Source organism: Cibotium barometz, chromosome 56, assembly GCF_041138505.1.
Source record: "Cibotium barometz isolate CiBa-2024 chromosome 56, ASM4113850v1, whole genome shotgun sequence".
Lineage (NCBI taxonomy): Eukaryota > Viridiplantae > Streptophyta > Polypodiopsida > Cyatheales > Cibotiaceae > Cibotium > Cibotium barometz.
In genome coordinates, this window is record NC_141101.1 from 15,887,612 (window position 1) to 15,959,700 (window position 72,089).

The following is a 72,089-nucleotide window of genomic DNA, read 5'->3' on the forward strand; positions in this document are numbered from 1 at the left end:
TTCTATCCTCAAGTTACTTAAAAAATATCCCAAATGGTTTAAAGCATTCTAAACTAATCAAATTCCACTTTTAAAGCATTCTAAACTAATCAAATTCCACTTTTAAAGCATTCTAAACTAATCAAATTCCACTTTTAAAAGAGAAACAATATGAAAAGTTTAATTCTAATAATTTGATTACTTATCTAGGATAAAGAAAGGCTGAATTTAAGAATGAAGAGAGGGGGAAAGCCTTTCCAACAAGGCATAACATCAGTTTTTTATTTTAAAGAAAATAAAAATTAGAAAATCATTAAAAGGAATAAAGAAAAAGTAGGATTTCTAGCTTACTTGAATTTCTGTCAGCTTTCCTTTGGCTTGATGGTTTGAGGAATCTGCTCTTGTTTGCAACAAGAGTGGCCACCAATTCTTTTGAAGAGGGAAAGGTCAAAAACTAATGATCAATAAATTCACTATTTTTTGCTGTGGGGTGGAGTAGAGTAATAGTGCATAAAACACCATTAAAGCTTCTACTAAGGGGGAGGCTTCTATTTATAGGAAAAAGTGAGCTTCTAACCAAGCAAACTAATTCTAGAATTTTCCAAATCAGTTTGGTCAATTTTTGACCATTTTTGGGGATCAATGGGTTGCATTCAATAGACTTCTAAAGCCTCACCAAGGAGTTGCAAAGGAAAGTGAACAACATGCACAATGGATGTAAGTAATTATCAACCTTTAAATAATTGGTATTTTCAAAAAATACCTCAATATATTCTTGATTGTCATTGATAAAGTAATTTTAAAAAGCCTAATGTTGAGAATGTTATGTAGCAATTTATCAAGCTACGAGTTACATTAGGTGACCAAGGATGCACACATGGTAATATGTCCAGAAGATGTTGATGAGGATTATAGCTACATACAAAGATGGATCACTACCTCATCATGTAGAGAGCATAGTAATGATGTAAATAAGGATGGGAGATAACCTACTACTGGCATGTTTAGGTGTTATAACAGGGTTTAGATTAGGAGAATACTAAGATTGTTCAGGATTAAATATTGGATATTAAGATGTTCAGGTGTTTATAAGGTTTAGATTAGGAGAACATTAAGATCATTCAGGATTAAATATTGGATTCCAAGATTGTTATAGTTAGGGGAAAGCATGATATGGACAAGATGGATATGGCAGGAAGAGTACATCAAATGAAGGAGGATAAGGTGTTGCAGAAAGAGCTTATGAAGGAGTTCAAGGAAAAGTCAAGCAACAAGGTTGACAGGTCATGGGAGCAGTGTGTGACTTACTACAACATCCAACTCGAATACTATGAAAAGATAGTTGGATCAAGTCAAATATTGCTGAAAAAGAAGCTTGCTCATATGGATTATAAAGATTGCCTCCATCAGCACGAGCTTGCGCAAGAGGCACGCAAGGCTGTGGGATGTAATGTTGAGTTTATGGAAGTAAATATATTTATGAACTTTGATTTTAGAGTAGGACATGTTATCCTTGTAAAGGGTTTGTCAACTTTCAATTAATCAAAAGTCATTTTCTATATTTTTTGATATATGGTTGAGGCAACATGATGAGTGTGATTATAAAATTCGTAATAATACAATGTGAATTTGAATAAATCTTTCCCATAATATTTTCCTTAAATATAGTATACTTTGAGTATTGTAAGCCTCAATATCACAAATATGTAGTTTGGAGAAAAGAAGTTAATACATTTTATTGACCTATTATTGGCTAATTTGTTTTAAACATATTAAAATAGAAATTGGGATTTTTCTAAATTCCCTAATATGGACCTTAGGTTTCCCTCTTCTATTGGCTTCTTTCTTAGCCACCTTTTGTGAGAGAGGACCCCCCATGTGAGGGCCTTAAAGAACTTCAAAAACTATGTCAAACTAGCTCTTAAGTTGAGAGACATGAACTATGGTCTGGAGGTATGAGTTAATTAACGTGAGTTTAGAGGTAGGTATATACCTAATATTGTACCAACCAAATGTGAGTCTAGAGGTAGGTATATATTGCAATTAAGAGACCTAGGGGATTGCACTCATTAGCATGGAGTACACACATGTCCCACTCATCCTAAGGAGTAGCACCTAAACATGGAAAGACTGCCATGAAAGCTTGGGCATTTAAGCAAGGTCACTTATATAGTGCATGGACATTTTACATTGGCTAACAATATGCCCATGCCTCAAACCTATGCTCAAGGGACCCAAGGTCCATGTGCCTAAGCCCAAACCCATACATGTGCATATGCATATATAATTGCTCCATTACAAACCAACTCCTCCTACAATGATTTCATCCTCGAAATCAAAGGGTGGTTGTGCACAAAAGACATGTACAAAGGCTATACACAAAAGCCAAAACATCACACCTAAAACTGAATGCCAATGTTGTAGAAGACCAATACATGAGTCGTATGACCCCAAGGTCAAATGGAAAGGATAAGGGACTCCCATTGACGACGATGAAGCTAATGATGCAATTACCTGGATCAAATGGAAGTCCAAGCCATGTGAAATCCAAGACAGTGGCTCTCCAATCGCCTGGGTCAAATGGAAAGTGGAGAGAACCAATGTCAATGATGAAGCTAGCTATGCCACCACTTGGATCGAAGCATATAAACTCCAAGACAATGGCTCCATGATGATCTCGATCAAATAGAAAAGACAAGGAACCACCATCGAGACGAGCAACGAGGCTACTCGTGTATCCTCTAGGATCACATGGATGTGTGGTACACATCTCAGGCCTCCGCGAAGCTGATGTAGAAGTAGCTCCTGGGCAGAATAAAAGCTCAAACACAAGAGAAATCTATCAAGACCATCCTCACAACAATCGGGGTGTGAATCCAGCACTAAAATGATCCAACAAAGGAGCTTAAAACTCCTAGTCGGAATGTCACATGGTCCTAACGCAAAAGAATCATCATGTAGACCAAGACTATGATATGTCATAGGTGCATTTGAATGTCAAACCATATAATCATCCACCATACATATCAAGTGGCATGGAATGCACCCAAAGAGAAATGTCCTAGCTCCAAAGAACATATGATCATGTCGACACATATGGAGGCCGAATGAACACAACTCAAGGTCGGCATCATGCAAGATCAAATGTGAACCAATGCCCTCATCCCATGTATGCCATATGCCATTGAACAGTCAATGGCATGATCCATTGTATCTATGTGAATAAACATGATCTAAACTATGCAACTTACCCTCTACTAGGTCAATCTCTCTAATAACTAGATCTAGCAAAAAACATAAGTAAAATAAGTAACTCTCTAGATCCGTATGCATCAAAACCTGCCTCTCCTATGAGGCCTCACCTCAATAAAGTCTACACTACTCTCATACACAATACCTGACTACTCTAATATATGTACTACATCCACACGAATGCTACCAGGTAGGCTATAAGAACTAGAATTAGTGGTAGTGGTCAAATCCTGAATGTCCCCACGTGTGAAAGTCCAAGAAGAATAGCCTATCTATCTAGCATAAGGAACTCATGCCTATGCCCATAAGTATCCTGAGAGCCCACGTGTGAAGTTTCACTAAACTCATGTGCTATAATGGATGTATCACTAATCTAATTCACACTATCCTCAAATGCTCCCACAATCAACTAATGTATCCACATGATCCATAGGAAGGAAGATAGGCATAAAAGTATTATCAATGCTCGGTGTGCTCGGTGCCATTGGTGCCATCTCTACCCTCGAGATCATGCCCACATGATCCAACTCACACAAATCACTATCACATGCATCATCATGTACATGTGGTAATAGCATCATGTGCATGTGTATCACTATGATCATGTGTGTGTGTATCATCATGTGCAGATGTATCAATATCATCATACATGTGTATCACTATGATCATGTGTGTGTGTATCATCATGTGCAGATGTATCACTATGATCATGTGTGTGTGTATCATCATGTGCAGATGTATCAATATCATCATACATGTGTGTGCATGGTACATCATCATCTGTATATATGAGATACATTATCATAGGTATGCAGGTGTGATATATCATCATCATATGAATCTATGTCGATGTTGTTTATGTCCTCAGAGACATAATCATAACAACTCAGAGACATAATCATAACAACTCAGAGACATAATCATAATAACTCAAGAGTGTAGGACACTTCTGTAAGATGCCCAAGAAAGAATCACCCCATGCAAAGAATGCCAAACATTTGTGTGGAGGTAATCAAGCAATGAAACAATGAAATCCCCGTTTGCGGACCATTTGGACCATCTGGCACATACATCCACCTCGTTAGAAAAATGCCTCAAGAGACTAGGCCTCAATCCCTTGAGCTCAAAAAACGACACATTAATAGGCTGCCTCATCATAGCATGATGTGGATGAGACTGAGGGTCTAAAGGGCTATACCTCGAAGTGCCAAAACTATGTGTGAATGCAGCAAAAGAAATATAATCCATGACACGAACTGGTATCTCCTCACAATAACAAGCATAGAGCCATGAAGATAATGCATGAGCAACCCTCAAAAAATTAGGATCTAAGATGGCAACATAGTGATATCAATGACAATGATGGAGTGTAGATTGTCTATCAAATGAGGGATAAAAATAGTCTTAAAAACCTATAACTATGCGTGAACACTCTCCACAAAGGTACCCCTAAATGTGTGAACACTCCACAAAGCACAAAAATTTGTGAAAACACTCTCACAAAGCACTAAGCACGTGAATAATCCCAAATAAAGCGCCAATGCTGCACGTGAACAATGCCAACCAAAACTCAACACAAAGCCCCCACAATCACACAAAATGTAATCACGCATGAACGGACTTATAATCACACTCAATCATGTAAACATCCCCAAGATGTATGTAGGAATGTGAAACATGACGTGTGAACAAGCCCAACAATCACTCGCATCCTCTCTAAGTGTACTACATGAAAACAACATTTTTACAATGCTAGTGTAGGGGAGGTGGGGAGATGTGAATGTAAGAAAATGGGATGGGTTAATAGTGAAAAGTGTGGGCAAGGAGATAATGGGTTGGGAAGATGGTGTGAAAAAGGGGAAGAGTGTAAAAGGATAAACCATGTGAATGGGCAAAGACAAACCCTAAGGTTTAATGAAGTAGGCCTTTTTTAGCTCAACAATAAATTTTAACTTCTTATCCTTCTTCATGCTGGTGGTGCAGGGTGAGGGCTAAGTTTTTTTTCTCTTCTTCTCTTCTCATTGGGCATTGGCGGCCTACCGGCCTACTGAGAGCTCCATGATGCTTCTCCCCCTTCATGCTAGTGGCAGCCAGGGCTACTTGCCTAAGTTTTTTAAGTTTGTGGCAAGGGCTCTCTCTCTCTACACTACTGATCGTGCTATTTGAATTGGTAACTATTGTAGATAAGTGCAAGCCCTTCTTGTTGATGATCTGGGAGCTTGTAAAGCTCAGTGATGGCTCCAACAAGGCGATGATGATGTTAAGCAACACTAATGTTAATAATGCTTGTGGCCCCTTGCTTAACCTGCTTTGTGCTGAGCTAAGCTTCTTTAAAAGCTCACTGTGAAGCACCTGACACAACTATCTTCCTTTCCTTCACCAAAGAAGCACCAAATGCCAAACCTTGTGTTTTATAGAATGTAAAAATCATTCCACCTCCAAGTAGAAGAATGTCACATTTCTCTGATAGTGATTCAATGACACCAATCTTAGAAGGCACTTTAGATCCTCCAAAAATGGCCGCAAAAGGATGAGTGGGGTTGGAGACGACACCAACCAAATAGTCAAGCTCCTTCTACAAAAGGAAGCCTACCCACCCACAAATGGCCTTAAATACTTGGTCATGCCTTCTCTTAAGGCATGTGCTCTATGAGCAGTGCCAAAAGCATCATTCACATAAAGGTCAATAATGAAAATCGACTTGATCCCTCTATGCTCAAGTGGAAACGGGTCTTTGATTGTTATCTAAAGAGCAGGAGGAGGCTGGGAGGTATCAAAGACAATGCCCAAGTGTGCCAAGGGTCTACTTGGGCTCCTCAATCTCCATCTTGAGGGACATGTAGTGCTCCTACAGAGCAGCTGATCGAAGCAGTGCTTGTGGTTAAGCATGGACGTATTGATTTTCTATCTTCATGGATATATAGTGCTCCTGCATAGCTGTTCAAAGTGGTGCTTGTGGTTGAGCATGGACGTACTGAGAAAGAGGCAAGGGGTCACCAACACCATCACAACTAGCGCAATCCTCTCTCAAGCTATGCATTTTCTTCTCTCGCGTGGTAGCCAACTACTACTAATGAGCTAAGAGCTATTTGCTTAATGATGCTCTGCCTTCATAGGAGATGAGTGTCCCTCCTTTTACATTTAACTAAAGTCTTGGGAGTGGCCTCCATGCAATACTTGCTTTTGTTTTACAGAAGGTGTTTTAGAATTTTTAAGTCTACTATCGCTCCTAGATTGTCCAAGTAGGCTATAAAGACATATTCTTTGCCCTCTGCTAATAATTCATCTAGTTTCCCACTGTTATGTAAGGAAGCAAAAACAACTATGTGTTTTCATCCTAATGTGGATTAGTTTGGAAATATTAGCCTTGCAGGATAAGTGGTCTTTGCCTATGATGTTAGAACTGTTCTTTTTTCATCAATCTAAAGGCTTTTGGGAGAGCCCAACAATGACAACCCTTTGAAGAGCTATGCTGCTAGAATGTTTGTTTGCTAAACTTGCTTACACAATGTCTTTTAGTTGTTTACTACTGAAGTAGTGATGTCCTCAGTTGTTTACCGAAGCTTTACACCTGTTGCTGTGCCAATATTGAATTCTACACACTTGTCTTGTGTGCTTTGCTAAGAGCTTTTGCAAAGCTTAGTGATGCTTTAGAAGGACAAATCAAATTTGCAAGAGACCTTCCCACTCATGAAGCCTTGTAGGAGACCCTATGGTGTATGGAGCACACTAACATACACTAGGGGACATAGGGTCTCCTCACTTACATTAGTGGATTAGTGGACTAGGTTCGATTCCTAGCAGGGATGTACACTAAAATGCTTGCTAAAAGCTTTGTAAGATTTATCCTTAATCACTTTCTTGATCAATAAACTATCCAAACTACTTTTAATTTGTCAAATTTCATCAAGATTACTTACTAATCATAAGATTAATACTAATCTTTACTGTTAGTCATGTTCTGGATCAAGAGATTATCTTAATGACATTTAATCAATAAATTATTGGCATAAACTTACATTGTCGTCATTAAGATTCAGTAATCTTGCTTCCTTGCATAAACTTTCAGCAATATCCATAGTTTTGTTGAACTTTTTAATAATTTCTCTTAAAGAAACTAAAATCTTATAAGAAATAGCCAATATTAATGAAAGGTTGATCAAGAATCACTCACTGTCACCAAGATTTGATTTTGCATAATAATCTTTGTAAATTTTAAAAATTCTACATCAAGATTCTTGAAATTTGGTTTTGCATAGTAAGATTTGTATAAAACTATAAACTGCATAGTAAACTACTCAAATCTATAATAGAACTATAATCTACACTGAAATCTACATAGAATCTTCAATTTGCATAAATTCTTGATAAGCCAATATCTACATAGCAACCTTTAATATCCTCCAAACTGCCAAGATTCCCAAAACTAGGCAAATATAGAAGGAAACAAAGTTTTATGAATAGATTTGATGAAAGGAAACACTAATTAAAAGGATTTAGCAAAAAAGTTTCAAGGAAATCACTCTAAAAATGGCTAGAAACCTTAATTTAGAAATTAAGAAATCAAGATTCTCTCAAACAGGTGTAAGAATTAGGGTTTCTGAAATCTCTATCAACATATACCCAAAAATTATTACCATTAATTCCATTGTTAATCCACTCAAAAGAAAATCTAAAAAATGTGTAAAAGCACTAATTTAAAAATAGATTAAATACTAATCACTCCCTAATTAAAACATTAATATATAATCTAAGAGCTATGATACCAATGCAATCAAGGGACCTAGGGGATTACACTCATTAGCGTGGAGTACACACATGTCCCACTCATCCTAGGGAGTAGCACTTATACATAAAAAGATTGCCATGAATCAACCATGAAAGCTTGGGCACAAGCTCCAAGAAGACAAGATGTCTATCATATCCAATCATCAAGAAGATATAAAAAAGTTGGTACAGTAGTCTAGACCAAGGTCACTTATATAGTGTCTGTCCATTTCACACTAGTTGACAATATGCCCATGCCCCAAACCTATGCTCAAGGGAACCAAGGTCCATGTACCTAAGCCCAAACCCATACATGTGCATGTGTATATATAATTGCTTCATTACAAATACCTAATATTATACCAACCACACGTGAGTCTAGAGGTAAGTACCTAGTACATATTATACCAACCAATAATAGCTACCCTCCTTAAAACTTGTAAGGACATACCTACTCGTGTCCTTTAAGGATTTTTTATATGATACAATATGTATGCCAACTATAATTTCTAAGTAACATTCATAAAAGTATGTGCCTAGGTAGGCTTATTTCATCAAAATAAAATATGCGAGCCTAATTCATTAAAAAAAAAAAAGAGACTAAGCCTACAAACGTGAGTCAATATCTATGATCCTAGTAGAGAGAGGTAAGCCTAAGAGCATGAATATAGAGATGTGAGGAGCCCACCAAGCATGACATGAGTCTAGCTCACCAAACTTGCATTAGTCTATTTCATGCAAAAAAGGTGTGAGTCTACAGACTAGGTATCAAGACACGAGTCTAGAGGTATGAGCCTAGATATGTGAGTCTACATTGGTGAGCCTAGAGACGTGAGAGCCACATGCATGATGAACCCAGAGATGTGAGCCTAGAGACACAAGTCACATGCATGATGAACCTAGAGATGTGAGCCTAGCAAAAAACAAAAAAAACTTATTTTGGTAGCTTGAGCAAAAGAGGCATGTCCGAAATCAATTTTCTGGCTTACTTCAAAAAGCACTAGAGAATGTTTTAGTAGAGTGAAATCTTAGATGTGAACCCAATCTAGATTAATTATTGGAAATAACAATACAATCGATTGTAGTAAATCAAACCACACTTCCTCAAACCCACCAACCTTTGATCCTCAACTAGCTCTCAACAAGTGCTTCCATGTTAAGAAGGTAAAACTCCTTTAGATCTATTCAAGTGAGGGGGAGAGAAAAAGAGAGAGGGGGGGAGGGCTACAACGCACAGAGAGAGAGAGAGAGAGAGAGAGAGAGAGAGAGAGAGAGAGAGAGAGAGAGAGAGAGAGAGGATTGCATGCCAAAATGCCCTCTTTGTATAATTCTCTTTTGAATGGTGTACCGTGTGCCCATCTCCTTCCCATCGAAGACGAGCTATTACACTAGTGAAAATATAAAAGAGAAAGACTTACACTAAGGTACATTATATGTTTATTTGCTTTTTTCCTTGCAATTAATATATGCCCTATGCACAAACCCTAGAAAAAACAAAAAGTTAACTTGAGTGTTCTCGATTAAATCATGGGAAGTTTGACAAAAAATGAGGGAGTTAATTTGAATACTTAATAAATGATAAATTTTGATTATCATGGCAAGAAGAATTGAGCTAGAGATGCAGCACCATGCAACACATGACCTTCTTAAAAATAAAAAAAAGGCTTGTAATTATATATATGTGGGTAAACACAAGTGATAGGGTGGGGGCCTAGGGTAAACACAAGTGATAGGGTGGGGGCTTAGGGTAGGGGTTGGTGGGGTAAGGCACATGCATTGTAGGGGGGGTGAGTATTAAAACTTGGTAGGACATTACTTTAGATAGTTGGGTATTGCACTTTGTGTAGTTAAGGTTTTACAACAACATAAGAAAGATGGTGCAGAGGACAGAGATATAACCTTTGTTCTCATAGAGGGGGGGGCTTGGTAAAAAATCAATTAGTGTTGAATTAAGCTTGATGCATTAGACATGGAGATGTTGCTTCAATGAATCTTGACTATGTGTAGAGGCACAATATTGAAGGTAGCAATTGTCCAAAGTCTATTGGCAATTCCTAAGACATGCTAAGGTGACAACATGGACTTTCTTGATTTTTCTTCGCTAATAGACATGAGACTCATGGTGGACTATAGTGTTTGGGACCTTTGGAATCTAGAATTAATATAAACATGTATAGAAGAACCAAGTTCACGGATATGGAAGGATGTTCACTTGAACAAGGCCTTGACAGAGACATAACCATGGGAAATTGATAGGAAGGATTAGTATAATAGACAATATCTAAATATTTATTGAAAAATGTGGGGTTCCACAATGAGAAATTTAATCATAATATCCACACATACAAAAAAGGGCTAAAAGAATTCAATATTTCTTTTACTAAATTATGGGTCAAATTGGGGTGTCACTCTCTTTACCATATTCTAACCGTGAGTTTCAATGTAACTCTAGAAGGGTATAATACAAATGTGTAGGAAATTGATTGGCTTGATCTTTATATGTATAACCATTGTTTCACAAGATCCAACATTTTAAACAATGCCTCATAGCTAGATTTTGACACACCGTGAATTTGTTCGTTCGTGAAGCGAGAAACAAAGAGAAAAGAGCTTAGAAATTTAGAATCTCATTTACAGTGATAAGATCTTTTGCATTTATAAAAATGCATCAAAACCATGTAATGGGCGACTACTCTGCACGGTTCGGAGAGCTTAAGCTTGTATATCAACGTTTCACATGCTTAATTAATCAACATATCAAAATGTTGGCAATAAATAGAAACCCGTCTATAGTTATATTCATCCAATATCCTTAAAGGCTCCTTAAGTAGATACAAAATGGGCTCAAACTTGAACTTGCCATCTTATGGTAGAGAAAGCAAAATCATTGATTTTTTTGTTATTAATGTTGGTACCACTTTCATAGAGTACTCCACCTTCTATTCGGATCATCATGGGTACTTGATGCCCTTAAATATAAATTGTTACTTTAAACTTATGTGTTTCTCTTTTATGGTTTTATCCCCTCCATTTGTGTGTGTGTGTGTGTGTGTGTGTGTGTGAGAGAGAGAGAGAGAGAGAGAGAGAGAGTGAGAGAGAGAGAGAGAGAGAGCACGTGACAAGATGTTTCACTACACAACTACTTAAAGATCTCAACTATAAGAGTCCATGTGGGCAATTAGGTCTTTACATCACACAACTTACTTGAAAAGTCCAAGATGTGAAGGAGGGTTTGAAACCCGTTTTGTACTGTATTTTACTATTTTGAAATGTAAAAGGGGACAAAAATTAGTCTATTTTTAGTGCTAATTCTTAGTAGCTAAAACTTTTTATTATTATTGGGAACATTGATGTGAAGCACATTGTCTGATTGTGCTGTGTGCATGTGCACGTGTTTTTAACTATGCTCTCTAAAATATGTATGTTTGTGCATGAGCGCACGTGGCCACACACTTGGAGACATGTGTGTGTGTTTGTAAATTGCGCTATACATGATTCACCTTGGCACGTGCCTTTGATACTTAAAAAGATGTATTTCGAAATGATTTAGGCAAGCACAACTATGGGGTTGTTTCTTTCATGTTTCATAGGTTTTCTTTGTGATGTAAATATCACTCAATTTTGCTATTAATAAATATCATTTTCCTCCCATTTTAAAAAAAATTACGGGGTTGTTTTTTCCCTCTATATACACTTTATTATTATTAAGGCATAAAATAAATAATGAAAAAATCTTTGTCTTCTTTCTTGTTGGGTATAAAAAGGGGGTTTGGGTGGGGCGAGAATATATATATAAATGCCACATAGTTATGATTGGGCGGGGAGATGTCAAAAAGATAGGTTAAGGAATTTATTTTTCAACGATTTATTCAATCTTTTGCTTAGATGGAGTTTAGAACAATTGTCTTTGATGACTTCAAATTCTATTATAATTTCCTTGATAAACACTAATAAACATAAATAATATATCAGGCTAATAAAGTGGAGTCAACCTTTACCTTTTATTTCCATTTCCAATATACTTGACATGTAAATGGGGAACACCTTTCCTTTTAAATTTGATTATTTCAAATTCAATATATACAAGGGGGAAAACCTTTTTCCTTATTCAATTATCCTTTGGCATGATATTTCAAAATAATTGAAATTTGGTTTATGTTTCTGAAATGTAAAGTGATGTAATTTCCATTCAATAATTGTAATTTGGATGAATTTTCTAAAATGTAAAGTGATACAATATACCATTTATTGCATATTTTTCTCGATAATGTGAAGTAGAAAAAAATGTTTAGATAAAAAAAAAAGATTTATAAAGATCTTGGTTTGAAAGTAGAAAGTACACATGTTATCACCCACAGACACAAGTGCCATCGCTCTCAAAGGGGAGATTCAAACCGACAACGTGTGCGACTTTAGTGAGACTTTTTTTGTTTTTTTTGGTCGATTAGGGAGGAATTTGATGTCTATGTAGTTTTAGTGATTGCCATTTTTTTTAATGAGAGTGTAATTTAGATTTAATAACACCACTTAAAGAGCGTTTATTGTTTTAATCTAATTAAAAAAAATCATTTTAGCACCCTTTTTCTTTTTCCACCATTGCTCCCACCCTAGTCTGCAAAAGAAACCAAACCTCCTGCCCTCATTTCTGCTGCAAAGTGAGGACGCCATAGCTGAGCATCTCCGATACATTGCAAAGTAGCAGCTGTGGTCTTACAAACTGTAGCACGGAGGGAAGGAAGGGGTTTTCCTTCTCTCCGAGGTCTATGCTGTGCAGATTAGGGTTTCTCTCTGTGGACTAGGCTATCTGCCTGCACAGATTAGGCTTTTTCCTGCAGGTTTGGCATTTGTAGCAACAGCAGCAGCAGTAGGAGCAACAGAGCTTCTCCATCAAGTCGGCATTTCCTTATCTCCATCATCATCGAGGAAGAGGGCGATAACCACAGGTATGGTTTTGTTCCTCGCCCTCTATCTCATCTTCGTGTCTCCGTTCGTCTGCTGTGTTTCACTTCTCCCCTCATTTCTGTCTTCGTACAAACCGACCAGATTTGGCGATCCCACGCGTTGCCTTCTTCATTTGCACAGAGATCTGTTCTGATATTCCATAGCCTCGTTCTGCAGAAACTCATTTGTGTATACTTCACAGTAATGTTCACATCTGGTTATCTGTAATGGCACAATGCGTGTCCTGCTCGTTCGTCTACAAATTAAGCTTTCCAGGATAAGGCTTTTATGTGCGTTGTTTTTGGGGTCTGCCGGGTTTTTCTCAGATCTTGCTCTCAGGAGTGTATCTGAAAGCTTGCACAGGAAAAACCTTGGTGGAGGCTTCTCCACTTTAAGGTTTCCATGGATTTAAAGAAAGTTCTGGACCAGACAGTCAGGGAATTGTAAGTTTTCTTTTTCTCATAATGCATTTTTAGCCTTTCCTCACCATTGTCTTGACCTTACATTTCTCGTGTTTTCCTTTTCTCAGAAAAAGAGAGGTCAATAAGAAGGTTCTGAAGGTCCCTGAGATTGAGCAAAAGGTAAGCTCAATGTATCCAGAATTCTGTGTATTATACATGAAATCAACAATTCGAGTACATTAACCTGGCAATCAATTTGTTGTTAGATTTCTATGCAGAGTTGAGAATTTAGTGTTTGGCAAGGGTTGGTATGGTGGATCTATGCAACTAAAGTTTAGAGTGTGGCTAATGCTGGCTACACGATAGTTGCCACTTGTCAGCATGGGATCGTCCACAGGGATGGATATGCAATTTCCTATCTAATTCCCTGTTCATCCCATGAGCGGGCAATATTGTGTAACCACCCTAAGTCCCTTCTCTTCATCAACAGCTCTAGTACTTTCAGATGTTTCCATAGCTAGGGTCGCCCATTTGTAAAATGCAGTGTCAAGTTAGATATTATTACTCAGTACCCCAAGCATGCTCATGCAGGTTTTGGATGCTACCAGCAATGAGCCATGGGGACCTCATGGAACGGTTATGGCTGACATTGCACAGGCGACTCGGAATTAGTGAGTTTTTCTTAGTTTTAAGGATATGCTTATCTATCTTCACATTTTCTAACTTCTTCAATGCCAGTTTTAACTTATCCATGAGAAACTGTAGAAACTCAGAGGAGGCTGCACTGATAGGTCATGAGCCCCCCTTGAAATCAAGAGCTTTATTTTTACAGCTATGAATATCAAATGATTATGGCAATCATATGGAAACGTATAAATGACACAGGCCGGAATTGGCGTCATGTATATAAGGTAGGCTTTTGACACGACAAGCATGCCTTTACTGTTGTAAATTCTGAATAATCTCATTATTAGCATTGTTTTGATCTTGCTCTTATTTCTTCTTTCAGGCATTGACTGTGCTTGAGTACCTTGTGGCTCATGGATCAGAAAGAGTGATAGATGAAATAAAAGAGCATGCCTATCAAATCTCAGTATGATTCTACTTGTTTGAAATTTTTTGATTTCAAAACATTTTCTTCACAAGCTATAATGCTGTGTCTAATTTGTAAAGCCTGATTGTTAAATGGAATGGAGACTTAGCTCGACCTTCGACTTAGAGCTGCTCCTCTGAGAGAGAGAGAGAGAGAGAGAGAGAGAGAGAGAGAGAGAGGTATCCATGTATGTATTTTCTGAAGCATGTATGCATGCATGTGTGTAGTATGTAATGAGAGCATAGAAGTTTATCTGGTATATGCATGTGGCAAATATTTAGTTACTTAATTGTGTGTTAATGTACCGCCTACTGTTTTATTTTGTAGATCCTTGCTGACTTCCAATACTTGGAGTCCAATGGTAAAGACCAGGGTATCAACGTGAGAAAGAAATCACAGACTCTCGTGGCACTTGTAAATGACAAAGAGAAAATAAGGGAAGCGAGGCAGAAGGCTGTAGATAACAGGGATAAGTAAGTAAATGCTCATTTATTACTGCACCATAAATCTTGGCCAAAGCATTGGCTGATCATGATAGTCCGGTTATTATTGGGATGCTTAGGTAATAGAGGGTCTGTGTTTGAAGAGAGCTGTCGGTGCATTATGAGATGGCTGAGTCATAAAATAGGTCATATAAACAAGGTGATTTGTCCAGGTACCGAGGTGTCTCATCCACTGGAGGAATCTATAAGCCTAGTTCATATCACAGTACGGGAGGTAGCTATGGTGGTGATCGTTATGAAGAGGACAGCTATGGAAGTACCTCTCGATATGGAAGTCGGGATGATGATAGATATGGCAGAGATAGGGATGGTGATCGATTTAGAGATGAGGATCGCTATGGCAGGGATTGGGATCAAAGCGGCAGAGACAGTGACCGATCTGGTAGGGAGGGTGATCGTTACAGAGATGATTACAACAGGGACTATGATCACGAAGAGGAGCGATACAGCTCCAGAAGGGGAGATGATCGGCAAAGTGAGAAGTACAAGAGTTTTGAGAAAGATCGTGATCGAGCATATGATGATGATGACCGTCATTCTTCAAGGTGTTCCCTCTTGGGGGTTATTATTAACTTGGGTTAGCATGTCTTGGTTTCTCAATCTATATTGACTGGTTAGCATCCAAATAGTTCTGATCTTAAGTGTTTGTTGTGAGGAACAGGAGTGGTGGAGGTAGAGATGATGATTATGGGCAAGACAACAAGTAAGAACCTAATTTTGGGCATTCACAAGGGAGCAACCATTCTTTTCTACAGGTTTTATAGATGGGTTTTGGTTGATTGTACTTGTGGCTGTCTCAATAGGAGGGCTGAGCGCAAGCCATCCAATGCAAGAATGCCTGTCCCTCCAAGTTATGAAGAAGCACTAAGAAGCCCTGACTATCGAGCCACAGAGGATGAAAGGTGAGCTTGCAGCTCCATTGTTCAGTGATATGCTTGTCCAGGATCTAATGTATGGCCCTTGTGTATGCTGTTCTCTCTAAATGATTTTTCCGCATAGCAGAGATGGAGGGGGCTTGGCTGCTGCGGTTGCCAGGGCCTCCAAGTCCAATACAAACCAATTTGAAAATGTGAGCTCCATGAATAAAGCACCTCCAACAAACAATGATGTGGACGATTTTGATGAATTTAACCCCCGTGCTTCTTCAGGTATTTTCTATGGTAGTGTTTCACTCTTCTTGATTGCTTGTGGCTTGGTTCATTTGCTACATTTCAAGAGACATGTATGAAAGGAAGGGAGGAAGAGGAGACTCATTTACATGGAGTCTAGAGACATGTATACATCGTCTACATGGAATCTTAAAACATAGGAGAAGGTCTCCATGAAAGCTTGCTAAGCACGACATGATTAGTATTGATCAAAAGTGATTATGAGTTAGTTTCAATTAGGGCTTATAATTGTCTTATATACCTTCACACTCACTTGGCCTCCACGTTGGACCATGTCCATGGTCCCTTTATTGGCCCATTGCCCTTTACAAATCCTTTGTCCATGATCCCATTTGGCCAATTAATGATTTAGCCTCGGCACTTTCTTACAAACAATCCCCACCCATAGGTTTCGTCCTTGAAACCTTGTAATATTTAGACCTTCCATATGGGTTGGATTTCCACATATAAGTACTCGGGCACCATACCCGCAAAGCATACGAGTGAGTGACATGTTAAGTCAACATGTGAGAGCATCCTCATGTGATTCATGGCTGTAAACTGCCTCCAATGGCTGAAAATTGCATCTTAGTCGTAGACCATAGAAGGTATCCAATGATTCATGATGCCATATAATAAACCAAGTCATTGTCATGATCAAATGGGAAACCACGAGAGTTGATGCACAAATAACACCAACATCATAAGGACCTTATAACCTCTTGGATCAATGGAAATTTGCATGGACCAACTCTGAAACATCAAAACATGATGTCTCTTGGGTCAAAAAGATGGTGTAGCCATGCATCCTCGATCATCACACAATCTCCTGGTCAAATGGAAGTCCCAAGAACCAATGATCCATATACACACGCGCATAACCACATGTATTGAAGGAAGCTTTATGCAAAGATTCACTAAGATGATGGTAAAATGACCGCTTGGATCAGGGGAACTCCATGAAGGTCACCATCCAATGTCTGTCTCATAGTCATGAGAATCACAATAGCATGCGCAATGATCAATAGAGTGGCCACCAAAAGTGCTAGGGAAAGCTTATACGCCTATCCTTTATCACCAAGTAACCATAAGTACGAACGTGGCCTGCCTCTTGATCAAGAACCATGCATCCCAAATGACATGTGATGCATCCATAAGTGAATGCCTCGGCTCCACAGGCCATAGGGTCATGATGACACCCACAAAGACCAAATGAACATACCTCATAGACATAATCATACACAATCATAAGTGAACCGACGCCCTCACTATATATATCACCCACTGAATGAACCAAAGCATCGTCCACTATATCAATGTCTCTTTGGACAAGATCTACATGTGTATAACCACCATCACGAGTACGCATAACCATCATATTTGAAGTATCCCAAATATATCTAGATGCGAATGTCTCATAGATTGAGTCTATTGTGTCAAAACAACATTCACTGTGAACAAACACAAATGCCTCATAGATATGATATCTGGCCTCATAAGAGCAGCTATGGGCATTGAAACTAAATGTCTCCAAATGAATCATGCCAATAAACAAGGCCCAACCATCAACATGATAAACATAAGGCATGGTCTCTATAGAACCACATAGGCATAATCCATAGCCTATAATTGCTTGAAATGTGCATCCAATGTATCACCATCATGCACATTTATGCATGAATTCCCACTTTCAATACTATCATCAAAAACCAAAACATTCTCCATAAAATCAGCACAAGAATGTTCCACTAGTGTAGAGGTGTAATTAGAACTCAAGATGAAATCCAAATCTTTGCATTGATGCGTGTATGGCTTCTTCTCATGGTGCTGTCCAGAAATTACAGCAAGTGTTTTGTTCACTTCAACTCCCATAATGTGCTCATAAAGTCCCACATCCATGCATTAATCAAATGGAGAGTGAATGGATATTCTCTTTTGCTCTTTCAACATCCAAATTGAGTGCATAATAGCCTTTCCATCCCCGCTCAAATCAAGAAAGAAATGGCACAAACAATTCATATACATTGATTCTCCATATCTTGATTCCACTTGTAGTGTTCTCATAAGAGTGGCTTCCAATAAAAGATATGGGTTGCAGTGAACTTCTTGTAGATTGCCCAATAAAAGATAAAGTTGGCTTGTGGAAAAGTCCCACCAACACCAAGATCTCATCGAGGACAATGTCATCATCACTCTCCAGTATGCATTGGACCACTTGTATGAAACCTTTGTCTAGTTTTCGCACAAATTTATTTGTCTTCCTTCTCCTTGATGTCCGGCACAAGGAAAGAAAGATACCAATACTTCTTGGCATACCTAGAGAAAGACTCCTCATGTAGAAGTGTCATGCATCTTGCTCTAAAGCTCATTTGCTCATGGATAGCCACAAAGCCTTGCACAACTTCATAGGCTAAACTCTCCCAACACCACACATGCTTGTGCATTGCTTGCAACCACCAAGATCTAGCTTTGTCTATGAAATGTGAAGTCACTTCCTTCACCTTGTCTCTGTCTCCACAAGAGAACGCATAGAAGTAGGCCTTCCAATTGCGAAGCCATTCCTTAAGTTGTACACAAGCGAATCCACCATTTAATGAAAACAAAGCTTATAAGAATGGTTTACCATGCTTGAACCATAGATTTCTTACTTGAGTAGACACCATGTACTCAATGAATTCATCTCTCTGGCAATTTGGAACACACAACATCACACACCTTGTTATATCTTCTCCTTTCATTGCCCTTGGTACTTATTGTCATAATTTGTTACGACCCTGTGTTTTTCCCTTTGGACAACGAGCAGGTGGGCATGGGCACAGCACGTAGAGTGTGGACATGCATCAGTTAGATATGAAAAGGAAATCCATAAGTGTGTGGCCAGCCCAAGTGTGAAAGGGGACAAAAGGGATCTTGAGGTTATAAGGTTATTTAAAACCTTTGAAGACAAAAATAATAATATTATTTGAAGGCATGCGTTTTTGCTATTGCTTTTGGCGTTTTTGAGAAAAAAACGCATCTTTTCTCTATATAAGGGAAGGTGGTGGAGATTTGCATGGGGCAGAGGTGGTGAAGAAGCCGTGGGTGTGGCCAGATGAATTATGCATGGGTACGTTTGCGCATGGGGCCGCCGGGTACAGTTGCTGCCAGGTACCGCCACTGCCGCCATGTACTACCGGCGTTGCCAGGTGCTGCCGTCGTCGCCAGGTACCACAGCCGCTGCCGTCGCGTCCGTCGGGTACAGGCACTGTCGCCATGTATAGCCACCGTTGCCGCCGTCGGGTACAGTGCTGCCGCCGTCGGGTACAGAGCCGTCGTCGCTGTTAGAACCGCCGTCGCTGCTAGAATCGTCGCCGCCGTTGCTAGGTACCGCCATCGTCGCCAGGTAACGCCGCCGCCGGGTACCGTCGCCGCTGTTGTTGGGTGCTGTTGTTGCCGTCACTGGATGCTGCTGCCGCCGTCGGGTGCTTCTGCCGGAAATTGCTGCTATTGGGCACTGACAAGTGCTGATGCACATGGCCTGCAACAGCATGGTGTTGCTGCACATGGGCAACCAGGCCGGTTATTAGGTGGTTGAGCATGGGTTACTTCTATGGGCAACCAACAATGGGTAGCTAGGCAGGCGTCAGGCAGGAGTTTTCTCTACAGACAATTGGGCAGTCAGACGAGTGTCAGATGGGAGGCTCTCTACGCCAGGTGGTTGCATGTGTGGAAGCAGTCAACGTGGGTCTCTCTCTCTCTCTCTCTCTCTATCTCTCTCTATCTCATCCGAGGTACTGAGGCTGACAGTACATATGCTTATGGGACTTCTATGATATTGTGTACTAGTCACATGAGATGGTAAAGTGGGGTATGGTTCACAGTCGGCTGCACCATGAACTATAGCTGCAACTATGGATGGTTTTTGCCTTTGGAACTAAGGTATGACCGAGGAAGATTGGGATGTTGATCTTTGTCATATGGTTCTGGCTGTTCTTGACCACAAGATCAGTTAATTGGCTTTTGAGATGATGCTATTTGTGGAGATGGTCTCCTTTGGAATGGCATGGTTTGGTTGAGCTCAAAGTTTGCAGCGACCTGAGCTAACACTTCGAGACTCTATGAAGGGCATAAGTCTTGCGAGCAGTCCTAGAGTTGGTTTGGTTCATATATGGATTGAACTCTATCTGTGCATGTATGCATACATTTTCCGAGATATTATGGTATTCTGGTGCCATTGGATTCTGGTACCATTGAGAATACATTGGGTAATACTCTGGATGTGTCAGGATAAGATGCATGTATGTTGGTATGATACATCAGGTACTTTACCATGTTCATGGTGTATCACTGAGTGTGGCTCCTGCGGGATGGCCATGTGCAGAGTGGGTAAAGCATCAAGAGGGACATATGTGGAAAGTACTTAGTGGATGTCTTGTTTGGATGCATTGAGTGCTTTCATATGCTCATGTTGTACCTTCAGTCGTGGGTCCTGCGGGATATCCATGGGCGTAAGGCTTGCGAGCAGCCCTGAGATTGTTATATTGGAGTAGGTAGAGCATCTTGAGGAGCATATTGTTTGCGAATGCATATATGTGTCATGCATATGTTTGTCATATGTAGAATGATGCATGGTTTTGTTTTTTGGTTAACATAGGTGACGTGTTTCCACTTGATTTTAGACTTTTTGCTACAGGTTCTGAAGGAACAAGCAAGAGTTATCTGTCACTTCGATGTGAGAGTGTGGCCTTATTGTTCAGGATGATTGTTTCATCACCCTGATGCACTGGAGGGGCATTGCTTTTGGTCATATGGGGACTTGATGCTTACTGTGTTATTGAGTGCAATCGAGGACGCTTGCTATTTTCCAAGAGGGGGGTATGTTATGACCCTGTGTTTTTCCCTTTGGACAACGAGCAGGTGGGCACGGGCACAGGACGCACAGTGTGGACATGCATCAATTAGATATGAAAAGGAAATCCATAAGTGTGTGGCTAGCCCAAGTGTGAAAGGGGACAAGAGGGATTTTGAGGTTATAAGGTTATTTAAAATCTTTGAAGACAAAAATAATAATATTATTTGAAGGCATGCGTTTTTGCTATTGCTTTTGGCGTTTTTGAGAAAAAAACGCATCTTTTCTCTATATAAGGGAAAGTGGTGGAGATTCGCACGGGGCAGAGGTGGTGGTGAAGCCGTGGGTGATCGCCGGTGGATGTGGCCAGATGAATTATGCATGGGTACGTTTGCGCATGGGACCGTCGGGTACAGTCGCTGCCAGGTACCGCCACTGCCGCCATGTACTACCGCCGTTGCCAGGTGCCGCCGTCGTCGCCAGGTACCACAGGCGCTACTGCTGCTTTCGCGGAGTATAGGCACTGTTGCCAGGTATAGCCACCGCTCCCGCCATGTATAGTGCTGTCGCCACCGGGTACGGGCGCCGTCGCCGGGTACAGAGCCGCTGTCGCCGCCAGATACTGTCGCCGTCGCCGCCACCGGGTACTGTTGCGGCTGCTGCTGGGTGCTGTTGCTGCCGCCACTGGATGCTGCCGCTGTTGGATGCTGCCGTTGTCGTCAGGTGCTTCTGTTGGAAATTGTTGGTGCTAGGCACTGACAAGTGCTGATGCACGTGGCCTACAACAGGGTGTTGCTGCACATGGGCAACCAGGCCGGTGTGGGTTACTAGCAAGTAAAAAGCAACCAGGCGACTACATCTATGGGCAACCAGCAATGGGCAGCTAGGCAGGCGCCAGGCAGGAGTTTTCTCTGCAAACAATTGGGCAGTCAGACGAGTGTCAGATGGGAGGCTCTCTAGGCCAGGTGGCTGCATGTGTGGAAGCAGTCAACGTGGGTCTCTCTCTCTCTCTCTCTCTCGGAAGACGGTGAGTTGAAGGAGGCACCGAGGGGCTAACAAGCCAAGGGGTCTCTCTCTCTCTTCGCAAGCAGGCTTTGTTTACGAGATTAGGATGCGGAGGATGAGGCTATATATGCACAAGAAGATGTTCTTGGAAGAGATGTGTGTTGCTCTTCGTCTTGGACCTATGTGTATTCAAGGATGGCTTGACACGTCCTCTATCTTTCTCTCTCTGGGTTTTTGGCATCGTGATTGGATGATGCATATGAGGATTTATCTGTTATGGAAACAGGACATTGGTCTTTCGTGAAGAAACAGGACTTTGGTATGGAGGATACAGGCCTATAGTTTATGGATACAGGTCTAAGGTTTATCAGATACAGGTCTTTGGTTTCGTGTGGAAAGCATGTCTCTGGATTCATGTGAACAGGTTCTAGTTTTCTCGAGGTTACATGCAAGCTGTGACTATAGGAAGGACATATGGTTTGGTACAGCCCTACTGCTGTTTGGGAAAGGGTTCGTGGGGATCCATGGTTGAGATGGAGAAGACCTTTTCAAGCAAGGAGTTGTCGTACAGATGTGCCTTCTCTATGGAATGCTTTGTTGTAATAACGAGAGATCTTATTGGGAAAAGTCCTGGGTGAAAAGCTAAAAGGGATCCTATTAGTAAAGGATTCGACAAGTTGTACTTTGTACTCTTATTTGATCAAGTAAAGAAATACCGCAAGGGGCGCTCCTGCGTTTTGGGGCCAATCGGTGTCCTTGTACTATTTGCAGGAGCATTCTAGCTCCCGTGTTTGTTTTCCTTTTCCAGGTTCTCATGGATGATGAAGTGTTTTGTGTGCGAGTGTTTGTTCCACCGACCGTCAGATTTATGAAGGCCGGTCACATAATCTCTTCCGTTTGCACCAAAGTACCATGTTGTCCGAACTGTTTTGTCTCCACAAAGTCCTGAATGATGACAACTCGAGAAGGCTCAACTTGAGTGTTTTGATTCTTGACAAAAGCTTTGTTGCCTTTTTCTTTTATTGCACAAAGGACATTGTCTCTTCTTTGCATTACATCAAAACTCTCATTGTTCTCTTCATCATCATCCTTGTCAAGTGTGTCCACAAGATTACTTTCATTGTTACTCTCATAGAAGATATTTTCATTAACCCAATTCTCATTGCTATAAGTGACCTCGTAAGAAGAATCATAGCTAACATAACTCATCATGAGTATAGTCATCAAAATCCACATCTATCGTATGTCGTTGAGAATCACAAGCATGGTACACATCTTCATTGTCACCTTCTTCAAGATTGTAATCCTCATTAGAAGTGTAATCCTTAATATTGGAACCAATGCAATCTTCTCCATGATCAATACAACTTTCATTGTCCGTACTATATCAATCTTCGTCCTCATAATAGCTATCATCCTCACTATCGAAATCTTCCATAAGGAATATATACTTTGGATGATAGAAATCTCGAACTCAAGAGAACTAAGGCTTTTTGGAAAGCTCTTGGTATCTATTTTCGAATTATGTACTTTTTTGTTTCACTCACAGTGGCCTATACATCTTTGTTTCTGACTTTTGGGAAGAGTCAACTGGAAGCCAAAAATTATCGTAACTTGACTAAATTTGACAACTATAGAATGATGAAATGCTTTTGACGAGCACTATGCATATCCATGCATACCCTTTGACTAAGTTTGATCGGCAACCACCCTTTGTTTTGACTTCTTTGATAGTTCACAACTTTTGATGTTTGACCGCTAAGATAGAATCCAAATGTGATGTTCTTTAGCTGTTCGTGCTCGTAATGATGCAAGGAACGCATGTGCCGGCTTGGATCTCACTTTCCATAGTGCTATATCACTTTGTTTTGGGTTTCACACCACACTCTCATCTTTTGGAACTCTATTCAAACGGGCTCCAATTTGTGCATTCTTACATTGTCGTGTAGGTCTCGATGCGTAGCTTTAGGATCTTCAAAAACAGATCAGAAAAAGTTAACGTCCTATTGACCACAGTCTAATTTTTAGAAAAGTCAAATGTTAGGATTTTACCAAGTTACCAATCTCCAATTTGAATGCTTGACGGCTTGTGGTGTGAGAGACAAGATTCTAAGCTTGTTTCAAATTATCAATTAGAGTTTTTGATTGAATTAGAGTTTACTCTAAAAATAATCAAAGAGGGATTTGGTCAAAATTTGCTATGGCCATTACACTCGAATCACCGAATCTCATCCCTAATCCATTTGCATAACCAATGCACCACTTCTTGTCCAATATAACTTAAATTGGATTTGAATTTGCAAAATAATTTTCATGATCTTGAGGCATTTGCAACACAATCTTAATTCAAAACTAGCTTAAAATTGCATCCCTTTTTGTAATCCATTGCATCATTTACCATACCGCAATCGATAGGCAACTAAAATGCAACCAAAAGTGTCACCACATTGCTATTTGCATGACCTTTGTCTTACCCAATTGGTTGTGTATGCCGAAGAAAAATGGTGTCTAAGAAGAGCTTTGTGCTTGCCGATCTCCTGACCAAGCCTTTCCACCCTCTTATCGAGTTTGTATCCAAGGCAAGAGTTGGAGCCAATTCTTCATTCCGGTAACTAATTCCCTTTCGTACCGGTTTACCAAAGCACTCATGGCACGAAAGGTTCAAGCCATGCTCCCTCTTGGCCTCTGTCAAAGTCATGCAGCAACAGTACGCACACCACCCTAGTGCACTGAGCAACGTTAGTGGCTGGGCTCCCAACTCCTATTCGTTGCTCCTCTCCAAAAGCTCGGCCGGAGGAGATATCTATGACAAGGTGTCACCGCACCCTATATATATATGGCTCTTCGACTTTCCATGCTCTTGCATATGGGATAATCCACAACTTCTAGTCATGCAATAACCTGAGAGTAGCTATGAGAATTGCTACCTCCAACACCCTCCTTCAATTCGAGCACCTCGATCAAACAGAGGTTAGGACTGCCCAGGTCCACACAAGCCGAGCTCTGATACCATGTCAAAGTCACGCAGCAATAGCACGCACACCACCCTAGGGCATTGAGCAATGTCGGTGGCTGGGCTCCCATCTCCTCGTTGTTGCTTCTCCCCAAAAATCAGGTCGGAGGAGATATCTATGACAAGGTGCCACCACACCCTATATATGGCCCTTCGACTTCCCATGCTCTTGCATATGGGATAATCCACAAATTCTAGTCATGCGATAACCCGAGAGTAGCTACGAGAATTGCCACCTCCAACAGCCTCTTCACTTGCTTCTCCTTGGCCTCTTCACTGATGCCAAGGGTACCCTCTCATCATGTTAGATTCTACAAGCATTTCGTAATTGGATTTTGAATGTAATTAAGAGCTTGTAATCCAAGTATATGAGAGTTCGCTTACAAAGGTAGCATGTACCCGTGCTTATCTCAATACAATGAACCTTATTGTTTTCAATAGCGTCCAAAGCATGCTGATAACAAAGCCTCTTACCGGTGTCCAAATTGACAACCACCAAAACCATGTGAAGAAAAGTTTTCACCAATATGTTGCATCCTTCAATCTGAAGGTGTCTTCGCAAGGTCAACTCCATGCGAAATACATTTGTGTTGTCAATTAAGCCCTTATGCATTTACCAATGCTTGCCAAGGCTCACCAATGGCTCATGCAACAAGCTTGGCAAGGCTCACCAACGGCTCATGCAAAAAGTTCTATTTAGAATATCTTTTGAAAGAAGTTAACTCTTCTACTCAAACGTATGAAAGTAGCTCTCTCTCGCTCCAAGAGGTTATTGCAAAACACCAAGATTTTTGCAAATCTTTTGGTTTCAAGGTGAGCAATAAGTTACCTTTTCGTTATGCTATTTGGAAGTTTCATAAACATCCCAAGAAGCCTAGATTTATAGCTGTCTCTAGTAATACCTCTTTAACTTTGGTCTCAAAATGGTTGAGTAATTGCTTTAAAGCCATTTTATCGAGTGTCCTTGAGCTTTGGAGAAATTTGCTTAGAAAGAAGGATGTACCTATAGATTGTAGTTGGATCTTAAAAGATTTAATGGGAGTGATTTTCGTTGTTAAATTCTTAACCTCTTCTCGTAGTCTCACTGAGAAGTCTTCTCCTTTGTGCCTTCAAACTTTTGATTTCACTACTCTTTATACTAAATTGGACTTAAACGACTTGCGTAGTAGAATTGAATCTTTGATTTGTCAAGTCTTTCATTACAAACTAGAGCGCAATAGATACAAAGCTTTGTTGATATAAAAATCAGCTCTTCATTTTGTTTTTTGTTGGTTGAAAAACAAAAAACAAGACATAGCCAAGAATAAAAAAAGATACACTAAGATTGTAGACCAAGATGATATTATGTCTTGGTTAGATTTTCTCTTAGATAATCTCTATATAACCTTAGGCGATTCCTTATTTAAGCAGACCATTGGTATTCCTATGGATACTAGCTGTGCTGTTTTTCTTGGCAACTTTTATCTTTTTACATATGAATTTGAATTTATGGAACGCCTAGTTTTTGTTGATACGTATCTTGTCTTTGTCCACAATCTTTGTCAAGTGAGACGTTTTGTTGATGATCAGTCTACCTCGCCAGATTTTTTAGGTCTCTCAACAATCCCATATGGAATACTGAGTGGACACGAAAGTTGCGAAGTATTGCGAGCATTTGGGATCTTCGCTAAGCAAGGGTTTCTATATTTTTTTAAAGCATTTGGAATTTTTTTTTTCAAGGAAATTTTTTTTGGGGGAAAAAAAGTAAAAAAATCATACCGTATGAACCGTATGGTACGAACCCATTCGTACTGGTACGAGAAACAACTATGGCTTAGGATAAATTTTTTATATTTGTAAACTTGCACCTACTCTGGGGCGTTGTTGACGTGAGTAGGGATGTCGTAGCACCTAGGCCATGCTATGCATGATGAAGTTGATGATCTTATACTTTATGATTGGACAATCTTTGAGGTAAAGTTTGCACTTTTTGTATTCTTGTCTTTTCTTGTTTTGTTTTAGTGAATTAGTTATTTAAAGTTTGTTTTTGCTAATTAGTTATTAAAAATTTATTTAGCTTGTTTGTTAGAAATTCTTTTGTTGTGGTTCAATAAAGAATTTGTTTGTGTGTATGTGGGCGTGTGTGATTTAGTTATGTATTCGTCTATTTTTGCAAGTTATTATTACTATTATTATTATTATTTTTTCTCGGGTGTCTCTATTAAGCTTGTTTTTTTAAATATATTAATTTTGTTTGTTTTGATGATTCTCTTCTTTCTTTTAAAAATTATTCGTAAGTTCAGATTCATCTGGCCTTATGACAGTATAAGCTTGGCAATAGCTCAAGAACTCATGAGAATACCAAGATTCCACAATGGCAACTCCTCAATAGCACTTGTGAAGTGCTATTGACAAGATTAAGAGTAAATCTTGATGCAAATCATTGAAGATGTTTGTTAATACTTGGAAGCTTCATTATGCATGTGAAGAAGAAGACTATGAAGTTCATGAATGTTTCAAATTTCTGTGAAATGTCCCGTGGAACCCCTAATTTTGGAAAGAAAGTGGAGAAACCCTAATCTCATGCATTTTTTTCAATGCAATCACATGTATATGAAGAGAAAGTTATGGAGAAGCAGAAATTTCAGTTCATGAACACAACCTGGACACTGTTGATTATATAGGTCTGAATCTTGGTTATGTCCAATGCCTTCTGAATCTCAGAAACTCTGATAACATCATGGAAGGAAGACCGCCTTATCTGCAACCCTGTTATCTCTGGCTAGCTGTGGTCTTTTTGATGCTTATTTTTCAGCTATCAGACACTGTTCGACTAGCAGATCTTCTCCAAGGCTGAATTCTACAAGATTTACTTGTTATGACTTGATTCACACTGATGTTGCACTAGAGCTTGCCACTGTGGCTCGAACGGGTAGGGAACTGACACCGCCTATTGTGAGCAAAGCTTTGAACGGACCACCCCATCTCAAATCCTTCTCCTTAGATCCAATTTACACCTGGTGCTGCCCTTGTTGCATCTGTTAAGGTTTTCTCATAGCCATGAATTGGAACCTCATAACCATGAATTCTGCGTCTGCAGAATTCAAAGACTCCATTGCTTCCACTGTGATCTAGATGGCATGTTAAGAGGCAAACATCAAGGAAAAATGATGCACCCTGCTACAGTGGATTCTTGCCTGCGTTTTTAGGGTTTTGAAAGAGGATAAAGCTTAAAGAAATGCTCCACAAGCTTCTAAGAGACTCAATGCAATCCATCTACACAAAAGAAAGGAAATCTTTTCATGAGAACTTGGAAAAATTAAAGAAGATGTTCTATAAGAGAGGAGATAGCCATGGCCAGGGTTTCTTAAAATTTGAGAAAATCACAAAATTGGTGAAAGGCAAGAAAATTATGGATCAAAGGCAAGCTAGAGGTGAAGATTACAACCTAGGTTTCTCTGTTTTGTTGCAAAAGGATAAAGAAAATGGGAAAATCAAGTAGAGAAAGGGTAGCCAAGAAGCTAGATCCATGGAAAGCTTGAGAAAGAGGGATCAAAGCAAGGCTTTGATACCAATGAAACGAAGGGAGGAAGAGGGTTTACATGTAGTCTAGAGGCATGGTAGACATCGTTTACATGGAGTCTTAAGACATGGGAGAAGGTCTCCATGAAAGCTTGCTAAGCAAGATATGATTAGTATTGATGTTTTATGAGGTAGATTTTTCTCTTGCTACTAAGGTGAGGTGGAGAGATTTGTGCGAGTAGTTTTAGGTGAGAAGAATTGAGAGCAAGTCAAGGAGAGGTGGAGTGTGATTAGGAGAATGACTAGGAGGATAATCAAGTTGTACTTGGGCCAATTTAAAGATATCAAATCAATGAAAAAGAGTCATTTGTTTTTCTCATAATCCAATTTACTTTATGGATTTGTTTAGAGCTAGCTTTGATCCTCCTAGCACATCTTGGCCTTCCAATGGTAGCTGCACTGCTTCTTTATCCCTGGAGGGCTTTGTCTGATCATGTCAATGTGATGTAATGGCAGCAGCACCTTCTTCGCGGGCAGATGATTTTTTTGCCCAGGCTGAACCAGCTGGGGCTGTAAGAGCGTTAGCACCTCCAACTGGCCTTCTAAGTGTTCTAAGCAATGCAAGTGACTTTTTTGGAGACTCAAGTACCTCTGGTTTTACACCAGCACTGCCTGCTGTGAATAATATTCCTCTGCAGGTGAGTTTCTCATTAACTCTTTTTCTTTTGAACAGTTGGTTGCAAGCACATGCTCTTCGTAATTGGTTGACTGCTGGACTTTTTAAATTACAGCAACTCGATGATGACGTCTTCGGAAGAAACTCTCCGTTCAAAGTGGAAGATCCAGCCTTTTCAAACTTAACTGCACCTGTTGCCATCAATCCACCATCTAGTTTTACAACTCTCTCAGCAGGCAATGGAGCTGCACCAGCTGCGGCTATGGGCAGTAACAATTTCAATGCATTTGCAGCTGCTCCACCTCCACCACCAAGTCAAGCTGGAACTGTATCATTTGGTGGGGATGATTTTTTTGGGGTGGATTCTTTTATTGCTTCTGGTGTTGCTTCAAATGGTGCACTGCCAGCAGCCTTACCATCAAACATACCATCCCCTCCACGACAAGCTGTCCCAGGGGCCTTTCAGGTGAATCAGGCCCCACCAGCCCCTATGCCAACTCCTCAACTGCTATTTTCAGGTGGAGACCAGGGACAAAAAAACAGCCTTAATATGTATGCCAAGCCACAACAGGAGAAGAAATTTGAGACAAAATCTAATGTCTGGGCTGACACTTTGAGCAAGGGTTTGATTGACTTAAACATCGCAGGGCGTACGTATTTGGTCCTTCAAGCATGGCCTTTTTTGAGGGTTTTTCACCACGGGTTATTTATACATGGCCTTTCTTATTCTTGAATATGTCATAATGGAACATGCTTACTAACATTATATCCCTTTTTTTGGCAGCAAAAAGTAATTCTCTAGCTGATATTGGTATTGATTTCGATCTGTTACGAACAGAGAGGATAAAGGAAGAAAGAGCATCAACCAAAAGCTCTGTGACTGGTATGGGAAAAGCCATGGGCTCTGGTTCTGGACTTGGTATGGCAGGAGCAAGTGCTATAGTTCCTCCTGCTGTGCCAGTGATGATGAATAACATGGGAATGGCTCCCAGCTTGGGCATGACTCCGATGGGCATGGGTGTGGGTGTGGGTATGGGCATGGGTCCAGCCCTGGGATCTGGGATGGGGATGGCATCGCCCATGATGCAGATGGGTTTAAATCATGGAATGGCCATGAGACCTGGTATGGGGATGGGGGCAGCTCCTGGAATGGGAATGGGTATGGGAGGTTTTTCAAATCAACAGCAACAATACAATAGGTTCAGATAAGCTTGGATGGAGTAAGAATTTAGCCAACCTGATCTAAGCTTGATCTAAGTTTTCTTTCCAAAATTTATGAAGGTTGGGCTCATACTTTCCAAAATTTATGAAGGTTGGGCTTTATGAGCCAACGTACAAGCTAATAATTTGAGAGGGTGACTCATCTTTAACAGCCTATTCAAGAGCTTAGGTGAGATTGGTGTTCTGAGGCACCTTGTTCTTGCTAGTATCTAGCTGGATCTTTGTAATGTATATGTAGATACTAGAAGGTGTGCACAGATGTACGCTTGCATTTGTCACAACAGTTCCATATGTAGACAATTGTCCAATTCTAGGACAAGTGATCTCTAAAACTACATTATTTTCTTCCTCTTAGATTTTTGTGAGGCTTTGCTTCACTGCATAGTGCTTACCAGGACTGTTCTGTTTAGCACATAACTGACCTTGTTATGTATGTAGAGGTATACTCCATCCTGCCTGCGATTTTAGAGTTGTTTTTTGAATGTGGTGGATGCAATGTTGTTCAAGTCTCCAAGCTCTGGTTTCTAGAATTTTGTGTGTTCTACTATTAGATGTAAAGCGTAATGTAATGTTATCTGGCCTTGCAACAGGTTCTATGGTCGTGCAATTGGCCGTTGTCAAGATGATTCAGTAATCAATTGACTATGATTCACGAGGTTGGAATAGATGTTGCATAAGTGCTTGAGTTTGTTTAAGATTGATGTACAAGGCATTGTAAAATTGCCATTACGGAATGGCAAGAGCATTGGGTGGAGTAGAGATACTTCTCCACGAGGGTATGGTAAGAGCATTGGGTGGAGTAGAGATACTTCTAGCAGGAAGTTAGGAAATTTGGGGCTTTCCCTCCATGGTGGAAAGGCAGGAGCATTGGGTGGAGTAGAGATACTTCTCCATGAGGGTATGGTAAGAGTAGAGATGCTTCTAGCAGGAAGTTAGGAAATTTGGGGCTTTCCCTCCATGGTGGATTTGCTCTTCTGGGGTTGTCAAATTGGGTGGCTTATTTGTTTTTTTTTGGAGTGCATACAAACGATCCACTAATAAGATGTAGTGGGCATCTCCCATGGGTTCTTGGCCAGAGCACGATAAACCATCAAGCATAGCACAATAAACCATAAAGCACGATAAAACAATTTCTAGCACCCTAAGTTGTGATACTAAAGTCACACAAGACATAGCAAGACTTCATTATGGATGAAGCCATGTTGAATTTTTTTGAATCAGAGAGAATGAGAATATATAGAGGGGAACACACTACACGGTGTTGAGAGGGTACACTTTGTTGAGAAATATTGGTAATCTAGCATCCATAATCAATTTGTTAGATTTTATCTAGGTGATAGAGTATGTCTAAGGTTACAAAGTTGTGTAAAAGTCAAAGCAAGAAGGCAAGAAGAGGGAAGAAGGGCTCACAAGAAAAATGACTTATATACAAATGACTAGTTTTGACACTAGGCTATCCAATCTTTAAAATGGTCGGGCCTCTATTACTATAGTTTTAAGTAACTATGTACACTAAGTCTGCAGACTTTTCTTATTTGACATTGAGCTCATGGTGGTAAGGTTGCTTTCTATGTTTCAACACCGTCTTACAAAAGTTAAGTGCCCGCTCGTGTGGATAAGATAAAAAAGTGCCTTACGGTAGGTCGGGTGGGCAAACCATGTTAACCAACGGAGTGGTTAACATACCCCTCTCCTAATGGTGGCCACATCCTCATGTCACCCAGTTGGGTGGTGATTTGCAGGAGCTAGATGCAAGACAAAGTGATGGAAAGCTTTGGGTAGCCTTGTAGGCAGCTTATCAAGGCAGCATGGGAAGTGAGGCGATATAGAGGCTCTTTATGCTAGGCTCCCGTTGGTTGTGGCAGTGGCGTGGACCCTTTGTCTTGAGGTAGCTAATAGAAGCGGTCCACATTCTGTGATTGGAGGAATGAGTGCCAGGACCACCATGTAATGATTTGCATGGGTGGATGGTGGTCCATAAGGATGTCTTGGTCCGATAGGATATTATGGCCGAATCTCATAGTGTGATGCTTAGAGATTGGGCTTCTTTGTGGGATTAAAAGCGTCGGCCATGGGATGTTGTTGGCGTCGAGATTAGTGTATCAATGACTCGGTCATCTCACCAGGTGGCTTATGGCTATGCCATGTTGTAGACAGTGCTTGGAGTGAGCCAGTAAGTGGTAAGCCTGAAGGCTTGTGGAAGACTTTAAACTTTTCTCTCGGAAGAGCTTTCGTAAACAGATTTGCCACATTGTCCTGTGTAGATACACACACCATGTCGATCTCTCCAGCATGGAGCCTTTTCTTGACATAATGATAATGCACCTCAATGTGGTTTGTGTGAGCATCATTTCTCATAACTGCCATTGCACTCACTCTATCAGTGTGGATAGGATTGGAGGACTGCTGTCCTACATGTAGATTGTTGAAATTAGAGCAATGTGATGAGCTATGGTGGATCAAATACTAGAACCAACATCATTAACAAAGTGATTAGTAAATAATTAAGATGTAATTAGTGAGTAATTAGCAAATAGCTTAATGTAGGCATGGATAATCAAAAACCAGTAAATTGGTTTTACTTTGTTGGGGCAGGTTACATTGGGTTGTGGGGTCTCTCTCTCTCTCTCTCAGAAAAGATGATCCGACTCCACTTCCTTTGGAGCCTCCATGAAGTTTGCCGATGTCGTTCCTTCTCCACTGGGTTTGCTGTAGCAGTCTCTTGCCATGTTCCTCGAGTGTGAAGAATGCTTTTTCTGCTGTTGAGTCGAGCCATTTCTTCTCTTTGTCTGTGCTCTCTTGCTCTAGTAGAGCTGCTTCTATCTCGTGTAGCTTCAATTCAGGTACATTCTTTAGTGTTGCTACAATGTTTTCATATTCTCCTTTGTCCACACTCTTCAGAAGTACAGCTAGTGCCTCATCATCTTCTACCTTTTTGCCAATAGCTGCCAGTTTGCTTAATGCTTTTATATCTGTTCAAGTGTGTGATTAAAGGTTTACTTTCCTTCATGTCCAATTTGTAGAATTGCATTACCAGATTTATCTTTGAATTTTTTGCTTGTGTGCCAAATAATTTATTGAGTTCATCCCATGCATCTTTTGCCCATTGTATCCCTGTGATGTGATGAATGATTTCATCATTTAAACTGAGTGCAATAAGTCCCAATGCTTTTTCATTCCTGCTCTTCCACTCATTTTTCTCTCTCTGGACATTCATCTCTTCCCTCAACTAGCCCCCACAGATTTTTTCTCATGAGCAAATACATGGTTTTTGTCTGTCATGTTTAAAATTGCTCCCCATTAAATTTGGCTATTTCCTGTGCTGTACTCATGATGATGTGAAGGGGGTCTTACCTCTTGATCCGATTTCAAGATTCAAGGGCAGTGTCTATCCTTTTACAACTCAATCTGGTGTTTAAGAGATGATTACAACAAATTTACCAGCATAAAATCACCAGAAATTACATTAAATCAAGGGTAACCAATTTGTACGGAATGGTTGGAGTATCAAACCAACTCCGAATTGCAATCTGAAGTTATAGGGATCTGTATCAGATACCTAATGGTTAATTTGAACCCTCAATTGCACCAAAATACAGTGATTAGCATTGATTATTTATTGATTAGCAAATTAATCCACTGTTTTGTGTGCAGAAAACAGAGTATGCGGGGAGTCCAGATCTGGGGCCTTAGACTTCAAATGAGCTCAAATGCTTTGAAAGCCATTAATAGCAATGAGTCTAGTAGAGGATTAAGCCAAGAAACACAAGATTTGACCAAATATTGAAAGCTTAATCTCTGTTTTACCAAAGTCACCTGCAAATTTGATGAAGAGCTTGGATCTCACTGTAGACTTGATCAAATTGAATTCTGTCTTCACCAGCTTGTAGAGCATGCTTGAAAACCTCTGGATCTATGAGGAATTAGAGCCATTGCTACTGAGCAAGAAGAAATCTGAATTTCCCTTCTAAAAAACGGCGCCTGCAAATCGGGCTACCGCCGGCGTTCTGCGCTGATTTGCTTCAATTCCTTTGAGGTGAGTGTAGCCCCTTGAGTCTAGTTTGAGTACCTAAAAGGGCTTGGGCTAATTTGATGTGTGCAAGGAGAGGGAGCTCCTCCACCTGGGAGTACAGAGGCTAGTTGAAAAATAACTAAAAATTTGATTATTTCTTAATTATCTACTAATCTTGATTAATTAGATAATGGGCTCATAAACCTGATGGATTCTAGGCATGGCTCTGATACCATGCTGAAATTAGAGCAATGTGATGAGCTATGGTGGATCAAATACTAGAATCAACATCATTAACAAAGTGATTAGCAAATAATTAAGACATAATTAAGATATAATTATCTACTAATCGTGATTAATTAGATAATGGGCTCATAAACCTGATGGATTCTAGGCATGGCTCTGATACCATGTTGAAATTAGAGCAATGTGATGAGCTATGGTGGATCAAATACTAGAATCAACATCATTAACAAAGTGATTAGCAAATAATTAAGACGTAATTAGCAAATAGCTTAATGTAGGCATGGATAATAAAAAACCAGCAAATTCTCATTAGTCCAATGCCTCAATTTATAGAGTTTACATCCAAGCATCAAATCCCACTGATTTCTCCTTGATTCACTCCACCTCTCCCAGAATATCTCCACCTCTTTTGCTCGATTCTCTCCACCTCTTCACTTTTCCCATAATATCTCCCAGAATATCTCCACACTTCCTAAATCTTCTCATGCTACCCTTTATTCTCTCCCAGTAGATTCTTCTCACCTTTTCACAGGTTCTCTCACATTTACAGATTCTCTTTTATAGCCTCTTGCCAAGGGCTTGTTCCCGCACACACCCTATTCACTTGTATATTTCAACATAGATCAACCCACCAATAGACATCTGAGCCATACACATTCAACTGTAGCTATAAATGCTAGCATGTACTTAGCCTCATCGCTAGAGGTGGCCATAGTAGGCAATTTCTTACTGAGCTATGCTATGCATGATCCACCAAGGATGAAACAGTTGTCACTAGTGGACACTTTTGTGTCATAACAACTAGCTCAATCACTGTCTGTAAAAGAATGCAAGGAAGATGACGAGCCTTTTCCATAGAAGAGACCCAATGTATGAATTCATGAAGAAGTCGCTTTTGCGTAATCTGGGTTAGACCCCGATCCCGCTACTTAGTATTTGCCACATCACGGCGCTAGGCTTACCGACGTACCTAAATAACCATAATATTCCTCGATCCCTATCGAATGACAGATTGTTATCATCCATGCGGCGGTCAATGGGTTTTCGGACTAGATCCCTTTAACACAGATCGCTTAAATATGAAAAGGAACTCCTTGACAAAATCAAACCACACATACTTGAGGGTATCAAGGAGTAAAAGCTATTGAGTGAAGAGGTATAGAAAAATCCGGCTACGTTCTACTATAGAATTTCCAGTTCTCTATCATTAATAAACAACTGGTTTATTCTAGCTTAAAAGATGGGGAAAGAGGCCCCCTCACGTAATTACTAAGGAGACTCTCCCTTCCGTGGGAGCTCCCGACACAAGACAGGTGAGCGGATAATGGGAATCGAATGAGATAGATCGCCCATAGGTGGTTTGCCTCCTATAACAGATATTTCACGAATAGGTCCTTAGCAACCTCCACCAGGTTGCTTCATGCGGGATTGGACCAAGAAAAAGGACTCCTCGGCCATCAACTCGCAATCCTCTTCCACCCATCTATTTACTCGCCTTTGAGTTAACGGAAGACATGTTTCACGGCTTGCCGATGCTTTGTGCGAGGGTTGTGCATAAATATGCTTAACTGGGAAACCCCAAACTGAATATCCGGTCAAGTATTGCACAAGTAAATTAAGCATCCAATAGTCTACTGATCAAGAGAGGCATTAAATGGTTCTCCAACATCCTCTAGCAAAAACCTGAACCAAGTTTCTACAGGTGTAGAAATAGGCTTGCAATCTTCAAACTGAAACATAGGCAATGTACTTGGACTGATGCATGATAAGACCCCCCCTCAATCGATACAAACTGTATGTTGCGATAATAGTGCAAAAGATAGTCACATCAAATAAGCGCTGTGAGTCAGCCTTGAGGGCTGCAATTAATATCTCATTGGGACCAATCAAAAGCATGTCGTCCACATAAAGTATGAGAATAATCAAATCCTCACCAACTTTATGAACATAAAGCGTGCTTTCTGTCGGACTATCTATTGGTGAAACCAAGAGCAATCAAGTGAGCATGAATTTTTTGGTACCATGCTTGTGGTGCCTGTTTCAGACCATACAAGGCCTTACCTTGCCCTCTGAACCCTTTTGAACAAAACCCGGAGGTTGGGTGACATAGACTTCTTCCTATAAATCTCCATTCATAAAAGCTATTTTGACATCCAACTGATGCGCTTGCCAATCAAAGTGTGCTGCTAAAGCAATAACATCACACAATGCATGGTAGTCATACGTGAAGTGGGTGCAAAGGTCAATCCCTTGCTTTTGGGCATACCTTTTCGCGACTAGCCTTGCCTTGTAGCGATCAATGCTACCGTTTGATTTACGTTTAAGCTTGTAAACCCACTTAGTGCCTATGGCACGCTTGTCTAGGGGCAACAAGTCACATAACTTCAAAGTGCAATTTTTATAAATGGAATTGATTTTTAATTGTATGGCAGCCAACTAATGCTCACTTTTTGAAGCATCTTCAAAAGAAAGAGGCTCCTCACATTGCATGTTGCAGCTATAAGTGCCTGATAGCCCTATGCATGGCGAGTAGTTGATCTTGTTCTACTAGGTAGAGAAGTGGACAATTTGTTTTCCTGCAAGCCATTTTGGAGCTGCTTTGGCCACCGTGATAGCAACTTGTCCTTTAGCCACCACCATTGCATCATCAATATTTGCCTGATCAATGGTGGGTTGAAACTCACATGGTTAGAGTCTGGTGAACCACGTTGGAACAAAGGCAACAAAGAATCAAACATATCATGTGGACCCACAATGGGCTATGATTTGCATTCCAACAAGGGCTGCGCTTTGAGTATTTAGAAAATACCACATCTCGATTGACCATTATCTTGCTTGTCATAGGCTAATATAAATGGTACCCTTTGCTTTTAGAACTATATCCCACAAATATGCATTTCATGGCCTTGTATTGAAGCTTGTGTTGGTGTTGTCGTCGGCACAAGAGCACACACTAAACAACCAAACAAATGCATCTGAGTTCCTTCCATTTCAAGCCTTAGCATCATAGTGTTCAAAGATTTAGTGGGGCATCTGTTCAAAACATAAGCTGCACACATGATTGTCTCCATCCAAAATTTATGAGGTAGGCTCTTGCCTTTAACCATACAATGTGCCCTCTCCATCCAAAATTTATGAGGTAGGCTCTTGCCTTTAACCATACAATGTGCCCTCTCCATAAGAATGCATTTGGCCACACCATTTTGCTCAGGTGTGTATGGCACAATACGTTGGTGTATAATACCCCTCCCTTTCAAGAATACATTAAACTCATATGAGATGTACTCCCCCCCCTCAATCTATGCATATGAGATGTACTCATATGAGATGTACTCATATGAGATGTACTCATATGAGATGTACTCCCCCCCCTCAATCTGTGCATAGCGTCAAAATCTTATGATCGCTGAATTTTTAGCCATGGTTAAGAAAACTTTAAAGCATGCAAAAACCTCTCATTTGTTCTTCAATGGATATACCCAAGTGTGGCATGTGACATCATCAATGAAGGTAACAAAATATAGATAGCCCTTGATAGATGGGATCTAGAGCAGGCAAAGAATTGTTTGCCTATCCCCACCACAACAAATGCTTGGACGCCATCGCAGCGGCCAGCTTGCTAGCATGCTTGATTGAGTTGTGTCTTTCTAGTTCCAGCTTATGAGTTGGTGTTGCAGCATGGTGCACATAGGTGTTGTGGTGATCTTTTTGAGCCCTAGGGTTGCTCAATACTACTAGAGAAGTGTGTGCATGGGTCTCCTTGGGCTTTGGCACCATGGGTAGCTCTTCTTCGAATGGGAATAAGGATAAGCAGGGCCAGTCTATATGGGCAAGATGTTGCCTGTTTTGCTGCTCGGAGTCCATGGGCTCTTCTGAATTTTTTGAAGGTGGTGTTGGAACAAGAGTGGAGGTGGAAGCCACTACTCTCCATTCATGCTTAAGCTTTAGAGTTGGCATCGTAGGCATGGCTTTGGATTTCCCCACTCTTAATGCATAAAACTTAAACTCAAATTACATAATAATTGACATAGAAAACATTATTTTATTATTGATGTTACACAATAGAAGAGTATAATTCCACATCCATTTTTGCTCCTCTCAAGGGAGCTTCAATAGTTTTTCTAGAATTGCTAAGACAAGAGGTTCTAATAGAAGCTAGGGTGTAATAGATAATGAGACATATAATAAGTGAGTGGATGAACTAAACTGTGATTATACAAATTATCTCCCGTAAACTATGATTATACAAATTATCTCACGTAGACTATGGTCAATTTAAGAAACCCTCTATGGTGGTAGGTGCATGGGTTAATATGATCGTCATTTTGGATAATATTTGAGTGGATGATCCCAACTATGATTATAAAAATTATCCCACAAAGACTATGGTTAGTCTAAGAAACCCTCTATGGTGGTAGGTGTAAAAACCCTATTCTGCCTATTACACATAGCCTACCATATTGCTGTGCAACTATCCAAACCATCTCAAAAAACAATAAAAGAGTATAATCACACACCGATTTTCTCCTCTTAAGGGAGCTTCAATAGTTGTTCTAGAATTTCACTTGGATTTGACATTTGAGGGTGCATTTGTGGGGGTCCAGGGTACGGGTTCCTTTAATTTTGGCACCCAAATGTGGGGGTTTCCTTTGTAGAATCCTTGTGCTTCTAGAGATTTGTCGGGGATCCAATGAAGCATTGACTTTTGAGGTGATACTAGGTATTGAGACCATCACTTGGATCTTTTTAGCTTCTAGGGTTGTGCAAGGACCTATATATTTCGACACTGTTTGTTCCAAGATTTTGGGGACCTATATATTTCGACACTGTTTGTTCCAAGATTCTATAGAAGAGTGTCCATGGTGGCAAGAATGCAAATCTAGTCCTTAGAGTCGATAAGATCTGGGAGAGGGGATCATATTCTTGACCCTCATCTTCACCATCCAACATCTTGTTACAAACTCTGCAAATGTCAATTGACATGGTGTGAGATTCTGCATTGCATGCTATGAAAATATTCATTGAAATGGTTTGAGTGGTTGTGTCCGACTCATTGGTGAGAATGCCTCGACCCATGGATGAGTCTTCCCTATTTTGAAGTTTGGTGGATGACCCTCTTTTTTGAAAATCCATCACCACAAATGTGTCATGGAATCTTAGCCCGAAGGTTTTAATCTTCATATCTTGAAGGATGTGCAAAGGTTTAGCTATGTTCCCATCGACAAGCTTGTGCCTATATGTGGCGGACTTCCCCAAACCTCCCAACAATAGCACCACCATCCAAGATTGCAGAGACTGTCGTTCCTTTATAAATGATAGGTAACATGTTCATTTCATCACTTTCAAATTAGTGTCCCATCTTGTTCATGGGTACTTTTGGTTCTCCTTTTGTCTTGGGTATGGAAGGAGAGCACTCACTATGGCACAACTCATCCTCCTCTTCAGGTTTAGGTTTAATTATAGACTCTTAAATTCCCATTCATCTAGTTTGATAAGTCTCTCCAAAGTTACAAATTTCCCCTATTGGAACTCGGTCTCTCTGAGGATAAAAACATTGTGAGGCTTGTTATGCCCCTTGCGCAATATTCATGCTCACTTAGGTTGTACTCACTTGGAGGTGGGCTAGGACCTATCAATGTATAGGGGATGTGGGGTCAAAATGAAGTCATCACCTATGAGATCGGAGAAAATATTATGGTGACTATGATGACCCATGGAAGGCTAACTTTCACCTCCCACTGAGTCCTCCTTCACCACATCTAGCAATGCGAGATTTGTTCAGATTGGTTCTAGAGGAAGAGGCTCCAAAATAGGTTCTTTTCACAGCCTCTTTAGAATGGTTATGGTCTTGGTCAAGTTCTTTGGTAGGCATTGAGGCTACCTTACTTGTTTATTATTGGCTTTGGGATGGGGTCATGGATTAGGCAGAGTTAGTGGTTCGTACTCTACCACTTGCTTAATAAGTAATGGCTCTACTTCAGCCTGCACCTTCCTCACAAGCTCTTGGGCTTGCTTCATTCACTCTTTCTCCAACATAAGGTTGGGGTACTCTTTGCGTTTCTATGGAATGTTTGCCTAGTCAATGGGTTTCTTCTCTTTGGGAGAAGAGCTAATTTGAACGGGAGTGTCTCTACAAGGGAGGAAGCTTTGAAGCTATTGTCCGAACCACTTTCAATGGTCACGATGTCATTGCCCTTGATGGACTGATATTGTGCTACATTTTTGCTTGCTCTTCAAGGACATCTTGTTCTGGACCTATGATTGTTTTGGTTCATTATCCTTTTTAGGGGTTGCTACTCGCACCCTTCGAGTCTTGCACCTTCATCTTTGGGGCTGCTAGCCTTGAGGTCAAAGCTTGAGCTTTCTTCTTCTTCATCCTTGGTAACTTCCCTTGACTTGGTTTGGAGCCTTATGATGGCATTGGGGGATTGTATGAATAAGTCCTCTTTGAAGATTACCCTTGGGACTATCCCTGCCAACCACTGTTGGCCTAAATGGTTGAGTAAAGTCTCATCCATGCTCATGTCCTTAAAACTACGACTCTATCTAGTGCTGGTGGTTGGGCACCCTTGGCCAACAATGAGGCTTGGATGATGCATCCGTCTTGGTGGGATCATCAATCCTTCCCATGGCTGTGCAAATTTGATCAAACTTCTCTAGGTTCTGAATGGGATCTCCAGTTCCATCAAATTTGTTCATCATCCTTAAGATATGTATTGGCTTGGTTTTGCCCAACTCTGAGCCTCTCGGTGCTATGTTGGTGTCACAATTCCTCTTTCCATTTTGAATTCCATCCTTAGCATGTCTTTTTCATATTCACGTGGTGGTGGAATGTAAGGAGGTGGTTGCATAACACCCTCTATTTTAGGGTACAAGATCTCTTGCCCTATGGGGTTGGGCTATGTAGTCTCCAGTGTGGCACTTGTCCTTTGTCAGCCTAGCCTTGAGTGTGCAGGCTCGTTTTGCAGACACAATATGTGATTGCTCTCGTGGATGCCTTTGGTTAGGGGGTAGTCTCGGCTATTGGCTCTCTACCCTTCCTCATGTTCCCTATTCCTTGTCCAAATGGAGAAGAACTGGAACTGGGTGTTTTATGGGTAAAGGTACTTCTATAATGGACTCATGTGGAGAGAAGGACTCCTGCTTGCACACTACGTGCACTTGCTATTGTGTGTACTATGGTGTGTGCTTGCACTATATGTGTGCTTGTGTGCTTGCTGTTGTGTGTGTTGTGGAACATTTATCCATAGTGGTATAACAAATGTTCCATTTTCCATTAATTGCAGCTACGGTTGCACTAATCGGTCATGGTTAGCTTGGGATAAACCTAACTTGACACCAAATGTTTGAAACATTGTGGTGTTTGACATGGTTTGACCGCTTCTTGTGGGAGTGAATTGTGAGTTTCAAAGTCCTGTTCCCACTCCTTCACTAGGAGCTGCACCCAAAAATAGGGTAGTTGAAGGCCTCGTTCACAAAATTTAAAGCACTGTTATAGAGCCAATTAGTGAATTCGAACTTTGAATGTTGAGAAAAGTGGTGCCAAGTGTAGCACTAGGAGATTTCCACAAAATGGACAGATTGGAGGTCCATCACCTTAAGGTTTTGGGGTCTAGATGGCTAGACTCATTTGTGGAAACCTCCAATTGGGATGGGTGACCTCTCGAGATGGCTCCCCACCCAATTTCTAACATTATATCAGAGCCATGGGTTGAAGTGTAACCTCTCTGAGCCACGAGTGAAGCCAAGTTGAGCCTCTATGGTAAACATGGACAAGTTCAGCTTTTGTGAGCTAAGAAAAAGTGGACAAGTTGGAACCAAAGGGGGGTGTTGAGAAAAGTGGTGCCAAGCGTAGCACTAGGAGATTTCCAAAAAATAGATAGACCAAAGATGCTCCATCACCTTGAGGTTTTGGGGCTTAGATGGCTAGACTAATTTGTGGCAACCTCCAATTAAGCACTCATTGACATAAACACAAATAGGATGGGTGACCTCCCGTGACTTGCCCCCCCACCCAATTTCCAACATCGAAGGGCCATGTGTGGTGGCAGCTCCTATTTCTAGATGTTCTGCTATTTCCCCACTCACGTCTGTGTTTTGTTGGCTTGTTTCCTCACAAATATCCTCGTGTGAGATGGATCCAATAGAGCACTAGCCCTAACTAGGGAGCAGTTTACTGATTATGGTGGTTTGTTAGGTCTGTTTTGATGCGTTGTAATTGACTATATTATCATTTCCAACAATTAGTCTAGATCAAGTTTGCATCAAAGGTCCCTAGTGTCTCAAGATCAGGTATGGTGAAGTTTGAAGTTGTTGTTGTTGTTTTTTTTTTGGGGCTGCTAAGGCTCACATGTCTAGGTTCATGCCTTTAGTCTCACGTCTGCACACTCATGTTAGCAGGTTCACGTATCTGGGCTCACATATCCAAGTTCACGTCTCTAGTCTCAAATATGCATGTTCATGTGTCTAGGTTCACGTATGCATGCCCACACCTTTTTTATATGAACTCGGCTCACATACTTCCCTTGTATGAAATAGGCCTACTTGGGGCACACAAATCTAGGAACTAGGCCTTTGACATGGTTGGTAATTGTACTTTAATTTCCTAATAATTGTGAAGGACAAGAAATTTTATTAGAATTTGTAGTTGATTGTATGACAAGAAAATCTTCAAAGGACATGGATAGATGTGTCCATATCGGTCTTTATAGCAGTAATAATTGGTATGTACTATCTCTATGCTCACGTCTCTTGGATCACGTCTACACGTTCATATATACAAGCTCACGACTCACCTATCTAGGCTCACATCTTTTTATACGGGACGATGGGCTCAGACCCCTACCCGACTTTATGGGGTGTGATTAATGGTCTTAATCCTAGTTAATGGTTATAATACAAATAATTAAGTATTTTTTGATGTTTTAGCAGGCTTCTAATCTACCAATTCCAATAATGCATGAATAAATTATGAAAAAATATAAAATGCATGAATAAGATTGATAATTTCATTCTAATTCAACCTAATGGAGCTCAATGATCATGTTTTCAAAGTGGATTCCACTCCTAAGATAATCCTTGGATCAAAGTAAAGAAATCTAAGTCTCTTTTGCTCTAATTTTATGGAAATTAGAAAAAAACCAGGGTTATATTACATGTGGCATTCCTACCTCACCACAATATCTTGCACCTCTAGGGTGCTTTCCCACATACACACAACACCGCGATTACATCTCTCAACACCCCCTCTTAATCGAGGTGTTCCACAACTCACCCATCACCCATCACTCATATCAATGTAGCATTGCACAACCGCAATCGCTACCTCTCAACACTTCCCCTCAATGATACATTGGAGTGTCATGTTAACAATCTAGAAATGGGATTGATCATGGTGAAGGACATAGATTAAGCATAAGAATTAAGGTGGATTAAACCACACTAAAAACTCCATGACTAGAGAGAGAGAGAGATTGCACACTCAACAAGACTCTATTGCATATCTCAAGTGAACCATACAATGATATAGGCTCTCTAGCCTTATCCCACTTTACACATCATCATCCATGTGGCAACTCCTTTTCCACTCTTTTGGTCAACACTCACACACCATTCAATATTACATGTGGCATTCCTACCTCACCACAATATCTTGCACCTCTAGGGTGCTTTCCCACATACACACAACACCGCGATTACATCTCTCAACAGAACTAACACATCACATCCATTGAGTGGGGCAACCGATGGTACTTTTGAAACATTTATATTTTTGCATATTGAAAAACATGGCAATGGCAATTGGATATCTAGATCTACTTAATCAAAAACTTAAAAACAAGGCTTATGTTATCCAAAAAATTATTAATACTTGGTACATTTGAAGGAAATATATTATTCTTGTATTGAAAAAACATGGCAATGGCAAGTGGATAGATCTAGATAATCAAAAACATAATAACAAGGTTCATGTTATCTAAAAAATTATTCAACTAGTATCACAATATCATCTGTACATTATCCAAAAAACTATGCAATCATAAGTGCTAAAACTTTATCCAAGCATAAATGTAAGTGTCATAAGAGTAGATCTTCTCTTTTCCACCAAGTGCAAAATCACAGATAGGCCCCTCGACCCAATCGAGTCATGACCCTAGAGCCATATCACATAAAGATTCGTGGATGGGATACCCATCTTGTTAAATTCAGTTGTCGCAGCACTGGCAATACCTTCCCTTGTGCCTTCACCTATGATGTTTAATGTTTCCATCCCATGATGCGGTGACATTTTAGTAGCTACGCCATCTATAACAGCCAACCTAAATCCAACATTGTAGACCAATGTATTTGCCTCTTCCCGAGTTAATTTTGTGCCCTCAATGGGCCAAATAGAAGGCAAAACTAATATGGGTGAGGTATTGCTATTTGGGTCTTTTCAATGGTGGGCACCTTTAGATGTCCTTGGTTGTACTACATGCTTACGTTTCCCATAATAAATCATTAATCTTGTAGAACTCTCATTTGACTGCATGACATAATATACTAAACATTGGCACATCATAATGCACGTAGTAGGTATCTTGCACTTGATGGAGGTAATTGTCCAATGATTGGTACAATGCTTTGAAATGTCTTGCATCTTTGTAGCTCATCTTCTTTAGCTTTCTTTGTGTCATCTAGCAAAACAGTAGGAATAATTGGACATGTATAATTTTTATTCTTTTAGCGTGGAGGTGGAATTTCCACTACTTCAGTAGTTGAGGACTATCATCATCCTCAAGAGGACTCCAAGACAATAGATGATGGGCTTGCAACATTTGAATTTTGGGGAGCATTGCTATGTAACTATTTTCCTACCACCACAACATAATGTAAAGAAATAGAGGATTCTGACATGTATTGGTCATTTCCTTCTACATCCATATGATAATCTAGCTTGATAAAAAATGGCTTTTTCGTGTTAACAACTACATTCAAGCTTTCTATGGTTTGGGTGGAGCTTATGTTCTTTGCAAGGAAATGTTTTGAGATGATAAGCTTACTCTCTCTTAATGGACTATCAATGGCTCTATTGTGCACCTTGAGAATTCAAGATAAGCTTCCATAGCTTAATATGATTGTTTGTGAGGAAGAAGTGCAAAAATCTCTACTAGAATGAGTGAAGCAAGGTCCATGTATTACTTAATTAGACTAGAAGATATCATCCACACATTGTTCCATGAAAAAAAATTGTAAAGATACTTATCATGCATTGCCCTCCCTAACTGAACGTCCCCCATGCACAATGCTCAGTAAGATTGGACGATGTTACTATAAAATTAGGGTGCACCTATATTTGGAATTCGGTGAGGCCTTGTCCGAAAACTAATTCTCATAGATTTTGGGATAATTTGATGAGAAATTTCTTTAACTCTTCGTAAATGCACCCTTAAATTCTAATTGAACCAAAAAATTCGTGCACCTCATGGTTATCATAAATCTTATGTATGGATTACATATTCACATAGAAAACTTACACATATATATAAATATATATATGTACATACAAAACTTATATATAAATATACATATGTACATACAAAACTTGCATATGTACATTCACTTCTTTTATATGTATCATCACCACACATCTAGCACCACCACATTAGAATCATCTACAATAAACAAGCCGCTAATGGGAAATTTTCATACTCTTTGCCACTCTTGAGGATGAAATTATTGTGTATCCCATGTATATGGTCATAAGTGCATGCACATCTCTGAAGCACTCAGCATCTTGCCGCCAACTGATGATGTCTCAAAGCGTGTTTCACACATGCACTCGCACCATCATGCTCACCCTTCTTATGACCAGTCTCAAAGAAGCTCCAAATCATTGGGATATTGGAATTCACATGCCACCTATAAACCTATAAACACAAGTCTTGGTTATTGTTTTCTATAAGATGTTATGTTGAATTTAGGTTATTTACGGATCCTTGAGAACTATAAGTACCACCTATAGAGCTAATAGAACTGCTGAACTGTGTACTACAATCATCCAACAAAGCCCATCGCTATTGCCATGTGACCCCGATTGTGATCTTGTAAAAAATCATCATGGAGATGAAAACAGTGTTGCACAAAATGTGTATCATTGCTAATGTAAAAATGATACTCCTGAACAATGGCATGGCCCTCGCGAGGGTGCTTGTTACCCCATCTATATGTAACTTTGCATGATGATAGATAAACCTGGTGAGGTTTAGGGGGATAGATGATTAGTTCACAAAAATAAATTATGTAAATAGCTCAAATATGAAACAAATAATATGAAATATATCCATTACTTGCTTTGAGAAGTAATACTTAGATATTGTATCTCCTGAAAAGGTGTGAATGTGTGGTTTTTTGTGAAATTGACCACATAGACAACCACACTAATAGGGAACTCTAAGAGGCATGCTCGGAAGTGATGATCTTGCCACTTGGCACAATGAGTGTGTTGTATGTAGGGGTAGATTTTCTCCCTTAATGTCGCTATGAAGTGACAATGTGATGTATGATTATCTGTGAGCTGCAATTTCCTGGACTGCCCACCACCACTCTAGAGCTGATGTGTCACATACTCAGTGCCGCCACCATATCACTATCTCTTAGTCACTTGCATCAAGATCTACCATTTATAGCCATGTGCAAGTGAACCACTTGATATGCAATTGCTCTCCACACAAAGCATCATATGGTAATGGGTATCCTCAATGCATGCACATAAAAGAGAGTGGATGAAATCATGAGGACTGTGAGGTAACTCTTTATGCCCACTAAGAGACACATCATAAAATAGTTGGAACTTAACATGGTAGCGACAATAACATGTGTCGCATTGTGCCGTGAATACCTGACAAACAAAGGCTTACATCATGAACCAAGGCTTACACCGCTCAAATAACCTTTGCCCAATTTTAAGGTCTGAAAATGATGTCACAAATTGACATTAAAACTTGATTTTGGTCATTTTCAAGAAATCAAGCATTGTGCTTAATAAACACTCCTCTTCTAACTCTCTTGCATGAAGATTTCTAGAAAATTGGTGAGGCATGGAAATTCTCCTCCCAAAACCTTTCTATCAAGGCTCTAGTGGTTTCTTTTAGTAGGCGATCATGCCTAGCTACATGACCTCTACTTGCCCACAAAGCACCAGCCTCATTGGCATCTAAACTTTTCCATCTACTAGAGCCAACTCTAAGTACGTGTGGTGATATGGAAAGGATACGAGATGTGGCACTCACATTGCCATTCGTTTAGGAGTTGCTTATGGCCCGCCACAATAGCCCATCGAGTGCAGCCAAAGCATCCACACAGTTCCTCTTCTTTATAACTGCATAAGAACAACAAACACTTTGTAGCATCACCATACCAGCAGCTCTCCTCTCTCTTTGAACTCTAATGTTAGAAAGTGCCTTACACTCTACCATGTTGGGATAATCGATCAAAGCAACAAGCACACATGACTGTGATAAAGACATGAGGTCCTTAAAATAGGATCGAAAAATTGCATGGGCACATCGATGGGCCCTAAATTTCGATAGTTATTTCCTAGCCACACTATGGGCGCTCGAGGAGGGGTGCGGGTTCTTGTGGAGGAGAAGGGAGGGTTCTTGTGGAGGAGGACGTGGTGGTTCATATGGATTATCTAAACTAAGGGATAGTGGTGGAGAAGAGAGCGGAGAGAGAGAAAGAGGAGGGGAAAGGCTTGGATTATCACCAATAGTACATGTTGCTCATTGTTGTGTGCTCTCCACTCTCTCTTTCTCTCATGAGCTATCCTTTTCCTCTCCTCCTTTGAACTTCGTGGGCGGGAGAAAGTCTAGTCCTATCACGTTTTCGACTCCTATGACTTTGAGAACCCATTCTCAAGAGAGCTAAGAGAGAGAAAAACAATTGTGAGGGGTCAATGACGGGATAATATTAGAGATGTGTGCATATATAGGAAAATTAGCTTATCCACTTCATATTTCATTGGATTTCTCTATCGAAATAGTACATGATTGATTGGATAATTAAGATAATCATATAGATAAATAGAAATCTATTATTAAAATAAATATTTATAAATCTATATATTTATCATATCTAAATACAATTAAAAAAATAAATTCATCTTTTGTTTAATAATATAACTATAATTTCTTCCATAAGATGTGTGTTTTTAAGGAAGATTGTAAAGATATATTAAAAAGAGATAGGTAGACATAAGGTGTTTTTTTAAATTTAATTCAGAGTTTTTTTCTATAGAAAATAATATTTTTTATAAATATTAAATTTAAAATGAAATAACATAGAATTAATTTTTAATACTATTTTTAAATCTTAAAAATATAATCTTTTAAAATTAATTAATTTGATTTTTAAAATATTTATAAATTAGATATTTAATTCTTTAAAATTTAAAATTTATTTTTTCTTTCTATGTATATTTCTCATGCATGATATCATCTTCAAAAGAAAAATATATAATAAATCAATTATTAAAAAAATTAAAATATTTTTTTTGATATTAAAAAAAAGGGAGGTGCCATATGGCATGTGGGCCCTGCCACACGTGGCTGATGAAAAACAAGTAGAGGGAGAGGAGACACACACACAGGAGCAAACCCTAACCATAGAGGGAAGCCATCTCCCTTCTCACACAATGTATAAAGCCATAATCCATAATACACAACTCACATTATGTGTTGTGTCCACACACAGCTAACCCTAGCTAATGTCCACACACCATGACCAGCTGGACGCGGTCATTTATGTCTCACACATGCTGCTACCTAACATGCCAGCACATAGTGCAGCTGGCGCAAGCTGACATCGAGCTTGAATCTCAACAGCCCCTCTCAAGCTCATGATGTACTACCATAGATGAAGATGTAGATGAGCTTGGGCTATCAAAGCTCTCAACACTCCCCCTCAAGCTCATTCCATGTACTCCCAACATAGTACGGAAGTACTCAAACTTCTCCCTGCTAAGTGGCTTTGTAAAGATGTCGGCCACCTGCTCTTCAGTCTTCACATACTGCAGATCCACTGTACCATCCAACACTTTCTCTCTCACAAAATGATAGTGGACCTCTATGTGTGGTCCGCGCATGAAAAATTAGATTCTTGGCCAACTGTATGCTGCTCATGTTGTCACAATGAATGACAACCTTGCCATCAATAGGCTCACCCAAATTAGCCAGGAGACTCTTTAACCATACTCCTTCACATGTAGCAATGGCTGCACCCCTGTATTTAGCCTCTGTACTAGATAAAGCAACAGTAGGTTGCTGCTTGCTACTCCAACTCACCACAACACTTCCAAATGTAAAGGCATAACCACTAGTAGACCTCCTGTAATAGGAGCTACCTGCCCAATCTGCATCTGTGTAGCCATGTATATCCAAGCCTTTACCATGTTCATAAAGAAGACCATAATGTGCAGTGGTCTTTACATATCACATAATGCGTCTCACTGCATCCAAATGAGGTTTTCTGGGGCTCTGCATAAATTGGCTTACTAGCCCCACAACATAACTGAGATCTGGGCGTGTGATGGTCATGTAAATAAGGCTTCCAACCATCTTTCTATACATAGATGGATCATCCAACTCTTCACCAAAATCAGCCCGCAGCTTTACATTCTGCTCCAAAGGTGTACTCATTGGCTTACACCCTGTCATCCCATATTTTGCCAACATATCCAATGCATATTGGCGTTGTACTAACCATGTACCTGCATGGTCTTTGATCACTTCAATCCCAAGAAAATATCTTAATTCACCCAAGTCTTTCATGTCAAACTGCCCACTCAATGCCTTCTTGACATGCATAACATCTGTAGCATGATCTCATGTGACAATCAAGTCATCCACATAGATGACAAGTAAGACAATCCCATGATCTGTTTTCTTCACATAGAGTGAAGAATCTGCTATAGAAACCTGAAATCCAAGGGAGATAATATATCGGCTCATCTTATCACTCCAAGCACGAGGTGCTTGCTTCAAACCATATAATGCTTTCTTTAATCTGCATACATGAGTGGGATACCTTGGGTGTACATATCCTTTTGGCTGTGCCATATAAACTTCCTCTTGTAGATCACCATTTAGAAATGCATTTTTCACATCCATTTGATGCATTTCCCAACCATTTGCTGCAGCCATAGCAATGACTGCTCTCACTGTTCCCATCTTTGCAACTGGACTAAATGTTTCATCATAGTCCAAGCCTTGGGTTTGTGCATAACCCTTAGCTACCAATCTTGCTTTATGGCATTCAATGGAACCATCTGACTTGCATTTCACTTTGTAACCCCATTTGCAACCAATGACATTTTTGTCTTGTGGTAATGCAACCAAATCCCATGTTTCATTATGAACCAATGCGTCCATCTCAACATCCATTGCCTTCTCCCATACATGCTTCCCAATAGCTTTTGTATAGCATGTAGGTTCCACATGCTTCACCAAAGAGGTCATATATGCATAATGCATAGCAAAGTCACGATATGTTAACCTGTCAAAACTGGATACCTGACCCTTTGGGATCTCCGCAATGCATGCGGAGATCTCTGAACACCTGTCACTCTAGCATGTGGAGGCACATATCTATCTTGCCTTGCACCAGGTGTGCGTAAAAGTGGTATGCCAAGTTCCTCATCCAAACTCTCTGAACTTGACGACTCATAACCTGTAATGCCAATTCCTTCAACCTTCTTCTTCCCTTTATCCACAGCACTACTCCCAGTGCTCACACTCTCATGTCTCAAGCGTCCTGACCATGGACGTATAGTGCTACTCTCAGACTCTGCTGGCCCAGACATAGAGATAGAACTTGCTTGTGGCAAGTTTGAACACATGCACATCAGCATCAAGTGAATCAATGACACCCTCATCCTTTGCTTTGTACCAACTAGCAAGTTCATCAAACACCACATCTCGTGAGATAACCACTTGCCTAGTTTGTGGATTATAACATTTATATGCCTTGCGATCCTGTGCATATCTAACAAACACACACTTCTCTGCCTTAGGAATCCAACTTCCTCCTTCTCTCGTCAGGCACATGTACATAAGCTGCTATGTACCCAAACACTTTGAGGTGTCCAATGTCTGGCCTAAAACCTGTAAGCCGCATCTCTGGGCATACTTTCATGTATGGCTGCTGTGGGTGTCTTATTAAGTATATACACTGCGGTGGCACATGCTTCTGCCCAATAATAGTCTGGCATGCTCTTTTCATTGAGCATTTCCCTGGCCACCTCACAAATGACTCTATTCTTTCTCTTGCAACACCATTTTGCTGAGGTGTATACCTGCAAGTTAACTGTCTTCTTATGCCATGCTTTCTCAAGAAATGCTCAAAAGCATGTGAGGTGTATTCACCACCTCCATCTGTCCTCAAACATTTAATCTAAGAGCCATATTGCTTCTCTGCAAAAGCTTTGAAGTCCATAAACTTTCCCAACACTTCACTTTTCTCTCTAAGAAAGTAAATCCAAGTCATTTTGCTGAAATCATCAATGAATGTCACATAATATAAGCTGCCTTTAATGGATGGGTTTTGTGTAGGACCCCATACATCGCTATGAACTATTTCAAGTGGCCTGCTACTCATGTTGCCTTCTCTAGGAAATGGCAACCTTGCCTGCTTTCCAAACTGACAGGCATCACAAACATGCATATTCCCATCATACTTGAATCTAGGTAGCCCACTAACAATGCCTCTTGCCTGCATGTTCTTTAACCTTTGTATGTTCACATGTCCAATCCTTTTATGCCACATGTCAATGTCTTGTACCACATTTCAACTTTTAGAGAACATGGCTGATTTCAACTCAGGAATCCCAGCATCCAACTTAAATAACCTGCCTTCTTTCTTGCCTTTGGCAATGACTCTACATCCATTTTTGAAATCTTCAACGAAGCAACCATGCTCGTTGAAACGATCTTGTAAACCCTGTTCCACCATTTGACCAACTGACACACATACAAGACATCTGCCATAGATTTTGTTTCACCATTGTGCATAACCAATGGTACACTTCCAACATGTGTAATGGCATGTTGGGTATCATCTCCTGTCTCCACATAGCCTTTCACATCCATAGGCTTCATATGCTCAAACCATTCACCATGACAAGTCATATGGTTTGATGCTCCAGAGTCCATATACCATGTGTCATCATTTTCACCATTCGACATCATAGATCCCACAACATGTTTCATGGCAAACAAGTGATTTGCACTGCCATCATTGCTGCTTGATGCATAATTTCCACCACCATGTTGTGCATAATGTCCACCATGTTGTGCTCTACCCCCTCTCAAATCATTTTGTTTGCGGAAACAATCACGTGACATATGACCAAATTTCCCACAGTAATGGCATTCCACATTTTGCATAGATGTTTGTTGGCCTTGCCAACGTCCTCTACCACACGAGGATTACCTCTGAGGTGTATATCCACGACCACCTCTAGCACCATATGTAGGTTGAAAATTTTGTTGTGGTGACTTGTCCTGCCATCCACGACCATTACCACGGCCACATGATGCAAATCTCCCTTTGCCTCTAAATCCTCTTTGTGAATAGAAAGCCTGATTTCTGTCATTATCATCATGGCTAGTAGATGCATCATGAAATGAGTCACTGAGTTTGATTTCATCAACAAGCAAGAGTGAAACCAACTCATCAAAATCTGGTAAACCTGTACTCCGAACCGAGATGGACGTATCAAAAGACATACTAATGTCTACCAAATCATCATCAGGCATGGGGGCATTGATTGTTGCCAATGCATCTGCATACTTCTTTATCTCTTGTACATAATCATGGATGCTCCTTCCTTTCCGTTTCACATTATGAATCTGTTGTCGTAACTGAGACTTGCGAGCACTAGTGTCTGTATCAAATAGTTTTACCAATGTATCCCATGCATCCTTGGGATTCTCAGCATCATGTATATGTACGAGTATAGCATCCGAGATACATATAGACAGATAATGCAAAACTTTGTATGCTCTTTCTGACCATTGCTTTTATGAGCTATGACCTGTTGCTGTGTAGGTTGTCGGGGTAGTTTTGGCTCTGGCTCCGCACCTGGGTAATAAGATTCCAAAAACCTTTTCCCTTCAGAAAGCTTTTGATCCTCTGTACTTCCATGCCTGGAAGTTCTTCCTATCCAACTTTTCACCCATAATTTGTACTGGGTTGTCTGACATATTTGCTCAATGCAAATGTACCTTCTGCACACGTCCAATCAACAAACTTCACTTTTGATGTAGAAAATCAAATTGTATGCATCCAAAATGAACTGGCATACGCAGTCCAAGGTACCCTGTTTTGGCACGCTTTCCAAGGCTTCAAATTGCAATGTAGTGGTTCAATCAAGTGTGGATAACTTGCATTGACACCTAAACAAGCTCAATGTTGCATATCAACACCAACCAAGTTGCATACATAGCAATTTTGTCAAACCCCCTTCTCTGTTTTGAGAAAAACCAGTAAAACCAGTAGTAGAATTGCTCTAATTTCTTCAATGCTTGTCCAAATTGAGAGACCAGGCATTTATTAGCTTAACAATGATGTCCACTAACTCCATGTAAAAGGAATTAGACCAATTGTTTAAGATGAGAGAGTAATTAGTCGATTTATCACTCTATTTCACTAATCACAGTGGACAGCCTGTTTAATCAGCTCATTTCCAGCTCCATAATTCATAATTGCTCCAACCAATCATGTAGAAACCTCCTTGAGTTTGTGTATTACCCAATTGCTAAGCAAAGTTTGGATTTAATCAACCACACAAGTAGAATTTGGCCTCCACTTATCAAAGAGTACGAGAAAATGCTCTATTTCTGCTGTATGATCTGCGCCGCCTGATCCTGAGGGGATTTGGGTTGATTGTAGTGTCAATTGATAGCATGTGTAGTTGCCTAACACTCCAAGGCATGTGTGTAACCCATCAATCATCCAATTTTTGCCAAAAACTTGCTCTAATTTCATCCACCAAGTGACTCTTTTTCTCTGTTTTGTGAGAGCTTCAAAAACAGTAATTTTTCAATCACTCAAATGCATCATACTTGCTCCAAATTCACTGTAGGGCTTGCACATGAGTTGCCAATACATTAATCCTTGTCACATACATGTTTCTTTGCCAGATTGCATCTATTTTCACCATACATCACCGCTTCCAAGCTCCAATGGAAAGCTTACAAAAAACCAAAATTTTCTTTTACTTTGGGCAACCCTAATTTGCCTTGTTTGTGCTTGAATCACCTGCAATCTACTCAAGAGTGTTTAGTAGTCCTTACCCGGTAGTAGGCCAAGCTCTGAGATCTGATAGAAATCGGTGTGCTCCAAGCTTCACAGCATCAATGGCAAGGTGTGACAGCTTTTCTTCACAGCTTCTTCTCCCTCTTCTCTCACTCACTCATAAACCCTAATAGAGAGCACCAAGCTCTGATACCATGATGAAAAACAGGTAGAGGGAGAGGAGACACACACACAGGAGCAAACCCTAATGTATATTGCAAACCCTAACCATAGAGGAAAGCCATCTCCCTTCTCACACAATGCATAAAGCCATAATCCATAATACACAACTCACACTATGTGTTGTGTCCACACACAACTAACCCTAGCTAATGTCCACACACTATAACTAGCTGGACGCGGTCATTTATGTCTCACACATGCTGCTACTTAACATGCCAGCACATAGTGCAGCTGGCACAAGCTGACATCGAGCTTGAATCTCAACAGTGGCACCATTACGTGGCTACTCCCCATGTCCACATGGGTTGACATGTGGAAGGATTATGTGGAAGGGTGCATGACATGGCATTCCATTATGTGGCATGGCATGTCACCACCCACAAGTGTGAGGTGGCATGCCAAGTTAAGAAGATTTGTTTTTAATGATGACTAGAATGATGAGGTGGAAAGTCAACTAGGTTGACCATGTTGACATGGAGGGTGGAGGTGGCAATGTGAGATAGCATGGTGCTTATGTGGATTCTCCCCAAACCAAAGTGGCATGTACATGTATGATTTATGCCTGCCCACACATGGCATGATCTCTAGGCTTTGTAGATTACCAAGCCTAGACTTCCAAACCTAACTAAGATTGGTTTTAGATTTGAAAAGGGGAGAGTGGACACAATATGGGAATTTTCAATTGGGAGGAGTGAAAGCAGACCTTCTTGTACTCAAATTAAGGTATTTTTAAAATAAATTCATGGTAACAAGTATGGTAATCCCTTGAGTTTTAAGATAAAAAGATTCAATATTTGAGTTTTAAGAATTAAATTATAATTGATTTATTGGGCCTTGATAGTCAGAATAAATTTTACAAATCTAACCACCATTAGATTTGTAATTTTACCTTAGATCCATGTTCTAGTAATCTTCCAAAATCTAATGATCACTAGATCCAAATTGAGCATTTTAAATGGTAGATGGGGTGGGTAGACAAAATAGGGTGTTTCTTTGATAATTGTACTACCTTTTAAATAATATAGAAAATAGAAATACACATACAAAAATGCTCGATAAATCAAATTAAGCTCTATGTGAATTTGTGATATGAAAAGTGGGAACATCATATGAGAAATGATGTAAACATTATAGCTAATTTACTCTCATTTAGTCTACTTGTCCAAACTTGGGAGGCCTACACAGATTTTGTACCTAAACAAAAGGGGCTTTGAAATTATTGGATATTCAATCAGATTATAGTTTTAGGTGCCTAACTTTGCATGTGATGCTTCATTAGAAGACCTGGATTTGAAATTCCATGGTGGCTAACTAGGAGAGATTGGCCATTCTTTATGAAAAGCTATTTGTTTTTAGGCTAAACCTAAGGCTTCCCACTAAACAAAACTTTGTGACTTGCAACCATATGTGTGTGCACACACACACACACACACGCACACGCACACGCACACACACACACACACACACACACACACACACACACACACATTTCTCTTGCATTAGAACTATTTGGTTGCTAGGCTGGCACTCTTATTCTATATTACAAGATTTCTTTGCTTTTTTTTTTTTAAAAATGAGTTAATAACCTCATTCTAATTGTGGGACATATGACTGGATCCTTAACTAATTTATCTTGCTACAAAGATCTTTTTAACTAATTTAGATTGGCACATGACTGGACCCTTGGTACTGCATCCTTGGTGTTTTTGGGCTGGATTTAGCCTTGGTGTATTGATAACCATTTAATAGGTTATGCTATATATGGTGGGCATTGGGTTTGGTAGCCGTCCGCCTCTTTACTTCCATGAATACTCGGATATTCTCCTGCAACGACTGGGGCCCTGGATCTTCTGCTGCGAATGGCGGGAGCTCTACATAGATGGTGCATGGCTTCCTGTATAACTCAAGGTGAGTGGTCTATCCACTCACTTAGTCCTTTGTGCTTGTTACAGTAGATATGGCTTTGTCTCTGGCTACATCCGGGGGTGCGTATCCTTAGGTTAATCAGGTGCATATTTTTAACAAATGCACTTGTTCAGTTTACGTCTGCTGCTAACTGAATGGCCTTGAAGATTTTGCAATTTATTCTCCGTTTGATGGCTTCATACATGTTTGCTAGCTTATACAGGATGGCTGATGCCTTGATTCCATAGGGATAGATGTATAGGTGGAGTCTACCTTTCTGTGGTGGTGGAATAGTGGCATGTGTGCCATGCTATTTCCTCATTGTTTTTGGCAGATCTCATAGTGAGTTGTTTTGTTAGATGTTCAGGGATTGCCTGATGCTCTGTTTTGTCGTATTGCTGACATATTATAGTTGTCTAACCACATTGATCAGTCCATATTAAATGGATTATTGCAGGAAATGGATGCATATAGGCTATTTATTTATATTGGGTGTCTGTACAGGAATTTGCCTCACGATTTTTGTCCTGCTCGTGGGTATGCGTTGAATGCACGCGTAGTAATGGGTAATTGCTTTTGTGGTACTGCTGTTTGACTTGTATTTTGCATTTGGATGATGGCTTCTTTTGTGTCCTCTGGCACTTTGTCAGGTGGAGAGTATTTCTTGTCTGATGATGTTGCGTTATTATGAGGAGGTGTTGAGGGCTGCCTGATACCATGTTTGGTAATCAATACATTGGTTTTCACTGTACAGGATTTGGTGGTCTCTCAGGCCATAAATCTATCTCGACTAATTGTGTTGAGGTGGACATTGGGTTTGTATGGAAACACTAATGGCATAAGACACATTCTGAAATAGATAGGTGTTAATACATACACTTCTTGAACCTAGGTATGTGCAGATTATTTCTCTAAAACCTGGGTTACTCTGGTACCTTCTCTATATATAATGAATAGATTAAAACCTGGTTATCACTTTACAATCCTGGATATAGGTTAAAGGGGCATTTTGGGTGTTCTTGGTTTTGCTCTGCTTATCTGTTCTCTCTTGCTTAATGGCATGTTGGGCAGGATGTTTGGGCTGCCTTGTACTTTTCAACAATGATATGTATATAGTGCTGCAGCTACTGGCCTGATGATATGATATGGTTCATGCAAGTTAGTTGCCTTTTGTGTGGTCACATGCTTTATAACATGTATTCCAGATTGGGGTACAATGGATGCATTAACCCTTACTTGCTATTGCTCTGCTCTATTAGTTCTAATCCATCCTTATGCGGATTTTTCATACATGCCTTTTCGGGATATGGCTAATTACTATCCTGTTGTGATTGGTGACATTATGAGCTCTGTACATGGGCTGGTATTGTAGTGCTGATGTTCTACTGTGGAAAGAATCCTCGATATTTTTGGTACACTATGGGCTAGGCTGCTAGCTGGTAGTCACTTATCTGTTGTCAATATACAGGTTTATAAGTTATACTATATGATGGAAATTAACATGAGTATAGTGATGCCGTTACTGGTATGGTATGATATGGTTCCTGTAGGCATGATTTTGTGGTAGGTGGGCACTTGCTTTGATGCATGTACTCCATATATGGATTGAGATACAATGGATGCTCCATTTTGTCTGGTGCTCTGCCAGTTGTAATCCATCCCTTTTGCTAGATTTGTCATCCATGGTTTTTTGGTATATTGCTTACCTATTTTGTAGAGAATGTTCTATAGTCTAAGCATACTCTGGCATTGTCGTTGTGAGATCCCTATTCCCAGCGAGCAACAGATTCGGGATACTAGCAGCGGAAGTAGCACTTCTCACGCGGGACAGGGGTCCCACACTCGGGGCCTCACCCACGGATATCCGGATAAGAGACTAATCCGTCGGTTGTTCCAAAACCGAACCCGAAAAAACTTCCTTTACCGGAAAGCACGGGCGATTCCACCAGGATAACTTTTTACTCTAACGTAGTCAAGATCATTTTTGATCGAGCTGATCCAATTACATCTATAAGATACTTGGTCAGATCAAGGGAGAAACTTGCACTTGGATCATTGGGATCAACGCTTTTTTCCCCATTCAAGAGGCACAGCCATTGATTCCTATCCATAGAACAGTTACTGTCCGGGATTTATTTTATCTATCGTAAAAACAAAAGTTTGAGTCTCGATTTACGGATCCATCAGTCCAGCCTAACCCCATCCGATCCCATGGGTTAGCCAACCGCCCAACCACTGTAGTGATGGGATCCAATTTGGGATTTGGTTAGGTTTTGTCCCGGGTACCAAGGAAAAGAGTTCCAAGGCCCCCTAGCCGGAAGTTCATGCAAACATAAAACTAGCCACACCACTTACACACCCAATATGAAATTGCCTTTTTCTTAGCATCAGCTAACTTTAAAACAATCCTTTAATGAAACCATAGTACCACTGATCATAATCTTCCAATTTATCCGGTTGATTCATAATTTCCCATCATTCCTTCATCAGAGTATCTATGGCATCATTGGCAACTAGAACGCTCACCACCTGTCCACACAGGGGCCTTTTCAATAGTTCCTAGCCCATACCAGCAAGGTCAATCAACCAGATCCATGCCCGGTTTCACAAAACAACTCTTACTCCTTGTTCCAATATCTTCCTCGACGCACACGTGGATATCCTGGGCGACCCAGAGCCCGAGCACCGTATGGTCAGCACCCTCTAGGATCCTTCGCACAGGTGACCTAGCGCTTCACTCATAGGCCGCTTCCTTGGTCCCTCATCCACCGTACCGGAAGCTCACCATTTTAATCGAACCGAGGCTGGTCAAGACCTCGGCCGACCTTGCTACGCGAGACGTCCTCCATTGACTCTCCATCAGCAGTTGCAACTTTATCAGTTAGGTCTCCACGACCTTAATCACAAGACGGTCAAAATGCTTTCCCAGCATTCTTGACATAAAACAGCCATTTACAAACAGCATTTACAAATACAATTTCTATATTAACTCTCATTTTTCCACATTATCCCTCATATAATCCACATTACTTATTCCACATTCCATTTATATGTGTACTCATCCAATCACATCATTTTCCATCTCTTCACTTCAGATTCCTTCATATCACATATCATATATTCACATCCATACATCCACATCTACATGCTTACCTCCATTTTCACATCCTCATTTATACATCCACATCCCATATCCACATTCATACATACACATCCATATCCACATCCATACATCCACATCCACATCCATACATCCACATGCATACATCCACTATCACGTCCTCATTCATACTTCATACATCCACATCCACATACATACATACATCCACATCTACATCCACATTCACATACATCCACATCAACATCCACATACATACATACATCTATATCCACATTCCCATTCACATCTATACATCCACATCTACATCCACATACATACATCCACATCTACATCCACATCTACATCCACATCTATACATCCACATCTACATCCACATACATACATCCACATCTATATCCACATTCACATACATCCACCTCCACATTTCCATTCACATCTATACATCCACATCTACATCCACATATTCACATACATCCACCTCCACATTCCCATTCACATCTATACATCCACATCTACATCCACATTCACATCTATGCATATACATCTTCATGCATACATCCATTTTCACATTCATACATCCACACTCAGCTTCATGCATACATCCATTTTCACATTCATACATCCACACTCCCATCTCCACATCCACACATCCACATACATACATCTCTTATCGCATCCTATCCCTTCCCATATCTATTTATAGAATATAAGGGAATTCTTATATTTGATATAAAATTTCTTTACGCATCTAATTATGCATAAATTCCATTTAAGGATACTAACACTTTCGAAATAAAAATCAATCTTTTATGCATCTTCCTATGCATAAATTCATTTTAAATGAGAATGACACTTTGAATGAAAGTTCAATCTTTTATGCATCTTCCTATGCATAAATTCATTTTAGATGAGAATGACACTTTTGAATTAAAATCAATCTTTTATGCATCTTCTTATGCATAAATTCAATTTAGATGAGAATGACACTTTTGAATTAAAATCAATCTTTTATGCATCTTCTTATAATGCATAAATTCAATTTAGTAGGAATTACACTTTTAGAATAAAAGAATTTCTCTTATGCATCTAATTTATGCATAAAATCTATTTATGATGAAAATCACACTTTTAGTATAAAAATATCTTTTATGCATAACTCTATGCATGAAATCCAATTATGATAAAAATAACATTTTTACAATATAATAATCATCTTTTATGCATACCTCTATGCAAGAATTTCAAATGCGATAAAAGTAACACTTTTACAATAAAATAATCATTTTTTTTTCATATCCCTATGCATGAAATTCAATATGCTAAAAGTAACACTTTTGATATAAAAATTTATCCATTATGCATACTCCTATGCATGAAAATAAAAATGATAAAAGTAACACTTTTGATATAAAAATTTATCCATTATGCATACTTCTATGCATGTAAATAAAAATGATAAAAGTAACACTTTTGATATAAAAATTTATCCATTATGCATACTTCTATGCATGTAAATAAAAATGATAAAAGTAACACTTTTGATATAAAAATTTATCCATTATGCATACTTCTATGCATGTAAATAAAAATGATAAAAGTAACACTTTTGATATAAAAACTTATTCTTTATGCATAATAGAAGAATTCAATTTCTCTATGATTATAATGAAATTCTTTCAATTAATCTAGGATGATAATTCCTAGAATATGGTAGGAAGTCCTCTTTTTATGCTTTGAATGAAATTATTTTATGCGTAATTTTTATAAAAATTTTGCCATAGCTCCGCTGCTATGACTGATAAATCTCAATTTTTCTAAGGGATAAAGCTTATCATTAAGGAAATAATTAGAATGGTCTCTAATTGGATCATCAATCCATAATGGATTGAATCATCAATATGCATAAACTAAAAGCATAGAAAAAAACCATTAATTTGGCCTCAAGCATAGCTTAATCTTGGATTAAGAAAAAGCTTTATGAAAAGCTTCATTTGGATTGAGCATGGGTCATGAGTATGACCATTTCTTGAGTGAGAGAGAGAAATTACATAAAAACCATTAGAATTTAAACATAAATGGAAATTAACTTCAATAGCATTTATTAAATTATGTAACTCTTCACTACTATTCACCAATTAACTTCAATAGCATTTAAAAAAACCATACCAATTAAGCTTCTCAAGCTTGAGAGGGGTTGAGAAGAGAGAAACATTGAGAAATTATAGAAAAGATCAATATTCACTAATTACCTTACAAATTGCTTGATTCTTTGTTCACGGTAGAGGCCCCCAACCAATCAATTGGTTAAGTATGTTGATGGAGCCACTAATGGGGATTGAAGAAAGAGGGAAGCTCCAAAAACTAGTGAATTATTAAATGAATTCACAGTTCTTGGCTTAGGTGGAGTAGAGTAACGATACATAAACACTATATATTTTTCAACAAGGGGGAGGCTTCTATTTATAGGAAAAATTGAGCTCCTAACCAAACAAACTGATTCTAGAATTTTCTAAATCAGTTTGGTCAATATTTGACCATGTTTAGGTCGGTTAAGCTAACTTTTTGGAACTAGACTTGAATGAGGAGAGAGGAGAGATGAAATATCTCAATTTTTATGAGTTTAAAACTCATTCAAGCATGTGAAGTATGCACCTCCTTTAAAGAACTCCCCTTCCTTACATATGTGTCATAATGGAATCATTTTAATATTGCTCATAGTTTTTTACTAATAAACCTTGTACATTTTCAACTCTTCATCTTATGTGAAATATGCACCTCCTTTAAAGAACTCCCCTTCCTTACATATGTGTCATAATGGAATCATTTTAATATTGCTCATAGTTTTTTTACTAATAAACCTTGTACATTTTCAACTCTTCATCTTATGTGAAATATGCACCTCCTTTAAAGAACTCCCCTTCCTTACATATGTGTCATAATGGAATCATTTTAATATTGCTCATAGTTTTTTACTAATAAACCTTGTACATTTTCAACTCTTCATCTTATGTGAGCATTTACTCATTTTTGGATACCCAAAATATCTCATATTTTTAATATTGCTCATAGTTTTTTACTAATAAACCTTGTACATTTTCAACTCTTCATCTTATGTGAGCATTTACTCATTTTTGGGTATCTTCTTTTACAAATTGGATTTATCTCCTCCCTACACATGGATTGATGCTATTGGCCCATAGGAACCTTAATTGGACCATAATCCAAAAATTTCTGAAAATCTAGACCCTTAGGCTAAGGTCCTTTATACCCATTTCCAATTAATTCCAATTGCACATTGGAAAGTTCTTTTTGAATTTCTGTTTCAGGGGAACTTATTTTAATAAGATGAGATAATTTTCTATCCAAAAATATTAAAAATTTGAATATTCTCTCGCTAGAATATTTTCTCTCTCTAGGTTAAAACAGTTAGAAACAAGTCTTTTATATTTCTGAAGAGGGATTGATTACATGGGAAGATACTAGACATCAAAAAGGGGCTGGGGGAGGAATCTTACAGTCGTGCTTTTGATCTGATTTGGTTGGATTTCTGATAATGTTGGTACAACTTGTACATGACTACTACTATGTAGTCATCTACCTGTTTTCAATATACAGGGGTATTCTAGTATGCTATAATATAATCTGTAAATTAACATGTAGAATGAAACATTTAATGAATCTGTTAAGCCTATGAAAAAATTACATAATTCATTTGGACAGCATTTGAGTTTATATGTTTCAACAGTATTAGAGTTGCATACTGGTTTGACATACTCTGAGTGGATGGTAAAAAGTTTCAAATTGCTTATGGTATATAATCTGTAATGAATGTATCTGGTAGGTAAAAATCGAAACTGCAATCTTTTAGGGATCTGCACCAATCTTGTCTAAGTGCAGAACTAATTTTAGACTGCTTGTGGCCAGATTAAGGCTTTGGTTAATATTAAAATATTACAAATATTAGAATATTCATGAATAACTGATGGGCTTACAAACTTTGTAGAATATCTGACAATGATATTCTGGATAAATTTCATAATGATTCAAATGTTAACTTAAAAAAATCCTATTTGTTGGACATCTATAACACGTGGTTGGGCTTTACGACACTTGTAATACGCACAGGGACTAACATTTCTGTTGTTGCTTGTGTATGGATGCAGGTAACAGAGCTCACCTTTTCAAATAGGATGTTTTTGGGTTGATGTTGCTGCTGGACAGTAAAGCCTATGGGCAATTTTGTTCTTTTGAAACATTGTTTCTTCACTTGAAAATCTTGTATAATTTCAATGAAATAATATAGTTTTTCCCATTTACTTGTCGGAGTTATTTTGGTCTTTTGATGTTTTGTCAGCTGTGTATAATTATGTATTTTAATTTAGGCAAAACACACACACCTGACACAGTTTTACAGTACCTTCGGGTATTGGAAAGAGACCTACAGCCCGAGATTTCATCTATAATGATATATGGACTCACTATCATTATGCCTTGGCCGATAGTCTTTAAGTAGTTCCCAGATATCATTGTAGATAGAGCATTTGTCCACGATAGTTATGCCCTTATGGGCTTATCGGTTGAAGGAGACAAACGTTCTAAAAAAACGATTAACACCTCTTCTTTTGATTTTTCAGATTCTACCCTTTCTTGGAGGCAAGCCGGTTCCTCCGAGCCATATTCCATCTAATGCCTGTCAGCATGTCATCTCCTGCATTAGAGATGACGAATTACAAGATGATTATCTCTTCTATTAGCCAAGAGCCTCATGTTATTTCTCTCTTGCAAATCCTATCCTTTAATGATTGGATTAAGGTCTTAGCTTCCATAGATAAGGATAAGGGTGAAGGTCTTAACTATATTAGAGATCTTAATGCTCAAATACCTGTCATGACCAAAAATCTTTAGACTGAGCTTACTAAGTTTGCTACTAAGGGTTCTCTTCTCTCAAATCATCTCAGGAAACTCTGTAGATTAGAACCCATATTTGTTACTACTCCTATTACTCCGGTTATACCAACTGGGGGTAATATTTTTAATAGGGATCCGGCTGCGGTGGACGCAATCAGGAGCTTTCAAAACGACATGTGTTCTATGACAGATTCAAAGTTGCTGGATTTGGTACCTAAGGTGTCAAGGGTTTATCCTTTTTTACCTGCCAGGCAAATTGAGGTAGAGGCCACTGGCGTTGCTCATAGACTTTGGGCCCTCCCAAATAAAGGTTTTCTTTCTCCTATTCAGGCTGAAACTTGGATTTTCTTGGCTAACTTACCTATCTCCACTTTGGATGAATGCAAGAGCCATGCCATCAAAGGTCTTCAATATCTTGATAAGGGTGAACTTCTCAAATCACCTTTCTCCATGAATTTCTTGGATCCTTCCAAATGCCCTTCACCAGTTGGCATTTATGGGAGGACTAAAGGTACTATGTTATTTCAGAAAGCTGGTGCAGAGTATTATTCAGAATCTATTTGGAATATCTACAGGCCATATCTGAAATGTGCTTGTGAATTTCTTGACCCTAAGGCGTCTTGTGAATCTAGCATTATCTGGTTCGACCATGCTATTTGGTTTGTCCTCAATCACCTTGAGGACCTTTTTCCAGGCGCAAGGATGTGGCATTTCACCTCTCTCTTTTATGTTCTTGGCTTGGTGGGCAAGCAAAGAATTTAGTGTTGGCACAGATCTCTTTTATTTATTTTCGTAGTTATATGTTGGATTCTCTTGCTGAGATGCAAAGTGGGGAACCAGGTACTATTTTAGCCACTTATGGACATTACAAGGGTATTAAGCTGATTAACTCTTTGCTAAATCCGGTTTCTCATAATGAATCAGAGGGTAGTATAGAAACCCCTTCTAAATTGGCACACATAGCGGATAGTACTCCAAGTGCTTTTACCTCTTTTCTTTCTCCTGCTACTAGTCAGAATGCTTCTGTAAGTCATAATGCTTCATATGGGAGAACTAAATCCTTTACTAACCGTGGTAGGGGTAGAAACCTTCCTGTACGTAACTTATTGGATATGTAATGTTTTCAGGTTACTAAAGGTCCTACTGGGCGAATTTGCATTTCTAATACAAAGGAGGATGACCTTTCTGGTGCAATTTACGTACATTGTCTTTTTGTTAACAAAATTTTGGATTTCGTGACTCCATCATAGGTATTTTTTAAAGTTTTTGATGATGTTTTTGGAGATCATAGTATACTTGACAATGTTAGATTTGGATGGAGATATACATCTAATCTGAAGAAATTATTCTCTAGAACCGATTTCTTACGATTAGATAGTATACCTATATGTCTATGTGATAAATATAGAGAATTTACAAGTGACTTTGGTGCTTTGGGTGTGCATGTTTGCACTAGTAATATTAATTTTGTGCAAGACAAAGAAGTTAAGAAATTACTTAGTTGTGGCTTGAATCATATCCCTAATGAACCACTTAATCCACATTTAGCACTTGGTGCTATTACTGATTGCTTGGCAGACATTGCCAAAGGTCTTCATCTGGAAGACATTGATGTAGTTGCTATTTCAAGAAAGCTTCCTCAACCAACTTGTGTCTTTTCTTCCTAAGAAATGGTTTTCTACCGAAATATCCTGGGCTAGTCCTTCGCTTATGCTAAAATTTCATACACTAATGAATAGAGTTCTTATTATAGGGCTAGATAAGGCTCCTAATAATGCTTCATTCATTTGTAAAAATCTGGCCTATATGGCTGCCAGGAAGAATAGACTTGAGAGCGCTAAATTTTATAAATGTTCACTTAAACCTTCGGAGTTCAGCGCTATAATTTCTGAAGAATTAAGTTATAGAAAGATTGTCCCTCGTAATAGAAACTTGCCTGTTTTGTTTCCTACTTTTAAGATTCATAAAAACAAATTCCGATGGATCTCAAATGCTTCAAATTGTGTATTTACTGAGGTTACTTCCATTATTACCTCAGTTTTAAACCTAGTTCTAAAAGGATTTCATGAGATATGTGCAAGGAAACAACATGATATTAAGAAATTTCTTAATTTAGACTGCAACCCTTTTTGGGTTGTTGAAAATGCCACAAAAGTCTATTTGAATTTGCCTGATAAGATTTTCTCAATATATACTGCAGATATTACGCAATGCTATGAAAATATACCTCTACAAGGGGAATTTGGTCTTATGAATGTCCTTTTAAAGGTGTGCGATCTGGTATTTAAGTTTAAAAAAGAAAAAGGTTTTGAAAAAATCTCATTATATCGTCATCAGGGAAATTGGGTCAGGAAGTCAAAGTTTATGCTTCCCAATAAGTGTAGATTCAATAGAAATATATGATTTGATAACATGGCTTTTAAATCACACTTTAATCCATTTAGAAAATCAAGTCTATTCACAACTTCAGGGTATCCCTATGGGATTCTCTTGCTCACCCGTCATGTGCAATATATATTTTGCCTATTTAGAGTACAGGCATATTTCTACTCTTGTAGAAAAGGGAGATGTCAGTACTTTGAAAGATTTGGGTTTGTGTTTTAGATATATGGATGATGTGCTTAATGTTAACTGTCCAGATTTTGATAATATTATTTCTAAAATTTATCCCACAGAGATTATTTCAATTGAACCAACTTTCAAAGAATTCTTGCTTGTAGGCAATCGCAAATTTGTAACAAAAACAGTTTATCTGAACATGGAAATTACTCTTGTTAGTCCATTTATTGGTGAGTACAGCATTGGTTATACTTGGAAAAGGGAATTACTACCCATTATCCCTTTTGAATTTGTTAAGAAAAAAAGTAACCGGCCATTTATACAGGCAAAAAATACGATTTTAAGCTCTTTTCATTTAATTCTGTATTCTTGTACTACTGCATGGCAAGCATTTGAAAACATTAGCAAACTGGTAAATTAGTTTTGTGCTAATGGATTTCACAAACCTGAGATTTTGAACCTTCTTATTGACAGATTAGTTGAATATGACTGGCCCGGATTACGTTTCTAGCCTTCTGCATTAATTACCATTTTGAGGTTGTAGGCCCATACCTATGGGCCTACGGCCTCAAAATAGGTATGGTGCTTGGGAATGGGTGGGCACACACACACACACACACACACACACACACACACACACACACACACACACACACACACACACACACATTTCTCTTGCATTAGAACTATTTGGTTGCTAGGCTAGCACTCTTATTCTATATTACAAGATTTCTTTTTGGATGTTTGTCTCCAATCATTTGAGATGGTCTCATGAGTTATTATTCCTTGACATTATTTAGAAGGTTTTGGGTCTCGGGGAGGATGATACACTATCCATAGTTGCCTCTCACCATCCTACCCAATGGGGCCTTTAGATTCGGAGGTCCATGCTTTTCTAAAATTTATTGATATCCCTTAGAGACTTAACCATAGGTGTAGTTCATATCTTCTTTCTCTTAGGAAATCTTAGTGGCCAAGGTAGTGGGGGCTTACCCCAAGAAGGATGATCTACTTTGAATTTCTTTGTGACTTCAACCTGTCTCAAAGATTTGTCTTCTTCTTCTTGATCTCTACACGCTACCTCTTTTACTTTTTCTTGTTGCTTGTGCTTGTTCTCCCTCTTTTGATTCCTCTAGCTGTCTTGCATATTTTGCTTCATCTTTTAGTGCCCTCTCTACAGTTGCCTCTTCCTCCTCCGTCCTTGTAGCTTCTCCTCTCCTGCCTCTATATATCCTCTTGGAAATCACTCACTGAAAACTGCTAGAAAAATGTTTTTTTTGGTGGGGCCTACGATATTCTATGTTTAGTGTTGTCTGTGTGCGAGTGCCTCTTCCTCCCTCCTTGTAGCTTCCTTCCTTTGTGTAGTCTCCTCTTTTACTACTCTTTTTGTGACTTCTTCATTTCTCTTCTTACTTTAATGTTTATACCCTTCTTAATTGAATTGAATTGAATTGAATTGAATTGAATTGAATTTGATCCAATCCACATCCTTACTTTTGCCTTGCATGTGCTTTTATGATCTCCAAATTGTTGAGACCGTCGATGGTGGATCTATATTAGAAAAAAAGAATGCCCCAGCAAGAGGGGGTTCTTGTTATTACAATGGGGTTTATATTGTGGATAAGGAGGGGTTGCAAGAAAGAGGTTAGGGTTTATGTTGTGAATAAGATAGGGTTTAGAGTATTCAAAGTTTCTTGTTACAATGGGGTTTAGAGTATTCAAAGTTTCTTGTTACAATGGGGTTTATATTGTGGATAGCGATGGGTTTTGAACAAAGAGGTTAGGGTTTTTTGGTGACAAAGATAGGATTTAGAGTATTTAAAGTTTCTTAAATAAGGTGAGAGGTTAGGGTTTCTCACTAGGAGGTTAGGGTTTTAGGGCATTTTCATGGTCAAGTTTAGGCAATTTGGTTTTTAATAACATGGTTCATCACTACCCTTTGCTTGGCCGTGCTATATTTGGGTTGATGAATGAAAGAGTGCTCTTTTTGTGGCATGATTGGGGGGAATCTTCTTATGAGGGCGGTTTGCAGTAAGTGTGGTATTTGTTACTGCAACAAACAACGGGATAAAATTTTTGCTTTATCCTTGCCATAAAATAAGAATTTTTTGTGGTTTGAGACAATTTGGAAAGTTGTAAGGCAAGATGGTAGGCTATGTCTCATTTTGTATTATACCCTAGTTTCTATTAGCATATAACCTCTTGTCGTCTTAGAGATCCTAATTCTTGTGTATGTTTTTTGGTGTGTGTTTTTTGAGGGAGCTTGGTGGAGGGAGATTTTGATAACAACTCTTCTCTGTTAAAAATGTGGAAATTCTCTCTCCAATCCCTTCGCCACTACCTCCAGCCCCCAGCCACCACTACCTCCTACAACCTCCACCACCACCTCTCAACCCAGCCCACTTTCTCCCCTCTAGCCTAGCTTAGCTCCTTCCTTGTTTCTCTCTCTCTCTCTCTATCTCCAAATCTCCCACCTTCTTGCCTCTCTGTCTCTCTCCCACCCTCTTCCCCCTCTCACTCTTTCTCCCTTATCCACCCTCCTCTCACTCTGTCCTTCCGTCTCTCCTTGCCTCTATCTCTCTCCCAACGTCTTGCCTTTCTCTCTTCCTCTCTCTCTCTCTCTCTCTCCTTCTCCCACCCTCTCTTGCTTTCTCCCTCTCCCTCTCTCTCTCTCTCTCTCTCTCTCCTTCTCCCACCCTCTCTTGCTTTCTCCCTCTCCCTCCATATGCATCATCTCTCCTCTCCTCTTCTCTCTATCTCTCCCTGTCCCTATGCATATTCTCTCTCTCTCTCTCTCTCTCTCTCTCTCTCTAGAGCAGGCTCATCCTCACCGACCCCACCTCACAATTCTACTCCCTCCCCCACCTATCTACAGATGACGGACTTCACGAGATTCGACTTGCAGCTCAGAGCCCTCTTGAACTGATCCTAGGTTTAGGAGATGATTATAGCATCTCTTGGGGCTCAGTTAGCCTCTTCCAGGCTAGAGTCCTCACAAAGAGACATGCAGATTAGGGTACTGACAGAGGAGGCGATACACAGGGACCTCCACATTAGAGTCCTTACTGACAGAGGAGGCGATACACAGGGACCTCCACATTAGAGTCCTTACAGACACAATTGGGACCCTCCGCACTGACATGTAGGTCCTACAGGCATCATACAGGACTCTATCAGTGTCGAGCTTCATGGCTAGACAGATCAGATGCAGGCCATACTACAGACCAGGATCCAGCACCTGGATTCTACCCTGGTAGCAGCAATTGCCGCGGTACAGGAGCAGATCACCACCCTCCAGTTGGAGGTCTAGCAGACCACACAGTGGGTGGACGTAGTTAGACGTTCACCCCCTCCCAGCACCACACTATCTCAGCCACCACGACAGAGATGCAGCAGAGGGCCGTTAAGGCCCTCAACATCAGGATCCATGGCATTCAGCCACTCCTTGCAGTGACACCAGTGGCCTAGGCAGTGACATTTGTATCCCAGACTCTAGGGGTACACGACCACACGGGGTGCTTGACGTATACAAAGCCGGCAGGGATCCCACTAGGCACCAGCCCCTAGTCATCCGATTAAGGGATGCGCAGGCACGACTAACGACTCTACGGATGAGGGCCAGACTCAGGGATCACCCACAGGTTTTCATGGACGAGTACCTGACGCCATTATAGGTCATCGAGCACAAGGCACTCCTAACACAGAGAGATGCCCTCCGCAAGGAGGGAAAGTGGGCGGTGGTACGAGATGGACGTCTTATATCAGGACCCCTCAGGAGGCCACTCACGGCCCCCACCCCCGCTTCGACTACATGACGGGACAAGGCCCATGAGACACACAGATAATAGGACACACTCTGGGTTGCAATCTGGAACTGCAATGGTTCCTTGACTTCCTCTCCGGGGAACTTCCAAGAGGTCATCTCATGCAGAGATATAGTGTTCCTAATAGAGACACACCAAAGTCCAGAGCGAGGACTACTGCTTGTGAAAAGCTACATTTGGGAGTCCGCCTTCAGGGACCAGACACGCTTGACAGGCAGTGTCAGGGGATCAGGTGGGGTAGCGGTTCTATTCAGAGAGCATCTCAGACGACATATCTCAGTTGAGAGATGCGATGCACATGCTAGATACTTATGGGTTTGCATTAGGAGCCCCCTCTCAGAGATTTGTTTGTTGCAGTGTGCTAATTCCCACCTAGTGATTCAGCATATGCTAGAGCTACCACGGGACCCGGAGTCTCCCCATTCGAGGATCTATCGGCAGCAGATGTGTTAGAGTTTTGGACAGACAGGCAGAGATCCTGGTCTTCATTGAGGACCCCATCATCATATATACAGTGCAGGCACAGGACCTAGACCGACATTTTGACGATGCTCACGCGGAGGTTACCAGGTAGTACGGACGATGTTTACTGGATCTTCTTTCTGCTCATAGTCTGGTAATCTATAACAGTTTGCACAGATGTCCTCTTTCGCATAGAGCCACATGCTT

At 39.8% G+C, this 72,089-nt stretch overlaps 1 protein-coding gene across 3 annotated transcripts; it reads left to right on the top strand.

Annotated features, from left to right (window-relative positions):
* Window positions 1-12,477: 12,477 nt before the first annotated feature.
* LOC147606956 (clathrin interactor EPSIN 2-like) lies at window positions 12,478-30,682 on the top strand. 3 transcript variants are annotated; one of them, XR_015264836.1, is made up of 15 exons: window positions 12,478-12,941; window positions 13,266-13,382; window positions 13,469-13,520; window positions 13,932-14,011; window positions 14,173-14,251; window positions 14,350-14,433; window positions 14,761-14,906; window positions 15,089-15,481; window positions 15,598-15,639; window positions 15,740-15,838; window positions 15,939-16,084; window positions 28,948-29,129; window positions 29,223-29,757; window positions 29,892-30,388; window positions 30,420-30,633. XR_015264836.1 is itself a non-coding variant. In XM_086791068.1 (14 exons), the coding sequence occupies exons 2-14, from the start codon at window positions 13,342-13,344 to the stop codon at window positions 30,314-30,316; spliced, it is 2,304 nt and encodes a 767-aa protein (XP_086647194.1). In that variant the 5' UTR covers window positions 12,478-12,941; window positions 13,266-13,341; the 3' UTR covers window positions 30,317-30,682. The 3 variants fall into 3 exon arrangements, 2 of the variants coding, with proteins under 2 accessions (XP_086647194.1, XP_086647195.1); XM_086791068.1 differs by having other exon boundaries at window positions 29,892-30,682; XM_086791069.1 differs by having other exon boundaries at window positions 28,951-29,129; window positions 29,892-30,682.
* The last annotated feature ends 41,407 nt before the right edge of the window (window positions 30,683-72,089 follow it).

Coding starts and splice junctions, on each gene's coding strand:
- LOC147606956 (XM_086791068.1), top strand. CDS start 13,342: ATGGATTTAAAGAAAGTTCTGGACCAGACAGTCAGGGAATT. Junction 13,383..13,468: donor GACCAGACAGTCAGGGAATT/GTAAGTTTTCTT, acceptor TCCTTTTCTCAG/AAAAAGAGAGGTCAATAAGA. Junction 14,434..14,760: donor AGCATGCCTATCAAATCTCA/GTATGATTCTAC, acceptor TTTATTTTGTAG/ATCCTTGCTGACTTCCAATA.